The sequence below is a fragment of the Acinonyx jubatus genome, chromosome A3, assembly GCF_027475565.1.
Source record: "Acinonyx jubatus isolate Ajub_Pintada_27869175 chromosome A3, VMU_Ajub_asm_v1.0, whole genome shotgun sequence".
Lineage (NCBI taxonomy): Eukaryota > Metazoa > Chordata > Mammalia > Carnivora > Felidae > Acinonyx > Acinonyx jubatus.
In genome coordinates this window covers 59,370,376-59,442,464 of record NC_069388.1, presented here as the reverse complement: position 1 = coordinate 59,442,464, position 72,089 = coordinate 59,370,376, and the positions used below count along the sequence as shown (strand labels likewise).

The window sequence follows — 72,089 nt, the reverse complement described above, 5'->3', positions numbered from 1 at the left end:
GAAATACTGGATATTAATTACCTAGAATTTTAGAAAAGGTGATAAGCCTCAGATTGAAAGCGTCCAGAAAGTGCAAAGAGGAAAGGTAATAACAAATTCACATCTATACATTATAGGATAATTTAAGAATATTAATAATAGGATAATAATAAAGAATAGTGATAGAAACTATCTTAGGAAATACAATTTTATACCCAGCCAAAGATGGGTATGATAAAAAATACATCCTTATGCAAATATGGCCTCTGAAGAGATGCCACACAAAAAACCTACATTGGAAAATTTTGGATGAAATATTTTAAAAAGAGGGGTAATATATCCAGGAGAGATTCCAACGTGTAAATGAAGGAAAGAGAATGAAACGCTTTAGTCAACTTGGTTGTGTGAAAGGATTTCAACCTAAAATGGAGCCAGAGAATATGAAATGGAGAATCTCATGTGAGCACCCTCAGAAGAAAGGACTTAAGAACTGAGGGACTGATTTCCTGTAAACGTCTAATTTACAGAAGATGGAGATTTCTCTCCTGACCAGTGAATATCCACCAAGAATCTGTCTGCATCCCCAAGCCAATGAACTCACTGCTTGGACTCTTCTGGATTTCCCCCTCTGAGCTTTTTGCCCATCAAAGAGCCTGCCCCAAACCCTCAATGGACTTGCCTGTACTTGCTACATGTTTCCTGAATTGTAGTCGCGTGGCCATTCCCAAATAAACTCAATTTCTGGTAACTTGAGCTTGCCTCAGCTTACCTCTCTATTTAGGTTGGTGGTTTTTGCCTTAAAAAAAAAAAAAAAAAGGAATAGAAATAAATCCTTAACTGAAAACTGAAAATCTAGAAAACATCAACTTGGTAGGTTTGTAATAGAGACCAATGAATGTGAGAGCCTGCTAGTTTCTTGTGTTATTTAGGGAGAGAACAAAATATCAATAATTTTTTTAATTATAAGAAATAATTTTTAAAAAACACAAAATGAGTAGGCAAATCAAAATAATAAATTAAGATGATAAAAGTAGGGGTGCCTCCGTGGCTCAGTCGGTTGAGTGACTAACTCTTGATTTCAGCTCAGGGTATGATCTCATGGTTCATGAGATGAACCCTGCATTGGGCTCCATGTTGGCAGCATGGAGCCTGGTTGGGATTCTCTTTCTCATCTCTCTTTGTCCTTCCCCCACTTGTACGTGTGCTCTCTTTCTCTCTCTCCCTCAAAATAAACATTTAAAAAAATGGTAAAGGTATGTAAGGGTTAAATTGTAGTGTAGGGCTAACCTGTAGCCTTAAGAAATAACAGAGATAATAAGAGATAACAGCCTTGTCCTGTCAATCAAGGGAACAAAAAGTCAAGGTAAATCAACTGGATTAATGTTTTGGATTGGGGTAAGGACATGTCTGAACTGTTTCCACCCCCATCTGGGAACTATTTCTTTGTTCTGTTCCCCGGTGATGATAAGATGAAAAACTCTGTACCCTGGCTGTTCGAGACCGCACTCTGGTCAAGAGTGTCCATCCCGATTGGTTGGCCTTGCCTCTCATTGCAATAAATTTTGTTATGACTGTCACTGGTGCCCATAGCATTCTGTTTCAGGAGTCGTTTGGATGCAAGAGGTAGATCCAAATTCATGATTAATTTTTATAAATGTGAATAGAATAAATTCACTATTCATTGAGTTTATTGAGCAATTAAATTTTTTAAAAAATCCAGATATATTCTGTTTATAAGAGATATATCTAAAATCTAAGGATATAAAAGGCTAAAGTTAAAGGGCTGAAATGACATTTCTGGCAAATATTGGCTAAATAAAACTGGTGTGGCAACATTGTATCAAATAAAATAGGCCTTAGATAAAAACACATTATTAAAGATAGAAACATTAAATGAATGACAAAGATTTAATTCATTAGTAAGATGTAGCAATGCTAAACATGCAAGGATCTAATAGAATAGCCTCAAAATATATTAAATGAAATTTGATAGAACTACAGAAAGAAATTAATAGGTCTACTGGCATAGTATCTTCCCTTGGTTATTGATATTTTATTGTTAAGAAACAAAATTCAATCAAGTAAATTTGAAGATCTAATTGACTTTATTAAACAATTCATGAATTGAGCAGCTTCCCATCTAGCAAGAAGAGGACAGCTCTAAACAAAACAAGAGTTTTTAAAGGCAGAGAAAGGTCATTAAAAAAGAAGACAGGAATTTATTAGTAAGGAATGCACTTTTTAGGCAAGGGTATCCTCCTAAGAGGGAGCAGAAAGGGTCTATCAGTAAATTTCCCAGCATTGACCAGGAAATTCCATGTTGACTGGTTAAAGGTTACATTCCTAGGGCGTTGAAATGGCAGGCTAGGTATTAAGCCTTAGTTTACTGACTTGAGGCTTTAACCTATGTGATGCCAGTTTTGGCTTGTAGTTTTCTTTTCTTCTGTTTTTACTAATTAATTTATTTTTTTAATGTATATTTTTCAGAGAGAGAAAGAGAGAGACAAAGTATGAGCAGAGAAGGGGCAGAGAGAGAGGAAGACACAGAATCTGAAACAGCCTCTCGGCTCTGAGCTGTCACACAGAGCCTGACATGGGGCTCGAACTCACAAGTCACAAGATCATGACCTGAGCTGAAGTCGGGCGCTTAAATGACTGAACCATGCAAGTGCCTCGGTTTTCTTTTTAATAATGTCTTGGTAGTCACCTAGTTATGTTCTTTGGATAAATGTCTATACAAGTCCTTGGTCTATTTTTTAATTGGGTATTTGTTTTTTTATTTTTTATTGTTGCTTATTTTAGAAGTCACCATAATGAGTATGAGATGGTATCTCATTGTGATTTTGCTTCGCATTTCTCTAATGACTAGTGAAGATGAACACCTTTTCATATGCTTAGTGGGGCTGTTTGGTTTTTTATTGTTGAGTTTTGGGAGTTCTCTAAATGTTCTGGATATTAATCCCTTATCAGATATGTGATTTGCAAACATTTTCTCCCATTCCATGGATTGTGTTTCTACTCTATTGATAGTGTATTTTGATGCACAATTTTAAAAATGTTGATGAAGTCCAATTTATTTTTATTTTGTTGTTCTGCTCTCGTCAAGAAATTATTGCTAAATCCAATTATCATAAAGATTTCTCCCTATCTTCTGAGAGTTTTATAGTTTTATCTCTTATATTTAGGTTTTTGATCCATTTTTAGTTAATTTTTTTTCATTTTTAGTTAATTTTTATGTTTGGTATAAGGTAAGGGTCCGGCTTCAATATTCAGTTTTCCCTGTATCGTTTGTTGAAAAGACTATCCTTACTCTCATCAAATCATCTTGGTATCCTAGTCAAAAATCATTTGACCATGTATGTAAGAGTTTATTTTTGAGATCTCTATTCGATTCCATTGGTCTTTATGTCTGCCTTTATCCCAGTAGCACCATGATTTAGTTACTGTAGCTTTACAGTAAGTTTTGAAATGAGGAAGTAGGAGATCTTCAACTTTGTTCTTTTTCAATATTATTTTGACTATCTAGGGTCCTGTGAGGTTCCATTCGATTTTTAGAATGGGTTTTTAATTTCTGCCAAAAAAAAAAAAAGTCTGGGATTTTGATAAAAATTGCATTGAATCTGTAGATCACTTTGGGTAGTATTGATATCTAGTCCTAACAGGTTTTGTGTGTAAGTGTGCGTGTGTGTGTATGTGTAATCTTTAGTTATCCACATATAAGATCATATTATCTGCAGAGGTAATTTTACTTCTTCCTTTACAATTTCAGTGTCTTTTATCTCTTTTTCTTATTTGCTTGCTACAGCTAATACCCTTGAACATAAGTGACTAACTTGAACATAAGTGACAAAAGCAGACATCCTTGTCTTGTTCCTGAACTTGGAGGAAAAGATTTCAATTTTTTATCATTCAGTATGTTGATAGCTGTGGGTTTTTCATATATGGACTTAATTATGTTGAGCTAATTTTCTTTTGTTCTTAGCTTGATCAGTGTTTTTATCATAAAAGAATGTTGAATTTTGTCAAATTATTTTTCTGTACCAATTAAGAAAATCATGTGGCTTTTTTCCTCATCATATATTTTTTTTATAATCCTAAAAACTAAAATGAGAATGAGAGGAAAGCAAGGGAATGATGAACACAGGATTTATGTTGATAGGTGGAGAAGCTGCAAGGGGATATAATGGTGAAGAGGAAGGAACAATATATTTAAATGTATCTTATTTATTGTTAACATCCTAGGTTTTATTTGGGCATCCACATGATTGTTACATTGCTAAAAATACCTAATTGTATAATTAACTATATATAGCTATATCTAATTATAACAATAAAATCAGGCCATATTTGGATTATTTGACTAGAGAGTATCATTAACCAGTATTTATGATTAATATAATTCTGATTCCTGAGGCCTGGGAAAAATTATAATATAAAAGTGATAATTGGATATTATTTAGCATTAAGGAGTTTACCATAAGAAGGACTATAAAGGAAAAAATTAAAAGTGGTTGCTTTTACTCAAAAATTCCACTTCTATGTATTCACCTAAGAGATGTGAAAAAGATATGTCCACAGAAAGAGTTGTACCAGAATATTCATAGCAACTTTATTCTATAATAACCCAAATCTAGAAACAACCTAGGTGACTGTCAACAGAAGCATGCATAAACAGAATGGGATAGCTATACCACAAAGTATTAGTCAACAAGGAAAACATACGAATTACTAGCAAATACAATAATGTAGATGAACTTCAAAAACATTTTGCTGAATGAAAGAAGACTTGTACAAAAAGAATGCATGCTATTTATTCCATGTAAGTGAAATTCTAGAACAAGAAAATTTATGGTCTGGAGACTGAGCAGTAGTTGCCTTCATGGGAGGAGATTGGGCAAGATCGTAGAGGATTTTTTGGAGTGGTGGTAGTGTTCTGTAACAGGACCAGGATTTAGACTGTATGGGAGTAACATTTGCTAGAACTCATCAAATGGTACACTTAAGATTTGTGTGTGCGAATCTTACCTCAAAAGAATAACAGTAAAAAAGAATCATGGACAAATATTGAACTCCTGTTATCATATACAGACTGAAGTATCTGGGAGGAAGTAGAAATAATGTCTCTAAATTAGTCTGAAATGCATCAAAAAAATTGATGGATTGATGGATAGACAGAGGATGGATAGTTGAGTAAATGTATATATAATAAAACAAGTTTAGTAACACATTAAGGGGAGGAATCTAAGTAGTACAGACATGGGTGCCCACTGTAAAAGTTTTCAACTCTCTGATTTGTTTGAAAATTTCCAAAATAAAATGCAGGGGTGGGGAAGAATGTCAATGATCCAAACTTCCTTTAGGAAATTTATTAAATAATGATACATCCACAAAATGGAATGAAGTAAATAATTATAAAAGAATTTTGTTGCTTTAAGGATGTCTGAGGAGGGAGGGAGTGGGAATACTTCTGCTTTTTATTATTTGCACAATTCTATTTTTCTGTGTTTATATTACTTTGGTAAAAATAAAAGCAATACAGAAACTTTTCATAATGAAAGATAATTGATTTTTGTTTGGGAAGCAATTATATTTCCCTAATATTTATCTAATTAGGTAATCTACTTGATTCTGCACTGAATACACTTCCAAAATATAAAGTGGTTTTGTTTGGCAGTAGGACAGACCAGCCATTACTTTGATAGTGGTGATATTGGTTATCTATTGCTGCATAACAAATTACCACAAATTTAATGGCTTAAAAAATGCATTTATTGGGGTACCTGGGTGGCTCAGTTGGTTACGAGACTGACTCTTGTTCTCGGTTCAGGTCATGATCTCATGGTTCATGGGTTCGAGCCCCGCATTGGGCTCCATGCTGACAGTGCAGACCCTGCTTGGGATTCTCTATCTTCCTGTCCTTCTGCTCCTCCCCCACTTGCACACACTCTCTCCTTCTCCCTCTCTCTCACAATGAATAAATAAACGTTTTCTTAAATGCATTTATTATCTCAGTGTCTGTGGAATCCAGGCATAGCTCAGCTGGATCCTCTGCTTCAGTGTCTTTCATACAGCTGCAATCAACCAGGACTAGAATCTCATCTCAAAGCTCAACTATGGAAGGACCTGATGCAAAGCTCACTCATGTGGTTTTGGGGAGGATTCAGTTCCTTTGAATCGGTGGAATGAGGGCCTCAGTTCCTTGCTGTCGGAGGCCATCCTCAGTTCTTTGCCACATAGGCTTCCCTAACATGGCAACTTGCTTCATCAAAGCCAGTCAGGGAGTTTGCTAACAAGACAGAAGTTACAATCTTATGCAGTGTAAACACAGAAGTAACATCTCATCATCTATGCCATACTTTATTTTTTAGAAGCAAGTCCCAATTACTACCCACAATGAAGGGGAGGGAATTCCACAAGAGCATGAACACCAGGAGAAAGGGACCCTAGAGGCCATCTTAGAAGTCTTCCTGCTACAGTGATCTACTTGGATCTACCAAGGCATAAATCCACAGCATGAGGAAGCTATCAACTTTGCTCTAAGTATGATACAGAGAAACAGCAGAAATTCTAGTTGAAAACTCCTGGTCCTTGGAAACATTCCTAGACCCTGATAGATAAAAGCAACAGTTGTGAAAGCTAGAAAACACTTGGACAAGTTGGTCACTGATAAAACAGGCATAAGAAGTGAAATCCTAGCTTGGCAGTGGGAAAGCAAAGAACCAACTTAATTCATGTTGTGAAACCTTCAGAAGACTCAAAAATTAATGGCATTGGCCACTTCTGGAAGTTGAGGGGAACTCAGGTAAAGAAAAGATGTTTCAGGTTGAAAGGTGATTAAGAAATAGCTGAAACCCTGGATCTCTTCCCTGATCCTGGCAGAGATTTTCTTTTCTGGAAAGGGTAATACAGAGGGCAGGATAATATCTGGCAAATTTGGGAAGGCATTCATACAGAAAAGAGGGAGACCAAGTGAAATGCATGCTGAATGCTGAGTTCCTCAGCCTGCTATCTCCTCTTGGATTCCAGAATACCACCAGACTCTATATGGGTTTTTTCTCTCAGGCGTATGAATAGTCAAAAGAAAATATCTAAAGACATACAGACATAGAGGATTTCCTAACAAAGAGCCCAACAGGACCACTTTATGGGATTGCTCACAGATGATAAACTCCATCCATGTGCTCAAAGTTTCTGATAAACTTTCTAGTTCCTGCACTTGTAATATGTCCAGATAACAAATAATTACTGACATTTGAAGAAAGCCTCCAATATGAAATATAGATGCCAGAACAAACAGAAAAAGGCACCCAGAAAGAAATAGAGATTGTGGAAGAAGACTTAGAGGAGTGGGGAGGACTCTCAATAATACCCAGAGAAATAAGAGAAAATATTGCATTGATGAAACCAAAGCAAGATGCTATTAAAAGAAGTACTCAGGGTCCTAGGAAGATGGCGGCGTAGGAGGACGCTGGGCTCACCGCGCGTCCTGCTGATCACTTAGATTCCACCTACACCTGCCTAAATAACCCAGAAAATCATCAGAAGACTAGCAGAATGTAGTCTCTGGAGCCAAGCAGAGACGAGAGGCCCAAGGAAGAGGGTAGGAAGGGCGGCGAGGCGGTGCGCGCTACACGGACTGGCAGGAAGGAGCCGGGGCGGAGGCGCGGCCCGCAGGCCAAGCAGAGCCCCCGAGTCTGGCTTGCAAGAGCGGAGGGGCCAAACGGAGTGTGTTCCAACAGCAAGCGGGACTTGACATCTGGAAGGTTATAAGCTAACAGCTCTGTTCGGAGAACGGGAGGGCTGGAGGAAAACGGGAGGGAGAGTTGTTGAGCCCGGAGACAGAGCTCAGCTTGGTGGGGAACAAAGGCGCTCGCCAGCGCCATCTCCCTCACCCATCCCCCAGCCAAAATCCCAAGGGAACCAGTTCCTGCCAGGGAACTTGCTTGCACCGCGCAAACACCCAACGCTGTGCTTCTGCGGATCCATCCCTCCAGCGGGTCTGACTCCCTCCAGGTGCCGCAGGGACCCTCCTGAAGCAGATCTCCAAAGGAAAAGTGAGCTGAGCCTGCCCCTCCCGCCCCTGTGCACCTTGCTGATCCACCCCAGCTAATACGCCAGATCCACAGTACCACAAGCCTGGCAGTGTGCAAGTAGCCCAGTAGGGCCACGCCACCCCACAGTGAATCCTGCCCCTAGGAGAGGGGAAGAGAAGGTGCACACCAGTCTGACTGTGGCCCCAGCGGTGGGCTGGGGGCAGACATCAGGTCTGACTGTGGCCCTGCCCACCAATGCAAGTTATTCAAGACAGCAGAGGGGAAGTGCCTCACAGTCCCGCAACACTCCAGGGACTATCCAAAATAACGAAATGGAAGAATTCCCCTGAGAAAAACGTCCAGGAAATAACAACAGCTAACGAACTGATCAAAAATGATTTAAACAATATAACAGAAAGTGAATTTAGAATAATAGTCATAAAATTAATCACTGGGCTTGAAAACAGTATAAAGGAGAGCAGAGAATCTCTTGCTACAGAGATCAAGGGACTAAGGAACAGCCAGGAGGAGCTAAAAAAATGCTATCAGTGAACTGCAAAATAAAATGGAGACAACTACCGCTTGGATTGAAGAGGCAGAGGAGAGAATAGGTGAACTAGAAGAAAAATTATGGAAAAAGAAGAGGCTGAGAAAAAGATAGATTAAAAAATCCAGGAGTATGAGGGGAAAATTAAAGAACTAAGTGATGCACTAAAGAGAAGAAATATACACATAATTGTATTCCAGAGGAGGAAGAGAGAGGGAAAGGTGCTGAAGGTGTACTTGAAGAAATAATAGCTGGGAACTTCCCGGATCTGGGGAAGGAAAAAGGCATTGAAATCCAAGAGGCACAGAGAACTCCCTTCAGACGTAACTTGAATCAATCTTCTGCACGACATATCATAGTGAAACTGGCAAAATACAAGGATAAAGAGAAAATTCTGAAAGCAGCTAGAGATAAACGTGCTCTAACATATAAAGGGAGACCAATAAGACTCGTGACTGATCCCTCTACTGAAACTTGGCAGGCCAGAAAGGCATGGCAGGAGATCTTCAATGTGATGAACAGAAAAAAATATGCAGCTGAGAATCCTTTATCCAGCAAGTCTGTCATTTAGAATAGGAGAGATAAAGGTCTTCCCAAACAAACAAAAACTGAAGGAATTCGTCACTACTAAACCAGCCCTACAAGAGATCCTAAGGGGGATCCTGTGAGACAAAGTACCAGAGACATCGCTACAAGCATGAAACCTACGGACATCACAATGACTCTAAACCCATATCTTTCTATAATAACACTGAATGTAAATGGGCTAAATGCGCCAACCAAAAGACATAGGGTATCAGAATGGATAAAAAAAACAAGACCCATCTATTTGCTGTCTACAAGAGACTCATTTTAGACCTGAGGACACCTTCAGATTGAGAGTGAGGGGATGGAGAACTATTTATCATGCTACTGGAAGTCAAAAGAAAGCTGGAGTAACCATACTTCTATCAGACAAACTAGACTTTAAATTAAAGGCTGTAACAAGAGATGAAGAAGGGCATTATATAATAATCACAGGGTCTATCCATCAAGAAGAACTAACAATTATAAATGTCTATGTGCCGAATACAGGAGCCCCCAAATATATAAAACAATTACTCACAAACACAAGTAACCTTATTGATAAGAATGTGGTAATTGCAGGGGCCTTTAACACTCCACTTACAGAAATGGATAGATCATCTAGACACACGGTCAATAAAGAAACAAGGGCCTGAATGATACATTGGATCAGATGGACTTGACAGATATATTTAGAACTCAGCATCCCAAAGCAACAGAATATAGTTTTTTCTCAAGTGCACGTGGAACATTCTCCAAGATAGATCACAAACTGGGTCACAAAACAGCCCTTCATAAGTATACAAGAATTGAGATCATACCATGCATACTTTCAGACCACAAGCTTCATGCTATGAAGCTTGAAATCAACCACAGGAAAAAGTCTGGAAAACCTCCAAAAGCATTGAGGTTAAAGAACACCCTACTAAAGAATGAATGGGTCAACCAGGCAATTAGAGAAGAAATTAAAGAATATATGGAAACAAATGAAAATGAAAATACAACAATCCAAACGCTTTGGGATGCAGCGAAGGCAGTCCTGAGAGGAAAATACATTGCAATCCAGGCCTATCTCCAGAAACAAGAAAAATCCCAAATACAAAATCTAACAGCACACCTAAAGGAAATAGAAGCAGAGCAGCAAAGACACCCCAAACCCAGCAGAAGAAGAGAAATAATAAAGATCAGAGCAGAAATAAACAATATAGAATCTAAAAACACTGTAGAGCAGGTCAACAAAACCAAGAGTTGGTTTTTTGAAAAAATAAACAAAAGTGATAAACCTCTAGCCAGGCTTCTCAAAAAAAAAAGGGGAGATGACCCAAATAGATAAAATCATGAATGAAAATGGAATTATTACAACCAATCCCTCAGAGATACAAGCAATTATCAGGGAATACTATGAAAAATTATATGCCAACAAACTGGACAACCTGGAAGAAACGGACGAATTCATAAACACCCACACGCTTCCAAAACTCAATCAGGAGGAAATAGAAAGCTTGAACAGACCCATAACCAGCGAAGAAATTGAATCAGTCATCAAAAATCTCCCAACAAATAAGAGTCCAGGACCAGATGGCTTCCCAGGGGAATTCTACCAGACGTTTAAAGCAGAGATAATACCTATCCTTCTCAAGCTATTCCAAAAAATAGAAAGGGAAAGAAAACTTCCAGACTCATTCTATGAAGCCAGTATTACTTTGATTCCCAAACCAGACAGAGACCCAGTAAAAAAAAAGAGAACTACAGGCCAATATCCCTGATGAATATGGATGCAAAAAATCTCAATAAGATACTAGCAAATCGAATTCAACAGCATATAAAAAGAATTATTCACCATGATCAAGTGGGATTCATTCCTGGGCTGCAGGGCTGGTTCAACATTCGCAAATCAATCAATGTGATACATCACATTAATAAAAGAAAAGATAAGAACCATATGATCCTGTCAGTTAATGCAGAAAGGCCTTCAACAAAATTCAGCATCCTTTCTTAATAAAAACCCTTGAGAAAGTCGGGATAGAAGGAACATACTTAAAGATCATAAAAGCCATTTATGGCTAACATCATCCTCAATGGGGAAACAGCTAACATCATCTAACATCACAGCTAACATCATCCTCAATGGGGAAAAACTGAGAGCTTTTTCCCTGAGATCAAGAACACGACAGGGATGTCCACTCTCACCGCTGTTGTTTAACATAGTGTTGGAAGTGCTAGCATCAGCAATCAGACAACAAAAGGAAATCAAAGGCATCAAAACTGGTAAAGATGAAGTCAAGCTTTCACCTTTTGCAGATGACATGATATTATACATGGAAAATCCGATAGACTCCACCAGAAGTGTGCTAGAACTGATACATGAATTTAGCAAAGTCACAGGATACAAAATCAATGTACAGAAATCAGTTGCATTCTTATACACTAATAATGAAGCAACAGAAAGACAAATAAAAAAACTTATCCCATTCACAATTGCACCAAGAAGCATAAAATACCTAGGAATAAACCTAACCAAAGATGTAAAAGATCTGTATGCTGAAAACTATAGAAAGCTTATGAAGGAAATTGAAGAAGATACAAAGAAATGGAAAAACATTCCGTGCTCATGGATTGGAAGAATAAATATTGTCAAAATGTCAATACTACCCAAAGCTATCTACACATTCAATGCAATCCCAATCAAAATTGCACCAGCATTCTTCTCGAAGCTAGAACAAGCAATCCTAAAATTCATATGGAACCACAAAAGGCCCCAAATAGCCAAAGTAATTTTGAAGAAGAAGACCAAAGCAGGAGGCATCACAATCCTAGACTTTAGCCTCTACTACAAAGCTGTAATCATCAAGACAACATGGTATTGGCACAAAAACAGACATATAGACCAATGGAATAGAATAGAACCCCCAGAACTAGACCCACAAACGTATGGCCAGCTAATCTTTGACAAAGCAGAAAAGAATATCCAATGGAAAAAAGATATTCTCTTTAACAAATGGTGCTGGGAGAACTGGACACCAACATGCAGAAGAATGAAACTAGACCACTTTCTCACACCATTCACAAAAATAAACTCAAAATGGATAAAGGACCTGAATGTGAGACAGGAAACCATCAAAACACTAGAGGAGAAAGCAGACAAAGACCTCTCTGACCTCAGCCGTAGCAATTTCTTACTTGACACATCCCAAAGGCAAGGGAATTAAAAGCAAAAATGAAGTATTGGGACCTCATGAAAATAAAAAGCTTCTGCACAGCAAAGGAAACAACCAACAAAACTAAAAGGCAACCAACGGAATGGGAAAAGATATTTGTAAATGACATATCGGACAAAGGGCTAGTATCCAAAATCTATAAAGAGCTCGCCAAACTCCACACCTGAAAAAAAAAATAATCCAGTGAAGAAATGGGCAGAAAACATGAATAGACACTTCTCTAAAGAAGACATCCAGATGGCCAACAGGCACATGAAAAGATGCTCAACGTCGCTCCTCATCAGGGAAATACAAACCAAAACCACACTGAGATATCACCTCACACCAGTCAGAGTGGCCAAAATGAACAAATCAGGAGACTATAGATGCTGGAGAGGATGTGGAGAAACGGGAACCCTCTTGCACTGTTGGTGGGAATGCAAACTGGTGCAGCCACTCTGGAAAACAGTGTGGAGGTTCCTCAGAAAATTAAAAATAGACCTACCCTATGGCCCAGCAATAGCACTGCTAGGAATTTACCCAAGGGATACAGGAGTACTGATGCATAGGGGCACTTGTACCCCAGTGTTTATAGCAGCACTCTCAACAATAGCCAAATTATGGAAAGAGCCTAAATGTCCATCAACTGATGAATGGATAAAGAAATTGTGGTTTATATACACAATGGAGTACTACGTGGCAAGGAGAAAGAATGAAATATGGCCCTTTGTAGCAACATGGATGGAACTGGAGAGTGTTATGCTAAGTGAAATAAGCCATACAGAGAAAGACAGATACCATATGGTTTCACTTTTATGTGGATCCTGAGAAACTTAACAGAAGACCATGGGGGAGGGGAAGGAAAAAAAAAGAGGTTAGAGTGGAAGAGAGCCAAAGCATAAGAGACTCTTAAAAACTGAGAACAAACAGAGGGTTGATGGGAGGTGGGAGGGAGGGGAGGGTGGGTCATGGGTATTGAGGAGGGCACCTTTTGGGATGAGCACTGGGTTTGACACTAAACTTCATATATTGAAAAATAAAAATAAATATAAAAATAAATAAGTAAAAGAAGTACTCAGCAGGAAAAAAAAACCTCCTGGAAAATAAAAACATGATAGCAGAAATGAAAAACTTATTGGAAACTTTAGGAGACAAAGAAATTTTCTAGAAAACAAAAGGACTGAAGTAAAAAATATGAGAGAAAAAAATCAGAAATTTAGAGGACCAGTCCAGGAGATCCATGCTTAATAACATAGGACAGAGAAAGATGGAGGGAAGGAAATTATCAGCCAAATTTTTTTATTTTGAAATTAAATTTAAAAGGACTGACTGAGTGCCCAGCATAATGGATAAAACCAGAATCTTACTAAAGCACATCATTGTGAGATATCAAATATGTGACAAGAGAATATTCTACAATCTTCTAGACGGGAGGACAGGATACATCATAAATAAAGGATTAAAATTGAAATGACATCAGGCTTCTCAAGACTAACCCTGGAAGCCAGAAGACCAAGGGCACAATGTCTTCAAAATTTTAAAGAAAAATTATTTCCAAACTATAATTTTGTTACAGGCCAAATGACCAATTCATGTGACAGTAGGAAAAATGAAAATGATACTTGTACAAGAAAAGTCTGGGAAAATTTACCTCCCATTCACTTTTCTTCAGGAAGCTGCTGGAAGATGTGCTCAATCAAAACAAAGGAGTAAGCTAAGAAAGATGCAAAAAATGCAAGGAGCCACAGAGGACAGCTGCTAAGGGCTGATGGTGAAAGGGATCCCAGGGTGCTCTCAGACCCTTCTGATTTACCTCAGAGAGGAGATTTAGAATTGAATTGGTGTTAAGTACAGAGAAAACTAAGGCAGTACGCAAATAAAGGGTGATTATTAACTCCATGGAAAACAAAAATTATTCAGGAAAGTACGGTAATCCTTGGTTACTACCCAACTTTTCTGTGAACTGATTGCACAGTGTCTGCTCTGGGACAGAACCATTTGTGTGACGAGATTCACAATCTCTAGGAAGAAATTCCTAGCATCTTGATGAAAATCTTGTACTTGAAAAAGAGAGAAACTAAAGAACTTTGACATGATTAAGATTTATTCTGGAACACCAGTTCCTCACACAGCCGGCTGTCAGCCCAGTGTTGAGTGATCTTTAACTTTTCTTTTTGTGTTGTTAGGGACTTAAAAGTTGAACAAAATGTCAAAAAGAAAGAGCAATTTTATTATTGAATAAGCATAAACCAGAACATGGACACGGTTGATCATCTGCAAAGAAATTATACATATAGAAATAAATTCTATTCTATTTACACAGCCAAGAAGTTATAATCTTTTTATGCTGCTCTATTTTTAGCCTTTATATACATATGAGAAGACCTAACAGCACCATTGGTTGTATATTCTTTAATAGTTTATCCTAAACTCACCTTTATCAGAAGTAATAAAAATTTTCTTGTTTCTATGACACAGAGATGCCCAGAGCTCAACTATCATAGTGACAGGAGCATAGATACTCCATCTTCCTAGATGTTTACATTTCAAAGAGGTGGCTCCCAGACCTTTTTTAAAAAAATCCTGAGTTATAAAGTAGACAAAAGGCTAACTCAAGAAGAGGTTAAAAAAATGTGTACACACACACACACACACCCCGTCATTTATATAAGGCCTTCACTGGATGAGAACATCCTACCCAGTGTAAACTGCTAGATGCTTAGCATCACCTCAAAACACCAGTAATGTCCATTTCCCCTGCCAACCTCCTACCCCAAGCATTGTGGCAATAACAAGACAAGGAGTGTGAGGAGGAGGGAGGGAAAGAAGAAAACTGCTCTCCGACATTTTCAAATACCTCCTGCAAGGGACAACACCAAGCTCACCTGGACTGGCCTGAGACCTTTCCCCTTTAACTTTCTCAGGTATAGCAGTGAACATCCCATGTCTCAGGAAACCCATCAACTCCGGACAAACTGGGATGGTTGGCACCCTAACATCAGCTGTGAAGGGCTGATGGTGAAGGGGATCCCAGGGTGCTCTCAGACCCTTCTGATTTACCTCAGAGAGGAGATTTAGAATTCAGTTAGTGTTAAGTACAGAGAAAATTAAAGAAGCAAGCACATAAAGGGATATTATTAACACCATAGAGACAGAAACACACACATACACACACACACACACACACACCATACATATTAATAATCATCTAATCATGTGCATGTGTTCACTTAGGGAAAAATAAAAAGATTTTAAATGGAAGAAATCTGGGTTTGGATTTTGTTTCTGTGACTAAGGCAAGTCCCAAAACAGCTTTGGTTGGCACTTCTTTGGTCTGTTCAACTGCATAAAAATGGTGTATCCTCTCAGGGCAAGTGTGAGAATATAGCACCTACCTAGTAAAACAGCTTACTTAGCCTCTGGCTTGAATTCAGGCCTCAGTTCTTCACCAAAGTTCCCACATCGATTTTTAGCTATCTCTTCTTTAAAGAAATTCTTATTGTGTCCCAAGTGTTGGTATATCTGTATCCCAATTAAAACAGGAGACTTTGTGAGCATGAATTTTGCCTTTACAGTTTTTAATACAGTGGTTGGCAGTTAGAAGGTTTTGCTCTACAAGTAAGGATTTGTCAGTAGCTGTATAATTAATACCCTATACTTTTACCAACTCTGATGCAGCTGAGCCTTCTCCAGAGCTCCTATTGTGATATCCTGGTGCTCCTAATTGGCTTTCTTTGACTGGAAATTTTCTCAGGAAGGACTCTACCAACATGTACACAAGTTACCCCTACTTACTGGGCATATGTGTCTGTAGTGGGAGCTGCAGGACGCTGCCCTAATGGTGTGATTTCAGGAGGATTTTATTCACCCAAATATTTCACCTGTGGGCGCTGCTAACCAATGCCTCAGAATCTATTTCCTTTGTACTAATGAAATGTAAATCCCCAAAGAGGGTGTATTCATGAGCCTTCCTTAGTCATTTTTCCTTGGTGGGAACCCCTTAACTGCATTCAGCCTTGAAAGTAGGTCTAGGAAAGCAGTGGGTGGAGAGGCTAAGAAGGAAGTGGCCCTGGGTTGTTCAGTCGGTTGAGCTTCCAACTTCAACTCAGGTCATGATATCACAGCTCGTGAGTTGCAACCCCACATCGGGCTCTGTGTTGACAGCTCAGAGCCTGAAGCCTCCTTCAGATTCTCTCTCTCTCTCTCTCTCTCTCTCTCTCTCTCTCTCTCTCTCTCTCCCCCCTTCCCCCGCTCATGCTCTGTCTCTGTCTCTCTCAAAAATAAATAAAACCATTAAAAAAAAAAAAAGAAGGAAGTGGCCCTGGAGGAAGTCAAGGGCACCAGTGGTCATGGGCAGGTTCCACAGGCCCCTGACACAGAAGATGAGCACTTCACACGGCTACCTGGTATAGGCCCTGAGTTTGTACCTTGTGCACATGTGTCGTTGGCTGTTATCCCCAACTATACTGTATGATTTAGTTGATTTAGTTGAGCTAAGCACACAGTTGTTGCTTAAAAAAAAAAAAAATACTGTTTGAAGTGACGACAGTTGTTCTAGAATGACACACTGTAGAGTATTGATATCATGTAGTAGGAAGGAATGGACATTTATTACATTTATAGAACACAACCCTTTGAATTAAATAATTTACCAGTATAGTGTTGGTCAATATCCTTGAGGGCAGTTCTGACTGATGAATCACTATCCTATGGCCTGGCTCTGTTAGTCTTAAGTGCCCCAAACAGGGAATAATCTAGGTGAGTTGGGGAGTATGGGCGCAGGAGAAGGTTATGTGGTCCAGGAAAGGAAAGGAAGAGGTAAAATTAAATGACAAAGAGACTGTCCTAGGGTTAAGCTAATGCTGCAAAGGAGCAACTCTCCTGAAACTTCTCCGCCCAAAAGATGGGGCTGGCCACTATCCCACCCTTTTTCTCTTTGAAAGTTTTCAATTAAAATTTATTTTTTAATGTTTATTTTTAAGAGAGAGAGAGAACAAGTGGAGGAGGGGCAGAGAGAGAGAGAGGGAGACACAGAATCTGAAGCAGGCTCCAGGCTCTGAGCTGTCAACACAGAGCCCGATGTGGGGCTCCAATTCACGAGCTGTGAGATCATGACCTGAGCCGAAGTGGGATGCTTAACCAACTGAGCCACCTAGACACCCCTCAATTAAAATTAAAAACTATGATTTTTATCAAGGAAATCAGTGATAAGAGTTGCCACATAGAATACCACATGCCCAGTTAAATTTGAATTTCAGATAAACTATGAATAATTTTTTAGGGTAAAAGTGTTCTAAATATTGCATGGGACTTATACTAAAAAATCAATCATCATTTACCCAGAACTCAGATTTAACTGGGTTTCCTGTTTTTATTTGCTATATCTGGCAATGCCAGTCAATGAATACAGGATTCATTTTGTGGAAATCCACATTGCAGCTAACTTCCATGGAAATACCTTTAAGGAGACATAACCCTTAATTTACATACACACCACACCACAAAATGCAGACAACTCTTCCTTTAATGTGATTCATGTTATTTTGATGACCTTCAAGTCAAAGTCAGATTCACAGTTACAAGCTCCATTGGCTAGTTTTATCTGTGTAACACTTGAGGCCTCCTGTTTGCTCTGAAGCATTAGAAGCCGTGTCTCTTGAAGTATTTGGCTCGTGCAAGGACATCATTGCAGAAGTCACAGTTCAGGTCTTGGCTGCTTCTGATGTAGCCAGGACCTCCAGCATAGGCACAGAGTCCACCTGGAATTTGTGAGATGGGTTAATGCTGACCCTATAGTCCCTCATTGCTTCAGGGTCTCAGCAGTTAGCTTAGATTCTCTTTCCTAATTGCTTCGTAGGAGGCAACTGAAGTTTGGGGGAATCTGATGTAATGTCTTGTATTTGTTCTTCTTATTTCATGCTGTGAAACCACCAACCCTGGGTTACACTTACCTCTCAGGTACTGGTCAGGGGTCCAGGTTGGAAACCTGGTCTGGATTTCTTTGATCCTAAGTGTCAGGACCTCGATTATCTGAGAAACCTGGGACTCGCTGATCCAGGATGTGGGAGCATAAAGGCCAGGGTCCTAGAGGGAGGCAGAGGAAAAGCTAAGTAAGCCAGGTGGGAGAGTGACAGGACTTCATGGGATCAGTGTTGCTTTTTAATTTCCCTTCTTTTTTCTCTCCTCCTCCTCTGGCAGAGCTAATGCCACCTTTAATCTCCCTGGGAATAAACAGTAAAAGTTACAAGGTTTGGGTAAGTGAAGCATGAGCAGACATTTTGCAACTGCTTCATTATAATGGTGAGAGGCAGAATTGAAAACCTAAGGTGACAGAAGTAGTGAACATCCCAGTCTGATGCCCTCCTTCAGTGTTTAAATGTAAGCCCTCCAAACCGGTCAGAAACGGCTTTTTCTATCTGTACTTGTAATTCTCCTTCCAGGTAATCTGAATGTCTAAAAGTACTTCTAATTTTTCTTATACATCTTTGGTTACCATTCCACATGAGTTTCAACATATTTAGGAGAAATGTCTGACTCGGGACAATTCCTTCATCTTCAAAGTAAATGGGCTCATCCTTTTCCCAAGGACAAGATTTCACAAAGGCAGAGCAAGGCATCAGAAATAATGCTGACCCTAACATCGCCCATGTTGGTATTGGTCCCTGTTTTGCATTTTCCAGCTGCCATGTGACTTTGCAGCAATGACTCCATCCTTGTAAAAACACCTCCTCACTTGGAAAGGATAGATTGCATGCCTTCCCCTTCACCCCATCCTCATCAGATTATTGGATGAGTCCCTAAATCAAAATGAGATAAAGTATTTGAAAGTACTTTTAAATTGCAAAGTGTCACTCCAAATAGTAATAGGAAGCCAGTTTAAAGATCACTGAGGAGATCACATGCTCCTAAAAGCTAAAAAGATGACCACAGTACTTAAAGGCTTCCCAACAATTACAATAATAATGTCAAATGCAATAGAAAAAAAAATCACAGCACCATTGTCTCCTTGCCATCCTTGATCCCCCCAGACACAATGAATTCAACAGTGGGGTTAATGCCCAGTTCCCTGGGAGTTTCTGTGAGACAAGTTCAGACCAGGCAGAATTAGTGCAAAAATAAAACTGGATCTTCAGAACTAAGAATTGTGTAGCAGAAAGAAAAGGAAAAGGAATTCAATATTTGCTGAGAATCTGCCAGATACTAAGCACATTTTCCCATTATTGCATTGAGTCTTCATAACAATTCTATGAGGATGGCGTCTTATAGGTGAGGAAACTGAGGCCTAGGGAGATTAAATGAGGTCACGTGGTTACAAACTAACAGAACAAGGAACCAGACTAGGGGACCACAGATGATATCCTGGAAACACAGTGTAGTTGATTTTGAAAAGAAACCATGGCTCAAAACAAAACAGTGATGCTACTACCTGCATCAGGCAGAGATGTGGCTCTCACAGTGCCAGGGAGCACCTTTCACTCTGTGTTCCATAGAACTGCACTTCAGGGTGTCCACAACAACAAATGTGAAGATGTCCCCTTAGCATCATGCCATGCAACACAACAGCCATATGTCATAACTGACAGAGAGTTACCTGAACAACCCCGATTCCATCACCCACATTGCCCACATTGACCATAATGTTGCCACCATGAGACTCCCTGGACAAGACACCAGCGATCACTGCAGGATCCATGCAGTACTTTTGGCCAACAGTACGAATCACAGGCTGATATCTCAGGATGTATGGCATGTCTATTTCAGCCAGCCTTTCAGAAGCACGAACTCCTAAAGCAAACACAGAAGGAAGGATGTGGCTTGTGTGACTTATGCTGACATGGGAGCTCAAGAGGACAGAAATCACACTCCAAGGATCTGGGCAGTGGTCTAGGACCAAGAAGCCCATGTTTCAGTCTGGAATCCCTAGTGGACCTGAAAGTATGATTCTTCTTTGGACTTGAGTTGGTGTCCACTGAGGCAGGGTCCTTTATGGCTTCCAGTGCCTCTTGCTGGACTCTCAGGGGGTGCTCTGGCCCACACAAGACAATTCTCTAGGCACAGGCACACTGGCCCCATCCTAAGTACCCCAAACATATATGCCTATCCATCAGCTACAATGGGCACCAGATGTGAAAGAGAGAATCCCCCAACCCCTTTAAGAAGTCCTTGTTTCCCTGACAGGTTTGCTCACTCTTGCCCACCTTTCCCTCCTAAAAGGACATCCAGATATTGCATGATCTTAAACCATTGTAGAATAACAAGGATGTTGGGCAAAATTAAAACTAATACTGATTTACCTGGCTGGCCCGTTTACCTTGTAAGCATTTTTTGTGGTTTCAAAAGTATTCTCATCTACATTCTACCGACCAGAGTTTACAACAAGACTGTAAAATAAGTACTTTAAAGTCCTTTCAGTAGAGATGGAGGGGAACTAAATGACTCATTGAAGAACCACAGCACACACTTAGACAAGGTCTTTGGACTCCACGTCTAGTGCTCTTCCCACTACTTGGTAGTGTGGGGCTGTGGGAAATAGTGGGAGCCAAAGGATATGTTGAGAGGACCAAAATTTGTGAGGAAAGACAGGGAGACATGGGTTTGAAGTGTCGGGAGAAGGGACAAGATCCTGTCAAAGTCACCCTTGCCAAAAGGAGGCGCCTTCCGAGAGAAAGGGAAGTGGAGGGTGAGGTGGACATTGGGATTATAAAATACCACAGTAGTTCAGGCCTTGACGTTTTCCAATCCCACAAGATGCTCCAGGGGTGTTGAAGTTTCGGATGTTTCCATAGCATCCCCAGTTGCTGCTTTCAGATAAATCTACAAATTGAGAAAATTTCAATGTAAGGCATTGAACTAGACTCATGTTGATCATCTGTCCATGAATGAAGTACCATTAATAAAAAGAACTTTACCAAAATCCAATTACAAGAACTTCACTCTAAATTGAAACACTTTTGAAATTTACAGTATGGTGACTAGGAAATTATCACAGAAACCCCCTCGATACAAAATTGTCATCTCCTATCCTGCAGGCATGGGGAACTGTTGGAGCAGCTATACTCTTTGCAAAGCCCTGGGCTGTCCAATGTTGTTGAGTTGGTGTCTTGGAATCAAACCAGATGATCTCTTCCCTGTAACTAGTCCTCATCCTGTATCCTAGGGGAACTCTCAGTACTTCACCTTCAAATATTCCTGACCGGTTGGTCAGGTGAGATATTTATGGTTGCTCTGGAGAACCAGAGGGAAGTAAGGACTTCTCATTAGATTGCTCTTTTTTATTTACTTTCTTCTTTGCTCATATCATCAAATCTTCATGATTTGCAAATCTTTGGAAATAAATCTACTACACATCATCATATGTGTATTGTATATTTATATAAATGCCTTTTAAAGTTCTATTTTCTTACTGAGAGCTTCTTGAGATTGACATCTGAAAATATTAATATTTTGGGGTAAATACTTCTACTTTACAAACTGTTGATAAGTAATCTGAAAGAAATATGGAGATGAAAAGACCTGGTCTTTTATAAGTGTAGTAAAAGCTAAATGAGCTGATGTGTCTTTTTTTATTTTTTAATCAGTACATTTTTATATTTATAATTGGTGACAAATACCCTTAATATTGTAATTGGTTGTGTCATTCATTGCTCCTGCCCCATAGCCACTCCCTAGTCATATTAAATGCTCCTTAAAGTTCCTTATATTCCCAAAATATCTTGTTGAAATTTAAAAATACTTGTTAAAAAAATGGATCAATCAATAAATGAATAAATGTAAGACCCTATCTGAGTAATCATCAGAAGTTACAGCTATGATAAAATTTGCTTCTCCTGAGAAACTATGCTTTCTCCTTTTATTTATCAAAAAATATGTACTTTTCCCTTTGCCCCAGCTGCAAGGAAACTTAAGACCAAATCTGAAATTTCAAGCATAGCAGCTATGTCAGCCTCAGTGGTTAGCTTAGTCACATGTTTTTGATCTCCTTCATGCTAGTTTTCTATTTGAAATTGCATTTGAATTATTACAGGAAGCCATCACAATTCTTCTACAGTGCTTATCAATGAGTACTTATCAATGATGTATATTTAAAGCCTACAGTACTTATCAATGAGTACTTATCAATGAATACTTATCAATGATGTATAAAGTCTATAGCACTTATAAATAAGTACTTATCAATGATGTATATTTAACGTCCAGCTTCCAGCAATGCTGTCTTAAGCCAAGCCTACATTCTGCGGAACCCCCTCCTTTGTGGGGCATCTGGAAAGAAGCTATTTTTCAGTGGCTGTTATTAAGTCCAGTATTTTTTGGACAGCTTAGAAAAAAAACATTTTCTACTGCAGTTTCAAGTATCAGAAATACCATTTTGTTCCTATGCTTACCCTTCCCATCTCCAAGGTCATGTAGGAGACCCTTACTCACCAGTAAGGGCAAGGAGACCCAGAAGCAGCCACAGCACAGACATATTGATGAGCTGATTCTACTGGTCCTAAAATGATTTTAGAATAGAAATTAACTCAAAGATGTGAAAACATCAATCGTCATCATAACAATATGTAATGTTTCTATGGAAAGAGGTAAAAAAAAAAAAAAGAAAAACTTTTTCACCCATATCTTAACTAAGAAAATTAATTATTTGAATCATAATAAGAAAAGCAAAAGTAAGACATGTGCTCCATCCATCCTTTTAATTAGCTTTAAAATGATGATACTCCTGCTTGGTCCACAGGGACTCACCATACCACCAAGTTACTGGATAGTAATTATTTCAAGAAGACAAGATACTTTGATTCTCAACACTGAGAAACATAGTGACCTGAGTTCAGATGCTGAAAAACAAACTTTGGATGCGTGAGCCTTATCTCAGTTGTAGCCCTCTCCTTATGAAAAGATAATGTGAAAAGGAGAATCTTATATTAGTGTTTCTCTTCATTTGGGTTATTTTTTGTTCAGTGTAGAGGAAAGGTTATAGTGCCTTCAGGGTCTTGGAACATACTTTGTTTTGATTGGAGGAAGGAATTGGTAGACCTTTCTCACTGCTCTAACCCCCCAGCCTGGGAATCTCAGACCCCTTTGGCCACCTTAAGCCATGCTTCCCATTCCCCTTCTGCAAGACTCCTGTACAGGAGAAAACCTGGGCCAGAACCTGGGAAGATAGAGACACGGGTTGATTCCACCAGCAAAGTCAAAATCCCATGAAGTCAGGTCATGGGCAGGGGGCCAGAATTGAACTTACAAGATGCTCACTAGATGGGAGAAGTGATAAATGGTCAGTATCAAGCACTTGCACTCACCCACTTTCTCTTTCTCATCCCAACCATTTCTGTAACCAACTTCCATGTGTGCAAAGAGCCTTGGTTCTCCCACTAGCTACCTAACAAATACACAAATGCCACCTAGCATAGTTGACTCCAGGCAATGCTGAAGGAGCTGGCCTTCTGTCCCCAAATTCTCCACCTCCCACTAACCCCTCCCACTGCAGAGTGTTCCTCATCCTCTCCCTAGGTCAGCTGAGCCTGACTACCTATCATTTTGAAATATTGCTATCATTATAAGTAAGAGTGTGCATAAAAATACAGCACCTGGCACTTTCTCATCTCTTTTGTTTTGAGGTTATTCTTTTTTTTTAATGTTTTATTTATTTTTGAGAGAGAGAGAGTGAGCAGGGTAGGAGCAAAGAGAGAGAGGGAGACAGGGGATCGAAAGCAGGCTCCAAGCTGACAGCAGCAAGCCCAATGCAGGGCTTGAACTCACAAACCATGAGATCATGACTTGAGCCAAAGTCAGACACTCAACCAACTGAGCCACCCTGGCGTCCCTTGAGATTACTCTTTATGGGTGTTTCCTTCCAAACACCCAGGAAAAGATTATGTCTCAAGGTAAAGGAGAGGTATTAAAGAAGTCATTTGAATTAAGTCTTATACCAAGCAATTGTGTGCTCCTCAGACATGGCCATTTGTTTTGTTTTGTTTTTCTTCCCCACAACACTGAGATGGCCTACCTGATTTCCCTTAGTTGAGTGGAAAATGCCATGCTTAGAAAGTTACAGGAATGTGGAATTTTAGCTAGGTCTGCAAAATTTCTCAGGTTCAAACACTCAACAGGAATTGTTTATTATGTACCCACTGAGCCTCCAACACTGAATGAGAGAGGACACTGAGTCCCAGGAAAAAGAATGGAGAAAGAGCCAGTTAGGTATAGGAAAAGCTCATACAGTCTCATCAAAGTTTGTCTTCACAGAGACTTCTCACTGGCTTTATGGAAAGAATCCTAAAGAAAAAAGCACTGCTGGCATCCAGATGCTAAACCCAGGGCATTTTACTCTTGTTGCTGCTTTTCCAGGGAACAAAAATACTTCCTCTTGGAAACCCAAGTGGAAAAGGACTTAGTTTTCATTGCAACATGAAAGCTACCTCACATTCCAAGAATGGAACTAAAGCTCTGTTGAGCAAGCACTTGAATGAAAAGAGGCTATGTAATTATGTGTGTCAATTACTTAGAAATACAAAGTTACATTTATTATGTTTTAACTGCATCAGGAAAGAGCAACAAGTGACAATGGAAATAAACACAGCATACTGAAATAACTCAAACTCTGTGACCCAAACTTACAGATGCCAAAAAGCACTCTGTGTTTTAGAAGGGACTGTTGAGGCATTGCTGGAGTGTGCTCAGGGTAACCAAGTGTCCACTGGTTACTTATGGCTAATTTCTTAATCCCCTGGGGCTCCCTGCACTTGAAACCATTATTAGAATGTCAAGCCAAGACAGCACAGTGCTCATAACTAATGCCAAGCACAGTATCTCTGGTGGCATCCCTCTTCCTCCTTCCTGAAGAGCAAAACAGTGACACACACCACAAGATGTCAACAAGCTGGAGCAGTAGCCTGATGGGCACACTGGAAACAGACAACTTGAGCATCCTTTGGGGCCAGTTCAAGTTCCTGATGGCCTCTACCCACCTTCCCTCCACTGAATGCTTTATAATTCCCAAAGCACTGGTTAGGTTTGTAAGGCATAATAGACCATCTTCTCCTCCCTTAAGCAATTTTTCTGAAAAATGTGGAAATAAAAGTTTTTGGTCTTTGTAATTCTCTCACTACAGAACTCATGTTCCTTTTCCATGAATGTGCTCTCAGGTCTTCACCAGAAACCTTAAATCATAGCCACTACACGTCCTTAGGTCCCTCCAACCAGCCTGGAAAATGTGTTGTATCAGCTCCCTGAGGTGCTGATGAGGAAGCTGACCCTGCCGCATCGTGGCCCCCTGTTTGATGCTAGAAGAATTGAGGACTGCCCTACACATGCATGTTAGACAGGTCTCCCATTCCACATTGTCTTGTCGCCTGCTTTTACTGATAACTTGTCTTTCCGTCTGCTTGCTCCCTGTGGGCTGATAGGCCTTTCCAGTAGTATCTCGTCTTAGTCATCCACACTCTTGCTGACCTGTCTTTTCCCTCTCTCCTCACAGCAACACCCCAGCCCATTGCTCTGCAGATGGCTACCCACCAACAGGAATAAATTAAAATAATAGCAATGACAGTCACAAATATCAAATGTTTTCTACTATGATCACGTTTTCTTGAGAAAAATATAACTTTTAGAGTAAAATTTAAGGCTCCTTCTGAACTCACTTTTTGCAGAATTGCATGGTCTGTGAATATGTATGTTTCCTGAATTTGGATTATGAGCAGTTTACCAGCCCCAAAGAGCTTGGAGGTGTGATGGCATCTCTTCACTCTCTGCAGGCAAATCCTTTCTTCTCTCTCTCTAAGCCCTCTGTGCCCTATTCTCCTCATTTTGCCCATCTGGGCAAACTCTTCCCAGAGTTGAGAACTCCAGGAAGGCTCCTTTCCCTGTCCTGGGAGTTATCCCTGGCATATCTCTTTCTGAACAAAGATCAAATGAAAGAGACCATGGTCTCTCTGTTAATCTCCTTGAAGCTTGTCTCTCCTTTTACTTAGCCAGGCTTAAGCTGCTAAACATGTTCGCCTTAGCTCCTTCAAGGTTTCCAGAGAAAATAGGATTCTATTATAGAGCCATTATGTAAGGTGTATGAGGTTAATGCAACGTCGTCAGGAATGTGATGGTGGGGGAGAGATTGCTATCTGGCAAAATACCAACACCTCAATCCTTTGGCTTTGTTGTTGTTGTTGTTGTTGTTGTTGTTTAATTTTTATTTACTTATTTTCAAAGAGAGAGAGAGAGAGCAGGGGGAGAGGCAGAGATGGAGGGAGAGAGAGAATCCCAAGCAGGCTCTCTGCTGTCAGCACAGAGTCCAACTTGGGGCTCGATCTCACAAACCATGAGATTATGACCTGAGCTGAAATCAAGAGCCACCCAGACACCCCAGTCAATCCTTTGGCTTTGAAATCACAGCAAAGACATCCTATTCAGCCTATTACACCTTCTGTTAAATGTACATCTATTTCTGTTCTTTGTTTTGCACAAATCCAAAAGTAACTCTATACTTGCATTAACAGAAATCTATCTTTTTATAAGTATTATAATGAACAGAAAAAAATCATCCCATCATCTACATAATCTTTTATAACTTGGGCTTTCCTGGCAAGGTCCTTAAGTTTTATCCAACTCCAAATTTTCTTGTTTACTTAGCAGCAAAGACACCATCATTACCAATTGATCACCATAGACTGGATCTTTCATTCTAAATAAGCCTGGAAGTAAGTTTCCCCAGTCCATCTTATACTCACCTGTCTTCTGTTACCTCTTGTCCTTAGAGGCAAGTCAGTCCCCAATGCTTTATATAGAGTCCCTGTCCTGCTTCCTCTTTTTAAAAGTGTTGACTTCATCCTCTTATGAAAAGAGTTATGGCTAACTCTCACAAGTTATAGTAATAATCACAATAATTACAAATACTTTGAACTTATATAGGGCCTTTTATTCAAGAATGTCCTGGCATTATGCAAACATTAACCAATTACTTTCCTAGCACACCTCAGAGGTGGATCATAGTTTGTAGATTCATGTTGATGCTTTCAATCCAACATTTGCTTTTATCTGCACCAGTTTCTAGGAATCGGGGAAGGTAAGAAAAGAAGGAAGGAAGGAAGGAAGGAAGGAAGGAAGGAAGGAAGGAAGGAAGGAAGGAGGAAGGAAGGAAGGAGGGAAAGAAGGAAAGAAGGAAAGGGAAAGGAAAAAAAAGAAAGAGAGGGGGAAGAAAGAAAGAAAGAAAGAGAAAAAAAGAAAGGAAAGGAAAGGAAAGGAAAGGAAAGGAAAGGAAAGGAAAGGAAAGGAAAGGAAAGAAGAGGGAAAGTAATTGAATTTGGAATGTCAAAAACTCATTCTTGGTTGGTGTTTCAAGCAAGGAGAACCACACCTTAGACAAACTGAATTGTTTTTATATACGGGTAGTTCATACATTTTGTTCCTAAATTCCTACCTCAATAAATACTTTGAGAAGTTTTATATGAAGTTTCCAGGAAGGACTCTGCCCTAGATTGCCCAAGGGATGAGTTTCATAAGTAGAAGAGGGAACCCTCTCTATTACCAACCACACCCTTTGTCCCATCTCTACTGAATGACTTGATTTTCCCTCAACACAGCCCCATCATTTGCTCTATACCTTCCCACAGGCTCTTCCCCCTGCCTGAAATGTCCTTAGGGACAGGCACTATGTCTCATGTGTCTTTATAACCCCACCCTAACACCCTGCCTGACACATAGGAGATACTCAATAAAATCCCTAGAATAAATGGCTTGCTCATTGTTAACTTGTTTGTAATCTGTCTCCTCTGCATCTCCTGCCTTCTCCCCCTGCCTCCACCCTGACACAACTAGAATGTAAGCTCTGAGCAGTGACCTTGGCTGCTTCATTATGACCGAGTCCTCAGAGCCCAGATCAGAGTCTGACATATTATGGGTGTTTGGTACATATATGTTGAATCAGTCAGGGCATGAAGAATTCCTACAACCTCACCCAGCAAGATTCAGATTGGGTTCCCAATGCCAGGTCCCAGGGTAAGCTTGCATTGCTCATGACCCATGCAGGCAGCCCTGTGGATATTTCTATCACAGCACCTGTGACACTTTTTTTTTTTTTTTTGTCAGTCTGAAAACAACTGGAGAGCAAAGACTGGGTCTTTTTTCCTGTATCCCCTAAATAGCACATAAGGAATATTCAATAAATGTTTATGGAAAGAATAAGCGAATGAATTAATGGATAGGATATTTAAGACTGCAGCTCAGATTTTGGGGATTAGGATTTTGTTGCTCTCTACCAGTGGCTGAAATGATGAGGCCACAAGAATGCAGGGCACTGTGAGCAAGGACCTAGACCCAGAGACCCAGGGATTCTGGATCCAGACTCAGAGACCCAGGGACCCTGGATCCACTGGATCCAGAGCCAGAGACCCAGGGAGTTCCTGAACTTTAAATTTGGGAAGGAGGATATGAGAATGCTTGTCTCCTCTCTGTTATTGGCAGAGTTGGAATATAAAGCAGGGCAATAATGTGCCCTGAAGCGATATCCTTACAAAAAAACGGAGCCCTTTCTTTTCATTTTGTCTAGCACACACCAACAACTAAAATTTATTACAGTGTAAGGAAATATGGAAATGCCTTGACCCCACCTGCCCTGACCATGTCACTAGGGCTGATCTAACCCAGTATCCACATTAGTATCCTGGAAGGTTCTCCCTAGTCGGAGGCCAGCATGTTGCCTGACAACAGCTCCGCAGAAATGATGCCCATATAAGCTTCAGGCTTGTTCAGCCCTCGGCCGGTTCCCATATGGATAAAAATTCCTTCCAAAGACCTGGTGTACAACAAACAGTAGGGGAGGTGGTGTGGGTATGGGAAAAAAAAGCTTGCTGCACTTAATCTTAAGTGACACTAAATAGGAACAGTGCAAAATATTCCCTGTCATGCTCCCAGAGCCAGGAGAGCAATGAATGCCTCTACAATTCTGATGCCAGTTCTCATGTGTTTTTTGTTGTTGTTTTTTGTTTTTTTGTTTTTTTCTTTTCCATACAGGCAATTCTGTGACACCAGTTGGGTGTCTGCAATTTAACTCAATTCTGACACTATGTACCTGGAGACAACATCAGATCTCAGATTAAGGGTTCAGTCTTACAAGAATGCTCCCACCCCAGTTCAGACACCCGTCATAAGACCAGGTTGTCACCTGTGCTTCTGACAGACAGACAGACTATAAATCTGAGGTTCTGAATCCTTGGGGTCAATTAATTTGCTAGAATGGCACATAGAACTCAAAGAAACATTTTACTGACTAGATTACTGGTTTCTTATAAAAGGATATAACTCAGGAATAGCCAGATGGAAAAGATTTGTAGGGTGAGATATGGGGACAGGGTATAGAGCTTCTATGCTGTCTCCAGATACACTCCTGTCCATGAATCTCCACCAACCTGGAAGCTCTCCCAACCCCCTTGTTTTGGGTTCTTATGGCAGCATTACTTAGCCATGACTGATTGACCAGGGAGATTGAACTCAATCTCCAGCCACTCCCCCCTTCCCAGAGGTTGGGTTAGGGATGAGGGAACTGAAAATTCCAACCTTTTAATCACTCATTTGTCCCACCCACCCTCCACCTTTCTTTCCAAAACCCACCTCATTAACATAATAAAAGGCACCTTTATTGTTCTCATCCCCTGGGAAATTCCAAGGATTTTAGGAGATCTGTACCAGGAATGGAGATGAAAACCAAATATATATTTCATTTCTTTTTCCTTTTTTTAAAATAATCCAATGGTATCTTTATACACACTAGAAGAGATACCAAGATGCATACACACAGAGAAAAGGCCATATGAGTGATGACGTTTTGGGGTGATGGGGGTTCGTGGGGCCTGGAGCCAATGACCAAGAAAGAATTCTTGAAGTTGTCTTTGGTGCAAAAAGGTGATTTTATTATAGCATGGGGACAGGACCCATGAGCAGGAAGAGCTGCAGTGGGGTCGTGACCTGTTCCTCAGGTTGGGAGGGGTTCAGGGATAGAGTAAGTCTCTAAGGAATTTTGGAAGCAAGATTTCCAGGACCTTGAGAAGGTAGATATTGCTAGGGAAACACCATTTATTACCATTTAATAAAACCTTAGTCATGAGACCCTTAAGATGGATATTGGGGGCCATTAGCTTGGAGTATGATTGCCAGCATATATCTTGGGGCAGTTGAGATAAAGGAAGTAGATTTATAGGATTCTCAAATTGGGATAATGTTAAGCTAAGGTTCTCTTTTGCCCCTAGCAAAGTGTCATCATTGAAGCAGCTGAGCTCCTGGAGGGAGATCATTCTGCCAGTTACAAGGACTTGTCAGTGGGCTATAGGCAGTAAGGGAATTTAATTTTTCATTTGCTTTGGTTTCCCACATTACCGTGGCAAGCACTCAAACCCCTTTCCTTGTTCTTGGGTAGCCAGGAGTGTCCAAGGAATATCACACATATTCCGCCTGGGGGGAAGGGGAGAGGTGCCAGCCTGTATTTTACCCTCAGCTTGCCCCACACTCCCTCAGCATGAGGACACAGCAATTGAGTACCCATCTGCAAGCCAGGAAGAGAAGGCTCAAGAAAATCCCAACCTGGGGTGACCAGTGGCTCAGTTAGAAGAGCATGTGACTCTTGATCTCGGGATTATGAGTTTGAGCCCCTTGTTGGGTGTGGAGATTACTTTAAAAAATAAATAAATAAAACTTAAAAAAAGAGAAAGAATCCCAATTAGCCAATACCTCAATCCTAGACTTTCAACCTCCAAAAACGTGACAAAATAAATTTATGTTGTCCGAACCCAAATGTATATTTCTTATTACAAATCACACTATTGCACTCCTTCACCTCACTCCCACCCCAGCCTTACTTCACAGACACAGGATCTTCTTCTTAGTTTGAGTCTGTGTATGGAATGAATTTAGCTTTCTTACTTTTACCTTAAGGCTGGGTTCTGCATGGTATCCCTCCATAGGAACATAAATCAATTGACAAAAAACCCCAAAACTAATGGATAGTTTTACAGGAAATTACCTTGAGAGGTACCAAAAAGAGAATCATTCTACACATCACCAAACTTCCTAAAAATCCTCTTTTTTCATCTATCTCTCCAAAGTTTCAGAAAGTGTCTTCTCCCAACCATATTTCTTCTATAAAATGTCTCTTAAACAATATCTTTTTACCCATCCTTCTCTACTCCCAGTACTTCTTGGCATTTTCTAATACCCTAATAATGTAGTATTACAAGATTCTTCTGCATTAAAATTGAAAGCATTTACTGAACATATTGTGGGTGTCCAGATTGAATGGGGATTGGTGGCCTTGAGTGGTGAAAGAATTTGCCCAAGGCAGAACAAAGGAGATAGGTTATTGAATACACTGCAAGGGAGCAGCAGGCTGGACAGCAAAGAAGAGATTGTCTGCCTGGAGGCAGTAGTGAGGGGCTATAGTTATAGGGTAGAGAAGAGAGTATGGGAATGTATGGAATTTTCCGTCTTTTAGTAATCTTAGGAACTATTCCTGGTTGTAACTAGTCAGTTAGGGCCTATAGCTATTTTGAGGTAGGTCATTTAATGAGCCTGTTTGTGTTAGCTGGATGGTCACTGTGGGCCCTATTGCCTTGCTCAGGTTTCCACTTCTCAAGCCTGTTGCCTAAAAGCCAACATATCAGAATCTGTTACAAATGCCATCTCTATTACTCCTCACTTAAACGTCTGAGTTGACAGAGGAGGAAGGTATCTTGCTTGGGAATGGAGAGATTGAGTTAAGCACCCAGCTTCTCTCTTCCCCTGGATGCTGCCTTAGCATTTAGCTCTTAAATTCCGTACCATCTCTTTTAGGCAGGTGCTTCCTGGACTCCTGTTTTGTCAGTCTCTTGCCCTGCTCAGTGTTTAACCTTTCAACTACCTTCAGTCCTGAGTGAAGCTACCATCTTTGGTTGCTGCTATTCATGTCTCTGAGAAATGGCTTCTCATGGACCCTGCCTGTGGTAAGTTCCAATTCTTCTCCAATGTACCTGGGTCCTCTAACCCTAAAAATCCTAGTGGTCTAAGAGGGTGTTGTCCATGAAGAAAAATGATATCTTTATGTTTTAAAAGGACCCTCTGGCTGTCAATTAGATTAGAGGTGAACAAGAGTTGAGAGATATTGAAGAGGACCAGGTGAGAGACAATAGTTGCACTAGGATGATGGGTAACAGAGAGGACTAGATGCAGAGGACGAGGAAAAGAGAGGGGACATAAGCAACTAGCAGAATGGTGTTGAATCTTAAATGTGAAAGAAGACTAAGAATTGAGTTTTAAACATTGGAATTTGCAGCATGATTTTTCTCAGGTGTTAGAAATAAACCCATTGACCCAATCAAAGGAAGGATGCTGAGACTCGGAACATAGTGAAGGGAGGTTTTAATCAACGTTCTTGCATGAGTGGGTGTCTGATGGACAGGAACACTTGGGGCAGTTATAGCAGACAATTTATCTCCTAGCATGCAAGTCCCTCCCCTGGTTCCTCATTGGCTGAGTACTACAGAGGTTACAGCCTTACCCAGAAGTTGCCTATGCCCATGTAAGGCAAAAAGTAACCTTATTGGAACAGGAAAATGTACATTCCCTGAAGTGCCACAGAGACTATCAGTTCCTCCTCCCTTTGTTCTTTGGCGCATGCTCATTGCAAAGCCCCCCAAAATAAGCCTGCAAAATGGAAAGGGGAAGAAGAACCAGGAAGTGAAGTGTCTAAGGGTTTGAAACTCTATTGTTGGTGTGGTGGTGGTGGTGGGGTGTTCATACATATTTCCAATAAGTTGTAAACCTATTATTAATTAGAACAGCTTTTATTTGGTATTTCTGAAAATGAATCATCTCTCTTACCTTTCACACCAGGAATTGCCCCTATCTTCAATTTCCTGTAACACAGGTGAGTACCATGAGAGTACCCATTTGTAACTTTACCCTACCTCTTGTCCACAGTCTCTTGGATCAGTGGTGGGAAAATAACCTGAGATGAACCAAGAAGCAACTTGGAACCAAGAGAGAGATGTGATAATTTCTCTCCAAATTGCTGAAACCAAGGACATGTGGATTTGGCATTTGTTGGTAGTCTAGAACAGGGATGGACAAACTGCAGCCCAAGGGCCACCACTTGTTTTATAAATAAAATTTTATTAGAATACAGCCATGGCCATTCATTTGCATATTGTCTATGACTGCTTTTGTGCTACAACGGTAGATTTGAGTATTTGTGACAGGTACCACATGGCCCAGAAGTCTACTTGAGCCTCTAAGAAAAAGCTTGCCAACCATTGGTCTAGAATTTCCATTTGGTCTGAAGAGCTAAAGCCAAAAAAAGGCAGCTAGAGAGAAAAATGAAGTAGCTGCACAGGAGGAATGAAGAGGAATAATTGAAGAGAATCCTGACAACATCCTAAGCCAGGTTCCAAAGGCCTAACCACATTCCTGTTCTCAAGTTCAGTTGAGACATCTCAGTTGAGTTATACTACATTCCTGTTATTATTTAAAGTAATTTGAGTTAGGATAATTATAGCTGCAACTAAAGGATACCATTATTTAATTTACCCACTTATTTGTCTCTCACTCATTCATTCTAAAATTTTATAAAGGGCTTATTCTGTGTCAGGCATGATGCTGGTGAAGAGCACAACTATGACCTTGCCCTTGTAAAGCTTATATTCTAATATAATGAGTTAGGCTTCAAGTGCCTGTGAGACATACAAGTAAAGATATCACAATGGCATTTGGAGCTCAGAAGTGAGGCCTGGATTGATAACTATAAATTTGGGAGTCATTGCTATATAGAGGGAAGTAAGGGTGGGGAACTAGAAGACGCTGTTTGGGAAGAAACCATCAAGTGAGAATTGAAGTATGCCCTTTACCAGTCCCTGAATAACCCCAATATTTAGGGATTGAGTAGAGGGGGAAAAAAACTGGAGAAGGAGCCCAAATAGGAGAGACCATACAGGAGGGGAAAACTAGTAGAGTATTGTTAAAAAGAAACAGCACGTTCAAAATGGAGTCACTTATGTTAGGCCCCACCAAGACTTACTACCTAACCTAATTGCAGTTTCAACCTCTCCCAGGAGTGGAATTTTAAACCAACCAGTTTCGAATGTCCCCAGACTGGTTGGAATGACCCCAGTGAGAAGTCGCCTGCATGATAAGACCCCCTGCTCTTTTCCCTAAGGGAAGGTGACCTGGCCTTTTTTTTTTTTTTCTTTTGGTAATAATTTCCTTGTCCTACCTCTTTAGGCCTATAAAAGCCTTCCATTTTATGCAACTCCTCAGAGCATGCCTTCTATTTGTTAGAGGGAATGCTGCCAGATTCATGAATTGTTGAATAATAAAGCCAATTATATCTTTATGTTTTCTCAGTTGAATTTTTGTTCTTTAACAATATTATATCACAGAGGCCAAGGACTTAGTGGTATCTTTGTTAAATGCTGTTGAGAAGAGAAGACTGAAAAGAGATCATTGCATTTAGCTACATAGAGGTCACTCAATACCATGCAAGAACAATTTTGATATAGGTGTATCAGGATTCATTTCATTGTAAGTAACTGAAAATTTGACTCAGTAAATATTTATTAACTTACGTAACAGTTTTTAAGTAGGGGTATTTGGAAATATGGGGAGGTATTTTTTTGAGTTATCTCAGTTCTAGGGTGTTGCTCCTGGCATTCAGTGCCCCCTTGAGAAATGCTGTTGATTTCATTCAGTAGGAGCTTCCGCTGTGCCAGTCCTTTGAGGACTATGCTATTATACATATTCAAGTCCAGGAATTCTCCTGGTGGCCTTTTGTAAGAAGTAGCTGAATGGGGCAGATGTTGTGGTGTGTTCTGCTGACATTTCCTTGGGAAAAATTGGCAGCTCTTCTTGCCCTCCCCCGAGGCTGGTCCTACACACAGGTTTGGGGTACAGTCTCACAATACGTAGCCAGTACATACTGGGTGTGGCATGCACTTGCTTGGTAGGTAGGCCCAAGAGGGCTTTTCTGTTAGTATATCTTAGAAAGATCTTTGCAGCATTTCTCTGAGAGAAAAGGATGAAGTTTATCTGATCTGATGGGCACCTATAGTATCTTTATATTCATTTGAAGAGACCCTAGGATCATATCATAGATTATTCATAGATATCCATAGATTATCTTTATCATAGATTAGCCAAAACATCAGGAGCAATAAAATTTATGCAATTTCTTTTCATACATCGAACATGGAACTTAGGGACTTTTTTTCTATTTGTTTTCACACTGTATGATGCCATCCTTAGAGAACATGTCACAAAAAGTCAACATGTCACACCAAGCATTCTCACTGCGAAAGACCATATTATCCAGTTTTCTTTAAAGTCAATGAAGGAAAGCAATGGTTGAAATTTCAGCATAAGAGAAGTTTGACTACCTAAAACTCTCAGATGGAAAAAGGTGCCATGTCTATATATACTGCGGTTTGCTGCAAAGACCATTCAAAACGTTGCTGTGATTCTGTGTGTGATTTCTGGAGGAGAAGTAGATTGATTGCTCTTGCTCAAGAGAAACCTCCTGGTAGCTCTGGGGCTCAGAGAATTGACTTGTTCTTAATAGTAAAACTCCAGTTCATTGAGAGGGTCTACCATGTTTGTCTTTTTCTGGGGGAAAAAAATCCTTTATTTTACATTCCTGCTTTTTATCTTTGGCTTGGCACATCCCTAAAGTGTGAAATTCCCTTGTGTGTTAAGAGCAATGATTTAATACCAATTTATAAATGTGTGGGTAATTAAATACATTTAGACATGTAAACACATCTTTTATTGACTTTCCCCTTACAACTAATAAAATCTCCAAGAGAAATACTTTTCAAGTAACATGGGTCTGAGACTACTTTTGCCTGAAAGCATTGGGGAGATATATCACCTATGAATGAAGGCTGGCTCTTCAATGTGTTTTTGGTTTCTTCTGGTTTATATGAAGAAAAAGAATGGGCACTTGAATTATGAACCTGATACAAGCTTTTTATGTATTTTATGTTTATACTCATATGACATCTTTTCTCTAATAAGTGAAAAAAATATTGACTCCATGCAACAACAACAAAATAACAGCACAAAACCAAGGCAAAAAATAAATGTCTAGTTACAGAGATAGGCAATTCCAGGAAGCAAGTAACAACCTTATTCCTTCCAAAATAATTCTGTTCACCCATTAAATAAATGTTTGCTTAGTGTAATGTGTACTTAGTCTACAATGTACCAACCCCTGGGCTTTATGACAGGAATAATAAGACAGCCTCTGCCCTCATGAAGCTCACTGCATGTGCAGTGCATTTTTCTGATTTCTGTTGTGCAAAGGGGCTAAATTGAAGGCTCTTCCTGAAGCCAACATTAAACCTTTCATGTACAGATCATAAAACTCCATAGAATCCATCAGCCAGCCAGCAATAAACTGATGAGGCAATGCTAAGTAAATTCTTTATTGTCCACAGGCATGGGAGAGTGAGACAAATAAAACTCTTATCCAGGAGTCAATAAACTCTTAGATGCTGTGACTCACGCAATTTGTCTGAAAAGTCCCAAATATGGGAACCTACCCAAGGGATCATTCAGTCACACCTCACAGTTGTGGATTACTTCCCAGGGTATAAAGTACTTTCACATGTGTAGGCATTACCATTACCCATATTTTACAGGTGAGGAAACTGTGATACTCAATGATTAAATGACTTATCCAGGTTACCAAATTAGCAAGGGGTCAATGGTTGAGTAAGGTAGACTTATTTGCCTTCAATCTTATGTCCTGTAACTCCCTAGAGAACATAGGGTTCCTCTCTTAAATTTAATGGGCTCTCTGGGGAGTACCATGATTTGGGAACCAGCTTCAGTCAAGACCACAAAAGTTTGGATAGAGGTGATTGTCCTCTAGAGGATTATCCTCTAGAGGTGGTTGGATAGATGGTGACTGGGATCCCAGGGATAGGATGCATCCCTAACAAGGCTGGAGAGATTGCCATCGCCTCAGGTCAGGAAATGGAGCTGTGTGTCCCATATCTTGGGGATTTGCATTCAGGAATGGAGGAGACTGGATGCTCTGTATAGCTGCTGTAGAAGAGCATGGAATTCCTGTGGTTATTACCCGAAATCAGTAATGCGGGAAGCCCACATCATGGAGTCACTACTACCAGCTGACCCTGGAAATTCTGAAATGAAGCCTTTTCTCAGTAGTAGGATTTGTTGCCTTGGGAAGCAAAGGTCTGAGTCTCAGGAGCTCATAGGCAGACAGTAATTCCAAGCCATTTAGGAATTCTATAATAGGAGCCACTTGACTAATCAAAGAGAGTGAGCAAATCCTATATAGTTTGTAGATACTCCTTTGAGAAATAACTGCCTGATTTATCTATGTCAGGAGCCTACTGAAGTCTGGCTAGGGCTTCCCATCCCCCTGGCTTGGAATTAACTTTAATTTAGGATGAGATGTGCCAACTGGCTGTTACATCTTGTGATCCCCAAATTAATAATTTATTATGGGATCCACTAGACTTGTGGAAATGAGTGTAATTATATTGTTCAGTTCTAAAATTTCTATTTGGTTCTTCTTTGTATCTTTTTTTTCTTTTTTCTTTTGCTGAGACTATTTTCAACCATTTTAGATGTGTTTGTAATTGGTGAAGCATTTAGAAATCCTTCAGTTAAGTCTAACATCTCTGTCATCTGTATATTGGCATCTGTCGATTGTCTTTTTGCGTTCAGTTGGAAATATTACTGGTTCTTGGAATTGTGAGTGATTTTCAGTTGAAGCCTGGACATTTGAGGTACTATGTATGAGACTATGGATCTTATTTAAACCTGTTTTATTTTATTTTATTTTTTATTTTTTTAAATTTACATCCAAATTAGTTAGCATATGGTGCAACAATGATTTCAGGAGTAGATTCTTTAGTTCCCCTTACCCATTTAGCCCATACCTCCTCCCACAACCCTCAGTTTGTTCTCTATATTTATGAGTCTCTTCTGTTTTGTCCCCCTCCCTGTTTTTATATTATTTTTGTTTCCCTTCCCTTATGTTCATCTGTTTTGTCTCTTAAAGTCCTCATATGAGTGAAGTCATATGATTTTTGTCTTTCTCTAATTTCACTTAGCATAATACCCTCCAGTTCCACCCATACAGTTGCAAATGGCAAGATTTCATTCTTTTTGATTGCCAAGTAATACTCCATTGTATATATATATATATATACCACATCTTCTTTATCCATTCATCCATCGATGGACATTTGGGCTCTTTCCATACTTTGGCTATTGTTGATAGAGCTGCTATAAACATTGGGGTGCATGTGTCCCTTCGAAACAGCATACCTGTATCCCGTGGATAAATGCCTAGCAATGCAATTGCTGGGTCATAGGGTAGTTCTATTTTTTAGTTTTTTAAGGAACCTCCATACTGTTTTGCAGAGTGGCTGCACCAGCTTGCATTCTCACCAATAAAACTGTTTTAACTGGCTTCCTCTGACATTGCTCCAAAAGGCAAAGGGAGAAGTGTCATGTTATTACCACTAGGTGGGGATGGAAGTTCAGGCTGCCCACTTGATGTCCACTGACACTGAGTGAGGTAGGCGTCCTCATTACTGCCTCATTACTGCTGTGCAGAAATGGGATGTCGGTTCCAGAGAAGGCCTCCACTGACATCTCCCTGATATCATCCACTCCCTGGAAGAGTGCCTGTCTGCTGTTCCCCTGATATTGATGGGGGGAGGCAGGGAAGCCTCATTACCACTGGGTGGTGGTTAAAGTCCTGATTCTCTACTAGATCTCCTCTGATCACCTTTTTTGGAGAAAAAGTGCTCATTACTGCAGATGATGGAGTCCAGGCTCCTCACTTGGTTCCCAGTGACACTGTTGTGGGGACAGAAATTTATTAGCCCCATTAGAATGAAATTCCCAGCTTGCCCTCTGACACCACAACATGAAGAGAAAGTGGGGCACCTTGTTACAGCTTGGCAAGGGTGGAGGTCTATGCTAGGATTCACACTGCTGGCAGAGGTGGGGCTACAGTAGAGTGGTAATTGTATAAACATTGTCTTTCTTACTGGACTGTCCCTTTCCTGGTCTTAAAGTTTAACAGAACAGGCTTTTATTGAGAACTTTTTGGGGGGGGGGGGCTCAGGTAGGGATGTCTGGATGCATAGGTGTTTCCAGTTTGCCTGCTTCTTCAGCTTCAAGTTGGGGATACAGTAAGCAAAAACCAAACCAAAACCAAACCAAAAATAATCCCAAGAAACTCACTGCCATGTTATTCTTCAGGTCCTGAGCCAGTCTGATTGATATGTGTATACCAAGGTTTTTAGTTGTACTTGGAGGGAAACAGGGAAAAGTGTATCTATTAAATCTTACCTGAGGAAAAGTCCTCCATTTCCTTGCTTTTGAAGGGAAATGTTTTTTCACACTAATATCATTTCCCAAAGGTAGTTTTTAGCTTATTTTCTCACTTAATATTATATTGGTAGGACCCATGCACATGACATATAGCTGCATTCAAAGTTCAGATGGTTTCCAGTGACAGACTTGTGGTCAATGTTCTGCACTATCAGTGAAAGGCTGTTAGGCCCAGTTAACCAGCCACCTTGCTCAGCCCTCACACCCATCTAGAGATGATCCACAACTACACAGCACATTCCCCGTTGGTGGTATTTGTGTAGTCACTCATTCCCCTTCTATTCTCAAAGGTGGAGATCCAGGGAAAGTTAGGTGCCAACAGTGTTAAATAAAGATTGAAGTAAGCCATGAATGTGGTCATGGAGATGTTTAGAAATCACTGTGAATGGGTTGGGGTTTCCCAGGAAGGCTAGAGAAACGTCCTAATTCCTTACAAGAAAAGCCACCAAAAGTTCATGAATGGTGTTTTACTGGGAAATTATGCTAAGTTTCGCTGACTTTATAACATGGATTCCTAGAAAAAATCAGGGACATTCTGTTTTGAAATGTTCTGTTTAAACAATATGTATATAGGGGCACCTGGCTGGCTCAGTCAGCTACGCATCCAACTCTTTTTTTTTTTTTTAATGTTTATTTATTTTTCAGACAGAGACAGGGAGTGTGAGCGGGGAGGGGCAGATAGAGGGGCATCCAACTCTTGATATTGGCTCAGGTCATGAGACCCAACCCTGGTAGGGCTAACAGCTTGGAGCCTGCTTGGGATTCTCTCTCTCTCTCTCTCTCTCTCTCTGTCTGTCTGTCTCTCTCTCTCTCAAAATAAATAAACTTAAAAAAATATGTATATATGGTTTTATTTTTTTATTTTTTGTTATATGAAATTCATTGTCAAATTAGTTTCCATACAACACCCAGTGCTCATCCCAAAAGATGCCCTCTTCAATGCCCATCACCTACCCTCCCCTGCCTCCCACCCCCCATCAACCCTCAGTTTGTTCTCAGTTTTTAAGAGTCTCTTATGCTTTGGCTCTCTCTCCCACTCTAACCTCTTTTTTTTCTTTCCCCTCCCCCATGGGTTTCTGTTAAGTTTCTCAGGATCCACATAAGAGTGAAAACATATGGTATCTGTCTTTCTCTGTATGGCTTATTTCACTTAGCATAACACTCTCCAGTTCCATCCACGTTGCTACAAAGGGCCATATTTCATTCTTTCTCATTGCCATGTAGTACTCCATTGTGTATATAAACCACAATTTCTTTATTCATTCATCAGTTGATGGACATTTAGGCTTTTTCCACAATTTGGCTATTGTTGAGAGTGCTGCTATAAACATTGGGGTACAAGTGCCCCTATGCATCAGCACTCCTGTATCCCTTGGGTAAATTCCTAGCAGTGCTATTGCTGGGTCATAAAGTAGATCTATTTTTAATTTTTTGAGGAACCTCCACACTGTTTTCCAGAGTGGCTGCACCAGTTTGCATTCCCACCAACAGTGCAAGAGGGTGCCCGTTTCTCCACATCCTCTCCAGCATCTATAGTCTCCTGATTTGTTCATTTTAGCCACTCTGACTGGCGTGAGGTGATACATGAGTGTGGTTTTGATTTGTATTTCCCTGATGAGGAGCGACGTTGAGCATCTTTTCATGTGCCTGTTGGCCATCTGGATGTCTTCCTTAGAGAAGTGTCTATTCATGTTTTCTGCCCATTTCTTCCTGGATTATTTGTTTTTTGGGTGTGGAGTTTGGTGAGCTCTTTATAGATTTTGGATACTAGCTCTTTGTCCTATAAGTCATTTGCAAATATCTTTTCCCATTCCGTTGGTTGCCTTTTGGTTTTGTTGATTGTTTCCTTTGCTGTGCAGAAGCTTTTTATTTTCATGAGGTCCCAATACTTCATTTTTGCTTTTAATTCCCTTGCCTTTGGGGATGTGTCAAGTAAGAAATTGCTACGGCTGAGGTCAGAGAGGTCTTTGTCTGCTTTCTCCTCTAGTGTTTTGATGGTTTCCTGTCTCACATTCAAGTCCTTTATCCATTTTGAGTTTATTTTTGTGAATGGTCTAAGAAAGTGGTCTAGTTTCATTCTTCTGCATGTTGGTGTCCAATTCTCCCAGCACCATTTGTTAAAGAGACTGTCTTTTTTCCATTGGATATTCTTTCCTGCTTTGTCAAAGATGAGTTGGCCATACATTTGTGGGTGTAGTTCTGGGGTTTCTATTCTATTCCATTGGTCTATGTGTCTGTTTTTGTGCCAATATCATGCTGTCTTGATGATTACAGCTTTGTAGTAGAGGCTAAATTCTGGGATTGTGATGCCTCCCACTTTGGTCTTCTTCTTCAAAATTACTTTGGCTATTCGGGACCTTTTGTGGTTCCATATGAATTTTAGGATTGCTTGTTCTAGTTTTGAGAAGAATGCTGGTGCAATTTTGATTGGGATTGCATTGAATGTGTAGATAGCTTTGGGTAGTATTGACATTTTGACAATATTTATTCTTCCAATCCATGAGCATGGAATGTTTTTCCATTTCTTTATATCTTCTTCAATTACCTTCGTAAGCTTTCTATAGTTTTCAGCATACAGATCTTTTACATCTTTGGTTAGATTTATTACTAGGTATTTTATGCTTCTTGGTGCAATTGTGAATGGGATCAGTTTCTTTATTTGTCTTTCTGTTGCTTCATTATTAGTGTATAAGAATGCAACTGATTTCTGTACATTGATTTTTGTATCCTGCAACTTTGCTGAATTCATGTATCAGTTCTAGCAGACTTTTGGTGGAGTCTATCGGATTTTCCATGTATAATATCATGTCATCTGCAAAAGGTGAAAGCTTGACTTCATCTTTGCCAGTTTTGATGCCTTTGATTTCCTTTTGTCGTCTGATTGCTGATGCTAGCACTTCCAACACTATGTTAAACAACAGCGGTGAGAGTGGGCATCCCTGTCGTGTTCCTGATCTCAGGGAAAAACTCTCAGTTTTTCCTCATTGAGGATGATGTTAACTGTGGGCTTTTCATAAATGGCTTTTATGATGTTTAAGTGTGTTCCTTCCACCCCGACCTTCTCGAGGGTTTTTATTAAGAAAGGATGGTGAATTTTGTCAAATGCTTTTTCTGCATCGATTGACAGGATCATATGGTTCTTATCTTTTCTTTTATTAATGTGATGTATCACGTTGATTGATTTGCAAATGTTGAACCAGCCCTGCATCCCAGGAATGAATCCTACTTGATCATGGTGAATAATTCTTTTTATAAGCTGTTGAATTGAATTCGATTTGCTAGTATCTTATTGAGAATTTTTGCATGCATATTCATCAGGGATATTGGCCTGCAGTTCTTTTTTACTGGGTCTCTGTCTGGTTTGGGAATCAAAGTAATACTGGCTTCATAGAATGAGTCTGGAAGTTTTCCTTCCCTTCCTATTTTTTGGAATAGCTTGAGAAGGATAGGTATTATCTCTGCTTTAAACGTCTGGTAGAATTCCCCAGGGAATCCATCTGACCCTGGACTCCTATTTGTTGGGAGATTTTGATAACTGATTCAATTTCTTCACTGGTTATGGGTCTGTTCAAGCTTTCTATTTCCTCATGTTTGAGTTTTGGAAGTGGGTGGGTGTTTAGGAATTCGTCCATTTCTTCCAGGTTGTCCAGTTTGTTGGCATATAATTTTTCATAGTATTCCCTGATAATTGTTTGTATTTCTGAGGGATTGGTTGTAATAATTCCATTTTCATTCATGATTTTATCTATTTGGGTCATCTCCCTTTTCTTTTTGAGAAGCATGGCTAGAGGTTTATCACTTTTGTTTATTTTTTCAAAAAACCAACTCTTGGTTTTGTTGACCTGCTCTACAGTGTTTTTAGATTCTATATTGTTTATTTCTGCTCTGATCTTTATTATTTCTCTTCTTCTGCTGGGTTTGGGGTGTCTTTGCTGCTCTGCTTCTATTTCCTTTAGGTGTGCTGTTAGATTTTGTATTTGGGATTTTTCTTGTTTCTGGAGATAGGCCTGGATTGCAATGTATTTTCCTCTTAGGACTGCCTTCACTGCATCCCAAAGCGTTTGGATTGTTGTATTTTCATTTTCGTTTGTTTCCATATATTTTTATATTTCTTCTCTAATTGCCTGGTTGACCCATTCATTCTTTAGTAGGGTGTTCTTTAACTGCCATGCTTTTGAAGGTTTTCCAGACTTTTTCCTGTGGTTGATTTCAAGCTTCATAGCATTGTGGTCTGAAAGTATGCATGGTATGATCTCAATTCTTGTATACTTATGAAGGGCTGTTTTGTGACCCAGTTTGTGATCTATCTTGGAGAATGTTTCATGTGCACTTGAGAAGAAAGTATATTCTGTTGCTTTGGGATGCAGAGTTCTAAATATATCTGTCAAGTCCATCTGATCCAATATATCATTCAGGGCCCTTGTTTCTTTATTGATCTTGTGTCTAGACGATCTATCCATTGCTGTGAGTGGGGTGTTAAAGTCCCCTGCAATTACCACATTCTTATCAATAAGGTTGCTTGTGTTTGTGAGTAATTGTTTTATATATTTGGGGGCTCCTGTATTCGGCACATAGACATTTATAATTGTTAGTTCTTCTTGATGGATAGACCCTGTGATAATTATATAATGCCCTTCTTCATCTCTTGTTACAGCCTTTAATTTAAAGTCTAGTTTGTCTGATAGAAGTGTGGTTACTCCAGCTTTCTTTTGACTTCCAGTAGCATGATAAATAGTTCTCCATCCCCTCACTTTCAATCTGAAGGTGTCCTCAGGTCTAAAATGAGTCTCTTGTAGACAGCAAATAGATGAGTCTTGTTTTTTATCCATTCTGATACCCTATGTCTTTTGGTTGGCACATTTAATCCATTTACATTCAGTGTTATTATTGAAAGATATGGGTTTAGAGTCATTGTGATGTCTGTAGGTCATGCTTGTAGCAATGTCTCTGGTACTTTGTCTCACAGGATCCCCCTTAGGATCTCTTGTAGGGCTGGTTTAGTGGTGACGAATTCCTTCAGTGTTTGTTTGCTTGAGAAGACCTTTATCTCTCCTTCTATTCTAAATGACAGACTTGCTGGATAAAGGATTCTCGGCTGCATATTTTTTCTGTTCATCACATTGAAGATTTCCTGCCATTCCTTTCTGGCCTGCCAAGTTTCAGTAGATAGATCGGTCACAAGTCTTATAGGTCTCCCTTTATATGTTAGAGCACGTTTATCTCTAGCTGCTTTCAGAATTTTCTCTTTATCCTTGTATTTTGCCAGTTTCACTATGATATGTCGTGCAGAAGATTGATTCAAGTTACGTCTGAAGGGAGTTCTCTGTGCCTCTTGGATTTCAATGCCTTTTTCCTTCCCCAGATCCGGGAAGTTCTCAGCTATTATTTCTTCAAGTACACCTTCAGCACCTTTCCCTCTCTCTTCCTCCTCTGGAATACCAATTATATGTAGCTTATTTCTCTTTAGTGCATCACTTACTTCTCTAATTTTCCCCTCATACCCCTGGATTGTTTTATCTATCTTTTTCTCAGCTTCTTCTTTTTCCATAATTTTATCTTCTAGTTCACCTATTCTCTCCTCTGCCTCTTCAATCCGAGTTGTGGTCGTCTCCATTTTATTTTGCAGTTCATTAATAGCATTTTTGAGCTCCTCCTGGCTGTTCCTTACTCCCTTGATCTCTGTAGCAATAGATTCTCTGCTGCCCTTTATACTGTTTTCAAGCCCAGGGATTAATATTATGACTATTATTCTAAATTCACTTTGGTTATATTGTTTAAATCGTTTTTGATCAATTCATTAGCTGTTGTTATTTCCTGGAGGTTTTTTTTTGAGGGGAATTCTTCTGTTTCGTCATTTTGGATAGTCCCTGGAGTTGTGCGGAACTGCGGGGCACTTCCCCTGTGCTGTCTTGAGCAACTTGCGCTGGTGGGCGGGGCCACAGTGAGACCTGATGTCTGCCCCCAGCCCACCACTGGGGCCACAGTCAGACTGGTGTGTACCTTCTCTTCCACTCTCCTAGGGTTGGGATTCACTGTGGGGTGGGGTGGCCATCTGGGCTACTTGCACACTGCCAGGCTTGTGGTGCTGGGGATCTGGCATATCAGCTGGGGTGGATCGGCAAGGTGCACAGGGGCGGGAGGGCTAGGCTCAGCTCGCTTTTCCTTCAGAGGTCCGCTTCAGGAGGGGCCTTGCATCACCTGGAGGGAGTCAGACCCGCCGGAGGGATGGATCTGCAGAAGCACAGCGTTGAGTGTTCGCGTGGTGCAAGCAAGTTCCCTGGCAGGAACTGGTTCCCTTTGGGATTTTGGCTGGGGGATGGGCGGGGGAGATGGCGCTGGTGAGCGCCTTTGCTCCCCGCCAAGCTGTGCTCTGTTGTCGGGGCTCAACAACTCTCCCTCCCGTTGTCGTCCAGCCCTCCCGCTCTCTGAGCAGAGCTGTTAACTTATAACCTTCCAGATGTTAAGTCCTGCTTGCTGTCCAAACACACTCCATCTGGCCCCTCTGCTTTTGCAAGCCAGACTCAGGGGCTCTGCCTTGCTGGTGGGCTCCCTCCCGCCAGTCCGTGTAGCATGCACGGCCTCTCTGCCCTTCCTACCCTCCTCCGTGGACCTCTCATCTACGCTTGGCTCCAGAGAATCCATTCTGCTAGTCTTCTGGTGATTTTCTGGGTTATTTAGGCAGGTGTGGGTGGAATCTAAGTGATCCACAGGAAGCGGTAAGCCCAGCGTCCTCCTACGCCGCCATCTTCCCAGAAGCCTCTCCCTATATGGTTTTAAATGTACAAAAAAGCTAGGTAACCTTAGTATTGGCTTATAAGTCATGAAATGTAACCTGTCCCTTACATACTAAAGATCATTTTAAAGTTCCTGGTTATGAGCATATTACTACTTCTTTAAACATTGATTCCCTGTATCAGAACTCCCCAGGCATATTCTACAGCTTCTGACACTCATCATAGTTTATATTCCTCCTAGAATTTAGACATTAAATATCTTTTTAAAAATTTTTTTTAACATTTTTTTTTTGAGAGACAGAACATGAGTGGGGAAGGGGCACAGAGAGAGAGAGAGAGAGAGAGAGAGAAAGAATCCAAAGCAGGCTCTGGGCTCTGAGCTATCAGCACAGAGCCTGATACGGGGCTCAAACTCCAGAACCATGAGATCATGACCTGAGCCAAAGTTGGACGCTCAACCAACTGAGCCACCCAGGCACCCCTAGACATTAAATATCTAATTAACACCTTTTTGCTTCTAAGTCTAAAGTCTAAATGCTCTTGTAGCTCTACTATCAAGAAGTAAATTGGTGTAGCGGTTACAAGTCAGACAGAACTGGGATCTTTGCTCAGCAGCTTCCACCATATTAAATTGGGCAAATTTCTGAGTCTCTTTCCTCATCTGTAAAATGGGAATAAAAAAGTACCTATTTTATAGGGTTGTTGTGGGGATTTCTTGAGGGAAAATATTGTAAAATGTCAGCACAATATTAGCACAATTACCTTATCACAATGCCTGGAATATAAATGTTAGTTGGGTTAAAAAAAAAAAGAATCTAATCATAAATTTTGCAAAGATCTGATTGGCTTTATTTAACAATTCATGAATCAGGCAGCTTCCAATCTAGCAGAGAGAAAGGAGCTCCAGAGAGCTGTACCAGGTGAGAGATTTTTATGGACCAAAGTGAGCAGAAACAAGGAAGTTATATGGAGCATTTGCTGTCTGGTTAAAGCAGGTTATCCCTTATATGGGACAAAGGGAAGTTTAGAGTCAGGTCAGGTAAATTGTTCCAAGGAGGCAAGCACTGCTTGGTTGACCATGGCCTTCCTTTTTTGGCTAAGCCAAGCATAGAAATTTAGTTAAGTTTTGGTTTGCTAACATTGGGTTTAGCATGAAGGATTCCATCTTGGACCTAATGTAGGTACTTTAACAGTTGTTAAGTATAAATGCTTTGTTGGAAAGGTTAAATGGTATGTAAATAATAAAATAAATATTCTATTTCTTTGGAGCAGTGGTTTTCAGTGGCTGCTCATTAGAATCACCTGGGGAGCATTAAAAACATCTGGATGCCTATGCCACATTCTAGGCCAATGATATCAGTCTCTCTGGGGGTGAGCCCAGGCATCAGTACCATTTGAGATTCCCCAGCTGTGGTAGGCAGAATAATGGCCTCCCAAAGAAGTTCACATCCTAAACCCTGGAACCTATGACCTGTTTTCTGCATGAGTGTTACCCAGCAGAAGGGAATTGAGGTAGCAGATGGAATTAAGTTTGCTAATCAACAGACCTTAAAACAGGTAGACTATATAGGATTATCCAGGTGGGCCCAATGTTAGCAAAAAGGCCCTTAAGTGTGGAAGAGAGAGGCAGAAGAAGCAGTGTCAGAGCAATGTGGTGTGAGGCTCCACCAGCCACTGATGCTTTATGAAGATGGAGGAAGGGGCCACAAGCCAACGAATGAGTTGGCCTCAAGAACATGGAAAAGGCAAGGAAATGGATTCATTATAGGACCTCCGGAAGGACAGTAGCCTTGTTGACATTTTGATTTTAGCTCAGTGAGTCCCATTTCTAACTTCTGACCTCCAGAACTGTAAGGTAATAAACTTGTTGTTGTTTTAGGCAATCAGGATTGCGGTAGTTGTTACAGCAGCAACAGAAACTGATACATGCAGCCAAGGTTAAGAGCCACAGCTGCAGTTTCTGTTGTCTCTCGGCCGTCCATTGTCAAAATCTTTTCTCAAATCTTTCTAGGTGTGGCTTTGCCCAAGAGGAAGCGACTTGTCTCACTTGTTTCCAGTTCTTTGTTTGTTTGGTTGTTTCTAAATTTTTTTAATTGAGACCTAATTTACATATAACATGTGCAAACTTAGGGTGTATCTGTTGATTTGATAGGTTTATTTATTGCAATATGATTACCACCATAGTTTTAGGTAAAACCTCTGTGATGTCACACACTTACCATTTCTTTTTTGTGGAGAGAACAGTTAAGATCTAGTCTCTTAGTAATTTTGAAGTATATAATACAGCATCAGTGACTATGATTGCTATGCTGTGCATTAGATCTTCAGAATTTATTTATCTTGTAGTTGCAGATTGTGCCCTTTAACAACATCCCCCAAATTCCCCCAGTCCCAAGCCCCTGGTAATCACCATTCTATTCTCTGTTTCTATGAGTTTGGCTATTTTATTTTATTTTATTTTATTTTATTTTATTTATTTGTTTATTTATTTTATTTATTTTGTAGGCTTCCTGCCCAGCACAGAGCCCAACGCAAGGCTTGCACTCACAACCTTGAGATCTCAAAACTTGAGCTAAGCTCAAGAGTCAGATGCTTAACTGACTGAGCCACCCAGGCACCCAATCTTTGACTTTTTTTAGATTCCACATGTAAGTGATATCATACAATGTTTGTCTTTGTCTGGCTTATCTCAGTAAGCGTAAAGCCCTCAAAATCATTCATTGGCCCAAATGACAAAATTTCCTTCTTTCTAATGGCTAAATATATGTGTGTGTGTGTGTGTGTGTGTGTGTGTGTGTGTGTGTGTGAGTGTGTGTGAATCACATCTTCTTTATCCACTAATCTATTGACAGAACTTTCCATATCTTGGCTATTGTGAATAATGATGCAATAAGCATGGGAGTGCATATATCTTTTGACATCCTGCTTTTATTCCTTTTGGTATATACCCAGAAGTGGAACTGGTGGATCACATAGTAGTTCTTTTTTTTTTTTAATGTTTGTTTATTTATTTATTTATTTTTGAGAGAGACAGAGCACAGGGGAGGAGCAGAGAGAGAGGGAGACAGAGAATCTGAAGCAGGTTCCTTACTGTCAGAGTAGAGCTAGACATGGGGCTTGAGCTCAAGAACTGTGAGATCATGACCTGAGCCGAAGTTGGACCTTTAACTGACTGAGCCATTCAGGCTCCCCTGATTTTTATATCCTGCAACTTTATGGAATTTATTGCATAGTTCCAACAGTTTTTTGGTTGACTTCAGGATTTTTTTTTAAATAAGAGAGGGTATCATCTATAAATGATAATAATTTTACTCCTTTCTTTTTGAATGTATATCTTTCATTTCTTTATCTTGCTCTAGGTAGGATTTCCAGTACAAAGTTGAATAAGTGTGGTGATAGTGGACATCCTTGTCTTGTTCCTAATGTTATTAAGAAAAACATTTAATCTTTCACTGTTGAATATGTTAGCCATAGGCTTGTCCTATATGGCTTTTATTATGTTGTGATACATTCCTTCTGTATACAGTTTGTTGAGTTCTTATCTTGAAAGCATGTTGTGTTTTGTAAAATGTCTTTTTTGCATCTATTGAAATTATCATATGATTTTTATCTTTCTCTTAATGTGGTGTATCATGTTTATTGATTTGCTTATGTTGAATGCTCCTTACATCCCAGAGGTAAATCCCACTTGATCATGGTTATGATCCTTTTAATGTATTGTTGAGTTTTATTTGTTAATGTTTTGTTGAGAATCTTTGCACCTATATTCATATTCATCAAGGATGTTGGTCTATAGTTTTCTTATAGTGCCCTTTTTTGGCTTTGGCATCAGGGTAATCCTGGCTTCATAAAACGAGTTTGGAAGTTTTCTTTCCTCTTAAATTTGTTTTTGGAAGAGTTTGAAAAGGATTGGCTTTAATATTTAAATGTTTGCTACAATTCACCAGTGAAGCTATCTAGGGCAAGACTTTTCTGGTTGGAATGTTTTTGATTACTGAGTCATTCTCTTTACTTGTTTATTGGTCTGTTCAATTTTTTTTATTTCTCCTGATTGTCTTGGTAAGTTGTTATGTTTCTAAGAATTTATCCATTTTTTTTTCTAGGCGACCCAATTTGTTGGCTTATATGTTCATAAAAATCTTATGATCATATGTATTTCTACAGTAGTATTTGTAATGTCTCTTCTTTCATATCTGATTTTATTTATTTGAATCTTTTTTTTTCTTAGTCTAGCTAAAGACTTGTCAATTTTGTTTATCTTAAAAAAAAAAAAACCGGGGCGCCTGGGTGGCTCAGGTCATGATCTCACAGCTCTGTGAGTTCGAGCCCCGCGTTGGGCTCTGTGCTGATGGCTTGGAGCCTGCTTTGGATTCTGTGTCTCCTTCTCTCTCTGCCCCTAACCCACTTGCATTCTGTCTTTGTCTCTCTCAAAAATAAATAAACATTAAAAAAAAATTTTAAAAAACAGCTCTTGGTGCACCTGGGTGTCTCAGTCGGTTAAGTGTCCGACTCTGGATTTTGGTTCAGGTCATGATCTCACAGCTTGTGGGTTTGAGCCCCATGTTGGGCTATACACTGACAGTGCAGAGCCTGCTTGGGGTTCTCGCTCGCTCGTTCGCTCACTCTCTCTCCTTCTCCCCCTCCCTTTCTCTCTCTCTGCCCCTCCCTGATTTGTGCTTCCTTTCTCATTCTTTCAAAATAAATAAATAAACTTAAAAAAAAAAAACAGCTCTTGGGGCACCTGGATGGCTCAGTTGGTTGAGCATCTGACTTCAGCTCAGGTTATGATCTTTATTTTTTTTAATGTTTATTTTCGAGAGAGAGAGAGAGAGAACGAGTAGGGGAGGGGCAGAGAGAGAGGGAGACACAGAATCTGAAGCAGGCTCTGAGCTTCAGCACAGAGCCAGACATGGGGCTCAAACACACAAACCATGAGACCATGAGCTAAGCCCAAGTTGGACGCTTAACCCACTAAGTCACTCAGGTGCCCTGTTTTTCTTTTTTGATTAGTGAATTCAGTCTATTTACACTTAGAGTAATTATTGATATGCAAGAACTTATGAATGCCATATTATTGATTTATGAGTGTTTCGTAGTTTCATTGTATCTTTTTCCCCCTTGTTTCTGCCTACCTTTGTAAACTGGTGATTCCATGGTGGTATGCTATGTTTCCCTTTCTTTATCTTTTATGAATCTACTCTAGGTTTTTGCATTGTGGTTGCCATTATTATCCTTAAAAATAAAACTGCCAGTTATTTTACTAGTAAAACTGGGTTTATTGGAGAGTAGTCTAGGATAAGCAAGCAATAGGCAAGTCCAGAGAAAACACTCTTTTATAGACATAAGGAGAAAGCTGGGAGGGCCATTATAAATGAAAAGCCCATTGAAGTAAACTGGGAGTTGAGGTATAGTGGTTTTTGTTGGCTGAGTTGTGATAGGCTCTCATCCGCAGGGCTGTTGCTGGGGGAGGAGAACCTTTCTTCCTCCTGCTGGATAAAGTAATAGCTGAAATCAACTGTAAGTCTCCTCTCTTCCACTGGGGTCTCCAATCAATGATTAGTGGTAGGGTGTGAGATGCCTCTCCTGGCCTCCCTACTAATTTTCACACATAAAACATGTTACAGGTAACTGTCCATTTTATTTTTTTCTTAAATGTTTATTTATTTTGAAAGAGATGTACAAGTGGGGGAGAGGCAAAGAGAGGGGCAGAGAGAGAGAATCCCAAGGAGGCTCCACACTTGGCAGAGAGCCCAATGCAGGGCTCAATCTCGCATTGGTACGTGTAAGATTGGTACAACGTGAGCCAAATATCAAAAGTCAGATGCTTACCCACTGCGCCACCCAGGCGCCCTGGTAACTGTCAATTTTATGTTGATAGCAACTTCACTTTGATCACCTAAAAAAAAGTCTACCCTTTTATTCCCACTTGACATTTTTTATCACAATTTACTTCTTTTTGTATTGTGTATTTGTTGACTAGTAGCTATAGTTATTTTTTATTACTCCTTTCCTTTAACCTCTATAATGGTAACTCGTTACCACATGATCCTATTACAGAATTATAGTTTTATATATCTGACTGTATTTTTACCGTCACCAGTGTGTTGTGTACTTTCATATGTTTTTATGTCCCTAACATCTTTTCAGCTTAAAGAAATTCAAGTATTCCTTGTAAAGTAGGTTTAATAGTGATGAACCACATCAGTTTTGTTTGGGAAAGACTATTGCTTTTTCAAAACTTATTGAAGTAGTTGACCTATGTTATATTAGTTTCAGGCATACAACAGTGATTAGACAAGTCTATATACTGCTCAGTGCTCACTCCAATAATTGTAGTCACCACCGTCTATCACCATACAAAGTTATTACAATATTACTGACTATATTCCCAGTGCCACACTTTCCATCACTGTGACTTATTTTACAACTGGAAGTTTGTATCTCTTACTCTCTCACCTATTTTGCCCATTTCCCCACCCCCTCCCATGTGGTAATCGTTTGTTCACTGTATCTATGAGTCTGTTTTTGTTTTTTGTTGATTTGTTTTGTTTTTTAGATTCTATGTATAAGTGAAATCATATGGTATTTGTTCTTTGAGTTATTTCACTTAGCATAATACCTTCTAGGTCCATCCATGTTGTTGCAAATGTTGGCAATGTGCAAGTGGTTACTGTCTGTTTTCTTCTAGGAGTTTTATGGTTTCAAGTTTCACGTTTACGTCTTTAATCCTTTTTAGTTTTTTTTTTTTTAATGTTTATTTATATTTGAGAGAGAGTGTAACAGGGATGGGGCAGAAAGAGGATAGTGGATCCAAAGCAGGCTTCACACTGACAGCAGCCAGCAAGCCAGACGTGGGGCTTAAACTCCTGAACCATGACATCAGACCTGAGCCAAAGCTCATCAACCAAAGTTGGATGCTCAAATGACTGAGCCACCCACGCGCCCCTTTTTTGAGTTTATTTTTGTGTATGGTGTAAGAAAGTGGTCCAGTTTTGTTCTTCTGCATGTAGCTGTCCAGCTTTCCAGCACCATTTATTGAAAAGGCTATCTAGGGGCGCCTGGGTGGCTCAGTCAGTTAAGCATCCGACTTCAGCTCAGGCCATGATCTCATGGTTCTTGAGTTCAAGCCCCGTGTCGGGCTCTGTGCTGACAGCTCAGAGCCTGGACTCTGTTTCAGATTCTGTGTCTTCCTCTCTCTTGCCCCTTCCCTGCTTGCTTGCTCTCTCTCTCTCCCTCTCAAAAATTAATAAACATTTTTAAAAATTTAAGCCTGTCATTCCCCCCATCGTATATGCTTTCTGTCTTTGTCATAGATTGATCATATAAATGTGGGTCCATTTCTTGCCTCTCTATCCTGTTTCATTGATATGTGTGTTTTTGTGCCAGCACCTTACTATTTTGATTACCATAGCTTTGTATAATAGCTTGAAGTCAGGGATTTTGATACCTCCAGCTTTGTTCTTCTTTCTCAAGATTGTTTTGGCTATTCGAGGTCTTTTGTGGTTCCATACAAATTTTAGGATTATTTTTTCTAGTTGTCTGAAAAATGGTATTTTTTATATCAACCTATTTGATAAGGATTCTGTTGAAGTTATAGATTGCTTTGGGTAGGATGGACATTTTAACAATATTCTTCCAATCCATGAGTGTGGTACGTCTTTCCATCTATTTGTGTCATCTTCCATTTCTTTCATCAATGTCTTAGAATTTTCGGAGTATAAGTTTTTCACCTTCTTGGTTAAATTTATTTCCAGGTATTTTATTCTTTAGGGTACCATTGTAAATGGGATGGGTTTCTTAATTCCTCTTTCTGTTGTTTCATTAGTGTATATAAATGTAAGAGATTTTTGTATATGAATTTTGTGTCCTCCAACTTTACTGAATTCATTTATTCTAATAATTTTTTGGTGGATTCTTTACAGTTTTCTATATATAGCATCCTGTTATGCACAAATAGTGACAGTTTCACTTCTTATTTACCAATTTGGATGCTTTTCATCTCGTCTGATTGCTGTGGCCAGGACTCCCTATGCTATGTTGAATAAAAGTGAGAAGGGTGCACATTCTTGTCTTGCTCTTGATCTTAGAGGGAAAGCTATCAGTGTTTCACTAATGAGTATGATATTAATTGTGGGTTTGTTTTATATGGTTTTTATTACGTTGAGGTATGTTCTGTTTACACCTACTCTGTTGAGAGTTCTTTTTTTTTTTGTCATGAATGGAAGTTTAATTTTGTCAAATGCTTTCCTTGCAACTATAGAGGTATCATATGGCTTTCGTTAAAATATATTTTTGAGAGAGAAAGCAAACACAAGCAGGAGAGGGGCAGAGAGAGAGGGAGACAGAGAATCAAAGCATTCTCCTGGCTCCAAGCTGTCAGTGCATAGTGCAATGTGGGGCTCAAACACACAAACCATGAGATCCTGACCTGAGCTGAAGTTGGACACTTCATCAACTGAGCCACAAGTCACCCCAGTGGTATGGTTTTTACCCTTCGTTTTAATATGGTATATCACATTGATTGATTTGCAGATATTTGAACCATCCTTGTATCCCTGGAATAAATTCCATTTGTTTATAGTGAATAGTCCTTTTAATGTATTGTTGAATTCTATTTGCTAATATTTTGCTAAGAACTTTTGCATCTATGTTCATCAGGGATATTGGCCTGTAGTTTTCTGTTTTTTGTTTTGTTTTTGTTTTTGTGGTATCTTTGTATGGTTTTGGTATCAGGGTAATGCTGACCTTATAGAATGAACTTAGAAGATTTTTTTTTCCTATTTTAGGGGCATGGGGGAGGGGAGAGTTTGAGGAGGATAGGTATTAAAACTTGCCTACACCCATTCCTGTCCCCATCGCTCCAGCCGGCGTTCCCTTAAGAGGAAGGAAGGGGTCAGGCTGAGCGAGCAGGTGGTGGGTGAGAACGTAACTCACCGCTGCAGAGTCTTGACCAGAGTCAACCCTGAACTCCTCAAGAAGGAGAGCTGGAGGGACCCTGGGTTCCAGATGCTGCCTCTGTGGGTCTTGGCAGCATTGTTCCACTGTCTCCTAACACGTAGCATTGTTAGGGAGACATTTAAGTCCAGCTTGATAGTCTTCACAGTTTAAGTGATTTGATCTTCTTGACAGTTGCTAACTGGATTTTTTTTTTTTTAATAATCCTTGGAGCCTGTTCACTCCTATTGGGGATTCCATCAAGCAAGGTATGAGATAAGCTGGCACTGCTTCTCTCCTTGGCATGTTCATATCTGATCCACAGGCCAGTTCCAATGCAGCCACATGTCCATCTAATCATCTGCTGGGTTTCCCATCGCTTGCCTTTTTGATTTTTCAGGCAGCAGTCAATAGACATGTTTGAGTCCCTCTCTCTAGGCTTCAGATGAAGGAGGCGGCACCCTCACCACTTGCCCTTGAGGAGAACTGATAGCATATCTCTTTCCAAAGAAATCCTCTCTCCCTCTAATTTCCAACAACTCTGCCAATTGTATACAATCCTAATGTGGGCATAGAGTTTAAGAATGATATGCCCGTTATTTATTTATTTGGGGCTTTTTTTTCTTTTGAAATATTTCATCTCAGATTAGCAAATCACTTTAGAATGTCATATGTGTTGTATATTCTAGAACATGAAATCTTGAAATCCGAAATTTTCCAATTTAATATCCTGTTACACTAGCACTTTTTCAGTACTTAATAAGTGACAAATATTCTAAGTGCTAGAGGACTACTAACTTGCTTATCCCCCATAGCAACCTCATGGTGTAAGTCTATTATCATCGTCTGTTACAGAGGAGAGAGATGAAGAGTAGGGTGGTTAAGTAACTTTTTCGGGGGTGAGCAGCTAGTGAGTGGAGAAGTTGAGATTTGAACAACCATCGTTGGTTCTGAACTTCGATTTGTTAAGAGCTTATTACCAATTCAGTTTTGTTCTGATTTTCTATTTATTCTTCATTCTGTACTGGAAGATTATAGGTTTCTAATAATTTCTCAATTTCTTCTAGTTTGTCCAATTTGTTAGCATATAATTTTTTATAGTAGTCTTTTATAATCCTTTGTATTTCTGTGGTATTGGTTGTTTCCTCTTTCATTTCTGATTTGAGTCCTCTCTCTTTGTTGCTAAAAGTTTATTAATTTTGTTTCTCTTTTTAAAAGAACCAGTTCTTGATTTCATTGATCTTTTCTATTGTTTTTCTCTTTATTTTATTAATTTCCACTCCAATCTTGATTTTTTTTTTTCGTCCTACTAACTTTGGGCTTTCTTTGTCCTTTTCCCAGTTCCTTTAGGTGGAGAGTTAGATTGTTTGAGGTTTTTCTTGTTTGTTTAGGTAGGCCTGTATCATTATAAACTTCTTTTTTAGTATTGCTTTTGCTGTGTCTCATAGACTTTGGACTGTTGTTTCCATTTTCATTTATCTCCAGGTATTATTTATTTATTTATTTATTTATTTATTTATTTTTAATTTTTTTTAATGTTTATTTATTTTGGAGACAGAGAGAGACAGAGCATGAATGGGGGAGGGTCAGAGAGAGAGGGAGACACAGAACCGAAGCAGGCTCCAGGCTCTGAGCTGTCAGCACAGAGCCCGACGCAGGGCTTGAACTCACGGACAGCGAGATCATGACCTGAGCCGAAGTCGGACGCTCAACCGACTGAGCCACCCAGGCGCCCCTCTCCAGGTATTTTTTAATTTCCTCTTTGACTTCTTTGACTCAATTGTTGTTGAGCAGCCTGTTTTTTGTTTTTTGTTTTTGTTTTAGTAGCCTGTTATTTGGTCTTCACATGTTAGTGTTTTTTCCAATTTTGTCCTCTGTAATTGATTTCCAGTTTCATAACATTGTGGTCAGAAAAGATGCTTGATATGATTTCGGTCTTCTTAAATTTATTGAGATTGGTTTTGTGGTCTCACATGTGATCAGTTTTGGAGAATGTTCCATGTGCACTTGAAAAGAATGTGTTTTCTGTGTTTGGGTAAAATGTTCTGTATGTATCTGCAAAGTCTGTCTGCTCTAATGTGTTATTCAAAGACACTGTTTCTTTATTGATTTTCTGTCTGGATGATCTATCCATTGATGTAAGTGGGATGTTAAAGTTCCCTACTGTTATTGTTAATGTCTCCCTCTATGTTTGTTAATATTTGCTTTATATATGTAGGTCCTCCTATGCTGGGTGCAAAAATATTTACAGTTGTTACACCCTCTTGTTGGATTAATTCCTTTATCATTATGTAATGCTCTTTTTGTCTCTTGTTGCAGCCTTTGTTTTAAAGTCTATTTTGTCTGATACCAAGCATTGCTATTGTGGCTTTTTCTTTTTTTTTACTTCCGTTTGCAAGGAATGTCTTTTTATATCCTTTCACTTTTAGTGTGTTATGTGTCCTTAGATCTGAAGTGAGTTTCTTGTAAGCAGCATATAGATGGGTCTTGGGTTTTTTTTTTTTAAGTTTACTTATTTATTTTGAGAGAGAGACTGAGTGAGCAGGACAGGTGCGGGGAGAGAGAGAGAGAGAAGGAGAGAGAATCCCAAGCAGGCTCCGCGCTGTCAGCTTGGAGCCTGACATGGGGCTCAAATTCATGAACTGTGAGATCACGACCTGAGCCAAAACGAAGAATTTGCTTCACCAACTGAGCCACCCAGGCACCCCTTGTCTTTTTTTTTTTTTCTTTTTTAATCCATTCAGTTGCCCTGTGTCTTTTGACTGGAGCATTTAGTCTATTCACATTCATTAGTTTTTTAATGTTTATTTATTTTTGAGAGAGAGACCGAGTACGAGCAGGGGAGGGGCAGAGAGAAGGAGATACAGAATCTGAAGCAGGCTCCAGGCTCTGACCTGTCTCACGAACCGTGAGATCATGGCCTAAGCTGAAGTTGGACGCTTAACTGACTGAGCTACCCTGGCGCCCCTAGTCTACTCACGTTTGAAGTAATTATTAAGGGAGCCAGGTGGCACAGTTGTTTCAACATCTGACTCTCTTTTCTTTTTAAAAATTTTTTAATGTGTAATTATTTTCGAGAGAGAGAGACAGAGACAGAGCACGAGTGGGGGAGGGCCAGAGAGAGTGAGACAGACTCTGAAACAGGCTCCAGTCTCTGAGCTGTCAGCACAGAGTCCCAACATGGGACTTGAGCTCACAAACTGTGAGATCATGACCTGAGCTGAAGTCGGATGCTTAACCGACCTAAGCGTCTGACTCTTGATCTCAGCTCATGTCTTGATCTCAAGGTCATGAGTTCAAGTCCCACAAAAAGAACTTTTTGAGGGGCACCTGGGTGGCTCAGTCTGTTAAGCATCTGACTTCTGCTCAGGTCATGATCTCATGGTTCATGAGCTCAAGTCCTGCATCAGGCTCTGCTCTGACAGTGTGGAACCTGCTTGGCAGTCTCCCTTTGTCTCCCTCTTTCTCTGCCCCTCCCCACTTTCTCTCCAAATAAAAAATTTGAAGAAAATTATTTATAGATATATGCTTATTGCTATGTTGTTCATTGTTTTCTAGTCGTTTTTGTAGTTCTCCTTATTATTCTCTGTTCTCTTGAAATTGATGACTTCCTTTGGTGTTTATGCTTGGATTCCTTTCTCTTTATTTTTTGTACAATTTCTAGTTACTTAAGGTTCATATATAATATCCTAAGTATACAGCAGTCTGTATTAAGTTGATGGTCACTTAAGTTCAAACACATTCCAAAGATACTACATTTTGGGGCACCTGAGTGGCTCAGTCAGTTAAGCATCTGACTTCTGCTCAGGTCATGATTTCATGGCTCACGGGTTCAAGCCCTGCATTGGGCTCTCTGCTGTCAGCACAGAGCCCACTTCAGATCCTCTTTCCACCTCTCTTGCTGCCCCTCCCCTGCTCATTCTCTCTCTCAAAATAAACTTAAAAAAAAACTACATTTTTACTGCTGCCTCCACTTTTTATGTATACATCATCTTTTGCAATATTTATTTTGTAAATCCCTTAACTCATTTTTAGATATAATTGATTTTACTACTTTTGCCTTTTATTCTCCATACTAGCTTTATAAATGATTGATCTACTACCTTTACTATATGTTTATTTTTACCTGTGAACCTCTTTTCTTTCCTAATTTTCTTCTAATAACAGCCTTTCCTGCTTAAAGAAGGATTGAAGAGTGCACTTGTGATGAGCATTGGGTGTTCTATGAAGTGTTGAATCACTATATTGTAAGCTCTATATTGTAAAGGCCTTTAATGTTTCTTATAATGTTTATTTAATGTTTCTTATAAGGTTGGTTTAATGGTGATGAACTCCTTTCACTTTTGTTTGTCTGACAAAATCTTTATCTCTCCTTCAGTTCTGAATGATGATCTTGCCAGGTAGAATCTTCTTGTTTGTAGTCTTTTTCCTTTTCATATTTTTCCTTTGAATATATCCAGCCACTCTCTTCCTACTTGCAATGTTTCTGCTGAAAAATCAGCAGATAGCCTTATGGAGTTTCACTTGTATGTAACTAGTTGCATTTCTCTTACTGTTTTTAAGATTCTCTTTATCTTTGATCTTTGACATTTTAATTATTATATATTCTGGCATAAGCCTCCTTGAGTTTATCTTGTTTGGGGCTCTCTTTGCTTTCTGGACCTGAATATCTGTTTCCTTCCCAAGTTAAGGGAGTTTTCAGCTATTGTTTCTTCAAACAAGCTTACTGTCCCTTTCTCTCTTCTTCTGTGACCCCCATAATGCAAATGTTAGTATGCTTGAGGAAAAGCCTTTATTTCTCCATATTTGAAGGGTACCTCTGCTGGACATGTTATTCTTAGTTGGCAATTTTCCTTCAACACTTTGAATATGTCATTTCACTCTCTCATGGTCTGTAGAGTTTCTGTTGAGAAATCAGCAGATAGCCCAACTGGGGGGTTCCTTTGTAGGCTACAATCTTTTCTTCCTCCTCTGTCTCCTCCCCCACTGACCAGTGCCCCCCTGCCCCCAACCCCGGCTCTGGCTGCTTTTAGGATTTTCTGCTTATCTTTGATTTTTGACATGTTCATTATAATGTGTGTTAGAGTAGGTCTCTCAAGTTTTTATTTAGATTCCAGCTAATTAGTATACAGTGTAATATTAGTTTCAGGTGTACAATATAGTGATTCAACACTTCCATAGAAAGTGCTCATTACAGGGGTGCCTGGGTGGCTCAGTCAGTTAAGCATCTGACTTTGATTCAGGTCATGATCTCACTGTTTGTGGGTTCGATCCCCGCATTGGGCTCTGTGCTATCAGCCCAGAACCTGGAGCCTGCTTTGGATTCTGTGTCTCCCTCTCTCTCTGCCCCTCACCCACTCATGGTCTGTCTGTCTCTGTCTCAAAAATAAATAAACATTAAAAAAAATTTTTTTTTAAAGTGCTCATCACAAGTGCACTCTTTAATCTCCGTCACCTATTTAACTCATTCCCCAACCCACCCCTTTGGATAACCATCAATTTAAGTTAATGATATTTTAAGGGCAAAAATGCCATTACTAGAGGTCAAAATCCTTGTCAGAGGTTGCAATATGCCAAACAAGCACAAAGCTGAGAAGAACTACATTGAATTGGATAAGAAGATCAGATAAACTTTACTGTTCTTTGCCTCTCACCCTTGCTAGCACAGCTCAGTGCCAAGATTACACTAGTCTGTGAGTTTTTTCCTTCAAGAACAAAGAAATGGCATGGTGTGCCTTCACATTTTGAACTTTCAGTATGCTACCCTAAAATTTTCAGTATGCTGCCCTAGAGATTGTTTTTTTTTCTTTTTTCAAATTTTCATTTAAATTCCAATTAACATGCAGTGTAATATTAGTTTCAGGTGTAAAATTTAGCTATTCATCACTTTCATACAACACCTAATGCTCATCACAACTGCTCTCCTTAATACCTATCACCCATTTAACCCATGCCACTTCTCATTTCCCCTCCAGTAACACTCCATTTGTTCTCTGTAGTTGAGAGTCTGTTGTCTGGTTTGCCTCTCTTTTTTTTCCCCCTATGTTCATCGGTTTTGTTTCTTAATTTCCACATATGAGTGAGATTATATGGTATTTGTTTTTCTGTGACTGATTATTTTGCTTAGCATAATACTCTATCTCTATCCACATCATTGCAAATGGCAAGATTTCATTCTTTTTTATGACTTAGTAATATTCTGTTGTATATACATATCACATCTTCTTTATCCATTCATCAGTCAGTGGATATTGGGGCTCTTCCCATAATTTGGCTACCATTAATAATGCTTCTATAAACATCAGGGTGCATGTATCCCTGCGAATCAGTATTTTTGTATCCTTTGGGTAAATACCTAGTAGTGCAATTGCTGGATCCTAGGGTAGTTCTATTTTTAACTTAAAAATTTTTTTTGATATTTGTTATTTTTGAGAGATAGAGACTGAGCATGAGCAGGAGAGGGGCAGAGAGAGAGAGGGAGACACAGAATCCAAAGCAGGCTCCAGGCTCTGAGCTGTCAGCCCAGAGCCCGATATGGGGCTCGAACCCACAAATTGCAAGATTATGACCTGAAGTCAGACACTTAACTGACTGAGCCACCCAGGTGTCCCCTATTTTTGACTTTTTAAGGAATCTCCATACTGTTTTCCAGAGTGGCTGCACCAGTTTTCATTCCCACTAACAGTGTAAGAGGATTCCCCTTTTTCCAAATCCTCACCGACCTCTGTTGTTTCCTGTGTTGTTAATTTTAGCTATTCTGACTGGTGTGAGGTGATATATCATTGTAGTTTTGATTTTTCTTTTCCTGATGAAAAGATGCTTAATGTCAGTCATCATGTGTCTGTTGGCCATCTGGATGTCTTCTTTGGAAAAATGTCTATTTGTGTTGTCTTCCTTTAAAAAAAACTGGATTATTTATCAGATATGTCATTGGCAAACATCTTCTCCCATTGTGTAGGTTGTCCATTAGTTTTGTTGATTGTTTCCTTCACTGTGCAGAAACTTTTTATCTTGGTGAAGTCCCAATAGTTTATTTTGCTTTTGTTTTGCCTTCCCTCAGGAGACCTATCTAGAAAGAAGTTGCTATTGCTGATGTCAAAGAGGTTACTGCCTCAATTCTCCTCCAAGATTTTGATAGTTTCCTGTTTCACATTTAGGTCTTTCATTCATTTTGAATTTATTTTTGTGTATGGAATAAGAAAGTGGTATAGTTCCTTTTTTTTTTTTTTGCATGTTGTCCAGTTTTCCCACATAATTTTGTTGAAGAGACAGTCTTTTTTTCCATTTGATATTCTTTCTTGCTTTGCTGAAGATTAGTTGACTGTATAGTTGTGGGGTAGATCTCTTTTTCATTGAGATAATAGGGTGATCTATTAGCTTAGTAAACTTGGACATCCAAGTCTTTCCCAGGTTTGAGAACTTTTCAGTTCTTTATTTAAATAAACTTCTGTGCTCTCTCCATCTTTTCTCCTTACGGAATACTAATTATTCTAATATTTATATGTTTGATGGATTTCATAGATCATTTGGGCTTTCTTTGCTCTTTCTCATTTGTTTTTCTTTGTTCTCTTCTGATTGGGTTATTTGCAAGTTCCTATCCTCTTGCTCACTTATTCCATCTTCCCTTGGTTTACATGGCATTTTTTCCCATTTCATTCATTCAATGAATTTTTCAGCTCCAGAATTTGTTTCATCCTTTTTTGTGACTTCTTTTGTTAAACTTATCATTCTGTTTATGTAGTCCTGATTTCATTAAGTTGTTGTGTGTTTTCTTATAGCTCATAGAGTATCTCAGAATAGTGACTCTGAATTCTTTATCAGCTTGATTGTGAAATTCCATGTAATTGATTTGTTACTAGAGGATTATTATCTTTAGATGATGACATGTTTGCTTCATTCATCATGCTCCTTAAGAGTTTTGCATTGCTGCTTTTGCATTTGAAGTAGCAGAACTCCTCAAACCTTTACTAGTTAGTTTCAGAGGGGATATACTGTCTGTTGGCCCTGTTATATCTGGGTTTTCTCTAACTTTGTTTGGATGCACCATACTTCTTACTCCCACTGTGGCAGAATTCTTAAGCATTTTGATGTTCTCTGGTTCTTTGAACTAACCAGGTTGGCTGTTGGAAACCTCTCCTTTATTTGCCAGAAGGTGGCATTACCGCCCAAGTTTGTGGTTTCTCCCTAGTCCACAGATTGGCCTGATTTTTCTGAGAGCATTCTATATACTGGAGCTCACTCTGGCTGTGGCACTCAGGAACAAACACTAAGAGCTGGATACAGAGTGAAGTTCAGCACTCTGGGTGATGGCAGTTGCCTATGGGCTGAGTGGGAAATCCTAGGAGAGATTCTTCCAGGGGCTCATACCATTTTCAACCCCCTTTGATATTCTTATCTGCCTTCTTGATCTCTTTGCTTCCCCCCAGTTTTGGAGGTCCCATCTCTGTATTCTTGGTGCTGTTGTAGAGAAATGGGTTTTCCAGCAGTATGCTACACAGCTGGGGTAGCTAGGCACTCAACACTCTACCTTACCTTTGATGGGAGAGCTCACTACCAACTAGTTCAGCCCCATGCTATATTGCTTTGGGAGGACAGCACTGGCAAAATTCCTCTTACCTTCTGGAGTGTATCCAAATCTGCAAATTTTATTTATCCAACAATATGTTAGAATCTAACTCTCAGGAAGGCTGGACTTCTACAAAGTCTGTCTTGCCTGAGGGTGTCTTTCCCATCAGCACCCTCCAAATTTTACCTGACCATAGGTGACAGGGGTTGGGGCAGGTTCTCCAGCTCCTGCTGGCTCCACAACCTGTAGAAAATAGACAGTCTGTCTATTACTGAATGCAATGCCTATTACCGACTTCTCCCAAGTCCCTTGGTATGGGGTGCTGGATACCACAATTTACAAGTGGCACTTATGTTCATGGATGGATACCTAATTAGTTGTTTAAATGGGGAGAGGGGTATCTGGATGGCTCAGTTGGTTGAGCAGTTGAGCATTAGACTCTTGGCTTCAGCTGGTCATGATATCATGGTCAGGAGATTGAGCCCCGCATCAGGATCCAGGCTGGGTGTGGAGCCTACTTAGGATTCCCTCTCTCTCTCTTCTCTTCTCTCTCTCTCCATCTCTCTCTATCTCTCTCTAGATAGATAGATAGATAGATAGATAGATAGAAAGTAACTGGGGGACATCTTATGCCCATTATGTTGCTGATGTCACTCCCTGTTTCCAGTTTTCTTGACGAGAATTTTCCCCTTATTAGATTCAGCCTGCTCTAATTGTATTTTTGTTTTTATAAAAGATTAAACTTATTTTTATTGTGTAATTTAAAACCTAGAAAACACAGTTAAAATTTTTTTTAATGTTTATTTATTATTGAGAGACAGAGAGAGACAGAGCATGAGCCATGGGATGGGCAAAGAGAGGAGGAGACACAGAATCCGAAGCAGGTTCCAGGTTCTGAAATGTCAGCACAGAACATGACGCAGGGCTGGAACTCACAAACCATGAGATCATGACCTGAGCAGAAGTCAGACGCTAAACTGACTGAGCCACCCAGGCACCCCTAGAAAACACAGTTTTAAATAAAATGGGTTTCTCCATAAGGATGCTAAGGACTAGTACAAATTTAAGTCAGTTGTTTTAAAAATACATGAAGTAAGAATTTATATTATGTATAATTAAAAAAGGGCAAAAGAGCACCCCCCTCCTCCCTGCACAATACATTTAATGGAAGAAAGACTAGAAAATCAGATAGTTTCATGAAAGGGGCACATCTTAACTGTTTGCTTGGATGGAACTGGGAGGAGGAGGAGAAGACTAAAGAGTGTGGGGCCACTCAGAGAAGGAGTGGAAAGTAGTGAGGAAAGACCCTGGCAGTCAGCTCTGAGGGAAGGGAAGCCGCCTCAATGATCTGTACCACCAAAGAAATATCAAAGGGAGCCACATGTGCTCTCTCAACTCACCAACCCCTTCCCATGAAGCTAATCCATATCCTTTATTCTGTGGGATGGCTTCCCAAGCAATCCTTTTACTTGGAACATACTTTAGAACTGGAAGTGCTGAAGAATTTTTATGCTCACCCTCAGACTTTTCAGTGGGAGTGGTATATTCAGTGTTTTCCTTTTTTAAGCATACAATTAAATTTAAGATAGCTATTCAGTCTATTTCATAATGTGTAATATGTGCTTTACATTTTATAATCACACAAAACCTGGTGCTATGATCAAGATTTTTTTTTTATTTTTTTTTATGGAGAGGTCTTATTTAGAGACTTAGCTACACCTTCCTCTCTTGTGAAAGAGAGGGAAGAAAAGCACTGCCCATCTTGCCAGCTCAGAGCTCCACATTTTACTTCTGTGGGGCCAAAGACACAGGACAAGTTCTTCATAAATAAGGAATTTGGGGTATTAAGTTGAAAAGTCCAGAGATTCTGGACTGATTAGGAAATATTTTCATATACAGTATCTATACAACAAAATACTTTGCATTCATTAAAGAAAGGTAGCTCTACATGTACTGATATGGGAAAATGTACAAACTATATAGTTGAATGGGGCGAAAGCAAGTTGCAGAACAGAAAGTACTGAATTATCCCATCTTTAATAAAAAGTTAGTATGTGTTTATAAAATGAAAATTTTGGGGAAAATGCACCAAATCTTGAAAGATGTGATCAGTGAAAGAGGAGATTACAGGACATTCCTCCTTGTCATGTTTCATATTTCTATGATTGACTGTTGTTTACCTTCTTGCTCTTGTAACCAGAAAAATAATTAACAATAAAAATGGCCCATCAAGTCTTCCCCCACCCCACTTTCCTTTAGGCATTTAAGATATAGTAATTGGATCATGCAAATTCAATCATTTCAATGTTACCCTCAAATGTCTATCTTCTCTCAGCAGATCAACCATCAAAATCATTGTTAGTCTGATGAAAAGTGTGCAGGTTGCCTATTAACAGCATATTCTGTGAACAAGTGCAGAGACTATCCTGATCTCTGCAGGGTACCTCAGATCCCCCTCAGCAAGAGCAGTTCCAGCCTGCCTCTGACAACCTGGGGAGTGGCTTCTCCCGTCCCTTTTAAATTTTTCTCAAATTATTCATATCTCTTACTTATTCCCTTCTTGCGCCTGAGTTCATTCCTATAATCCCTCAATATTTGGTTTCTGTCCCAGTCACAATTGTGACAGTACAATATGGGTTTTCCAGGGTAGTTACATTTTATTACATATTTTTATTCAATAGTAGTGATTCATCAAACACATATGATTTGCTTTGGGACCTTTGAAAAGACTGCATATAAATAGGTTCATAACTCAATCAAAATCCATCATGTGGCCATGTTTTTCAATTTGCAGGTAATGAAAATAGGCACTGTGGAATTGGTTCCCTTGGTAATTGCTGATGACTTTTGCATTGCCTCTTCTTAGACTTCTTCCACCTTAACTCCTTTGCAGCATTTAGAACTGCTAATTAAATGCTCCTTTTTCAAATTTTCTTAGTTTTCATAAATCTACACCCTCCTTCCTCTGTAAATGCTTAATTTTTTAAAAATTCCTCTTGTATTCTTTTCTCTCCCCGCCTCATGACCACTTCTTTCCTTGGATCTCCTAGATTGGTTAAGAAGTACTCAGGTGAGTTATTTTAAACTACCCTTTCCTTCTTCCCACCTCCATCACCTGAGCACCACATCCAATCAATCCCCATACCCCACCCTTTTCCCAAAGATCTCCTGCAACTTTCTTGGTTGTCTTCCATGTTTTCTGGTACTGCCCTCACTCAGACCTACATCCCTTGCTACTGTGCTTCTAGTCTCTCTTTGATCAGTACTAAAACTGTGTCCTGCCTAGAAGAGGTTTCATTTAATAAAGCAGAGTAGTTATTTGACCACACTCATATAAAGGGGTACCTCTCCTCTAGAGCTGAACAGAAAAAGTAGAAAAACAGTCAAATGGACAGATGAGTTATCCAAACTCAAATATCATATAAAGTCTGAAGACCTGGGTCAATGGGCAGAACTAGTTTGAGCATTAAGGAATATATGACAGGTTTCTCAGGAGCCATTTCCAGAACCCTACAGTCTCCAGCCTTTCCACTGTGTTAACTGGACTGGCCAAAGGGATATCCTTTTGTCTCAGTGGATATGACTGAACAAGTTAGAGTTAAGTCAGTATTAGAACCTTCCTGTGGCTTTTGTTTGGACTGAGAAGGAACTCTTTTCATTGTTAACTAAGAATTGGGTAATACTCTTAGGAAACCTATTTGGAAAATAATATTTTAATGGCAATACATACTGCCTCACAATTGTGGCAAACATTGTCAAACTGTCTCTGTTAGTGTAATTCAGATAAGACAATATAAAATGGTTGGGGCAAGGGCTCAGGTGCAGGGGAACAAGGTGTATTTCCTCATCTGGTCTCTGAAAGGTTCACTGGTCAGTTGTCTGCATTCTCAGCATGTTACTTTCTTTTATTCAGCCACATTATTTATTAAGTTGGTCTTGAGGGGGATAGGGAGTAATGTCTACGCCCTACAGTGCACCTATATCCAACAATACACAGGACCGACAACTCCTCTATAACAGAGGATTGTCCAATCCAAAATGTCAAAAGTGCTGAAGTTGAAAAACCCTGACTCAAACCAACTTTGCTTTTATTAGCATAATTAGTGAACCTTTACCCAAAGCGTGAAGACTTTGGCTATGTTTGCTCTGGCATCAAGTAAAATGTGTTCTGCAGGGCTGCTTTGAATATTGAAATAGAATAACTAAACCCTAACATATTTAAAGGAAATAAGCTTACTTTAAAGGAAAGAAGCTTACAGGGGCACCTGGATGGCTCAGTTGGTTAAGCATCTGAACTTTGGCTCAGGTCACAATCTCACAGCTCTTGAGTTCGAGCCTTCCTTCAGGCTCTGTGCTGAGCTGAGCTCCAGCTCAGAGCCTGGAGCCTGCTTTGGATTCTGTGTCTCCCTTTCTCTCTGCCCCTCCCCCATTCATGCTCTGTCTCTTTCTCTCTCTCAAAAATAAACATTAAAAAGAAGCTTATAGACCATCTAACTCCCACCTCAACACCAACCTCCAGTTTACACCACCACTCCAGTTTACAGATGAGCAAACTGGAGGCCAGAAGTAGATACCTTACAGGATAAAAGATTTAATTTCTTGGCATTTCAGTTTTCTCATTTGCAAAATGGGGGTGATAATTTTTGCCCTAATTACATAACACACTTTTTGAGGCCCAAATGGGAAAACTTAAAATTAAAAAGATATCTACATATATATAGGGCTTATTGCTATGACTACATAGCCATATACCAAGCCAAGATTAAATTCACTGCTTGGGATTCTCTCTCTCCCTCTCTTCCTCTGCCTCTTCCCTACTGGCACTCAAGCCATGTGCACACACTCTCTCTGTCCCTCTTAAAAATATATATTACATATATATATGTTATATATATATTTTATTAAGTTTATTCTGAAGTAAAAGTTCTACAACCATATAGATAATAATTTTTATCACAGTACTCTTAAATATGAAGATAGATTATATCTGCACAATCTGAAATGAGCAATTAGCAATTGTTTTTCTTTAATAATATGCAGAGATAATTGGTGTTTATAATAATGACCAGAGGAGCAAAGTCTAAAACTCTTGGAATTATAAATGTGAACACTAAGCAATGTTCAGTATATTTTTGTATAAAGTCTATTTACAGACTTCTGAAATAGTTGAAAATGGGAATCCAAGAATTAAACATGTGGATCAGCTCATTTTCAGAATAGATTCTTTTGTATTATATTTCTTGTTTTGTGCAATTTAATGGAGTATTTCCCCAGGAAATTTCCCCTTGCACTGATGGTATATGTAAAAGTAGTTCCAAGTCACTATTCTTTGCCTAAAATCTTTTTTCCCCCGATTCTTCGAGCATATATATGTCAGGAGAAGAATGAAATCACCAAGTAAGGGCACTTTCCATGTGTTTAACAAATAGCTTTTGGGGTAGGACCCTTGTTCCAATAGATTTACAGGCATTTAGAGGACCTTATACACACTTCAAAAACAACTGGGGTCTTAAATTTCATTCAGTGTCATTCTGTGTTCAAGATCTGTTTTCATGAAGCCAAATGATACTGAGGGTATATAAACACAATAGATCAGAGCTTTGGTTAGCATAAGCATTGACCACATGTTCTGGGTCAACTCAATCTCATTTATGATTTCCTCAAGAATCATCAACATTAGGGCTGGCCTCCTTTTGTGGCCTGAAGGCACAGGTATTTGCTGCTGCTATTGGTATTGTTTCAGGATTTTTGTTGTTTTTTCTTCACCCAAACCAAATTCTGCTGCCTTCCTAAATGCATTCGAAATGAGGGTATTTGTAGTTATGGCAAATAAATGTCCCAAATGCCACAATTCTTCAACTCCATAACCAAAGCAGACATGGCTCATTAATCACAGCACTCTTTCTGGCCAAGATTGGATATGACCTCTGAATCTTATTACTATGCTCTAGTCAGCTACTACCTACCAATTAAAGGGAGTTGGCCATAGAGATGGTTGCATATCCACATGTGCAATTATCTGTGAATACACTAAAAACCATTGAACTGTGCATTTTAAATAGGTGGATTGTATGGTATATGAATTATATCTCAATGCTGCCAATTTCTGGTCACTGGGGAAAAGAATAAAGTGTTTTGAACAGTATCCCCCATCCCAAAAAATTTGTCCAAAAAAGGAGTTGGCACTAAAGTGGAAACCTATTGGTCTGGCCGAGCATAAGATTTTTAAAGTTTATTTATTTATTTTGAGAGAGAGTGCTCAAGCGTGAGTGAGGGAGGGGCAGAGAGCGAGGTGGAGAGAGAATCCCAAGCAAGTTCCAAGATGTCAGCTCAGAACCTGTTGCAGGGCTCAAACTCACCAACCATGAGATCATGACCTGAACAAAAATCAAGGGTCAGACACTTAACCATCTGAGCCACCCTGGTGCTCCCAAATATGAGATTTTCAAAACAGAGATACACTATCAACTGGAAAGTGTAGATATTCTTTTTCTTAGTGCAAGGCTTAATCCTTTCACAATTGCTAGAATCACACTTGTGGCGTGTATTGGGACCTCCTGGAAGCTTTGTTGAAACACAGACTGCTGCCTCCCTGAAGTTCTGATTCAGTAAGTGTGGGGTGGGGCTTGAGAATTTTACCAAGCTCCTAAGTGATGCTGATGCTGCCTGTCTTGGCCCACACTGAGTAATAGCATTGATTTAAATCACTTGACAAGGGGTCCCTTGGTGACTTAGTTGAGCATCTGACTTCAGCTCAGACCACGATTATCATGGTTCATGGTTTGAGCCGTGCATTGGGGCTTGCTGCTGATGCCCTCTTTGGAATCTCTGTCACCCGCAACCTTTCTGCCCCTCCCCCTCTCATTCTTTCTCAAAAAGTAAACAAAATATCACTTGTCAACATCAGAGAGCCAGGGTAAATGCAAATATTGTGTAAAAATAGTTCCAAACCTAATGCAATTGATTACATCATGTTCTTAGAGTGCAATTACCAAGGAACAGAATGGCAATATTTATCCGCAAAGAGCAAAAACCTGTAACAAAAGCAAATGAGTCCCTTCCTAAGAAATAAAAATAGATGAGGAAGCTTAAAATAGAACTGAACTGTGGCAAACCTGAAGCATGGCCTTTAAATGCTACAGTGAAATATTAGATGTAGTATAACTTCATTTTATTACCTGTTAGATTTCTGAATTTTTAGGTAGTTTCTGCATTGCTTTTTTTCTTTGAGTTGGATCAACCTTTTGATGATTAAGTTTCTCTGGGAAAGTCCCCGTAGGCTCTTTATCAAAGATAAATAAAAGTGCCAGTACTTAAGCAATTTGTCTTTTTAAAGTTCAGTTTACTTTTTATTAAGGAGTAAGTGGTTAGCTACATTACAAAATAACAATACAACTTTCAAGAACACAGCAGACTCTGTTCATAGGAATTGATGAAGAATCTCAAGTTTGCACCTTAAGAATCAGACACTGCTGAGTTCAGAAAATCATGTTTTGACTACATATTCAACTTCCACACAAATTGACAAGGGAACACACTGCTGAGCAGTAGATGAACTGGGGAAATGGAAGACTGGTGGAGATTTTCGGAGATGACTGAGAGCTATCAAAAGAGAAACTCTTGCTCAGAGCCTTGATTGTCATTGATTCTCAGCTGATAGAAGTGGAGATAGGGGTGAAGATAATAATTGCCTAGTGAGAGTTTTCAGTCTCAACTTCTCAAACTCCGATACAATGTCCCAGCCAATGGTTCTCAAAGTGGAGCTTGATGACCACGGGCTTTTTTAAAGGGGCTCATTCCCTGATCTCAACCCTAAAGATTGATCCAGTACACCTGAGGTGATGTCTTAAGACTTTAACAATTGACTACAATACTGTCCTAAGTATTGTCTAAGATTCTGTTGCATGTACACAGCAGTGGAACACACTTTGAAAAACCGTGCACTTGGGATTAAGAGTCACTGTAACATTTAGCAAATGCACTGACAGATGTGGCATATCCCTCAGGTGTGCTGGGGTTGAGACCTACAGCTATTAAAGGAAAATGGAGCTTAAAAATAAGAAAAAATAGTATCCAAAATCTATAAAGAATGTATCAAACTCAACACCCAAAAAACAAATCCAATGAAGAAATGGGCAAAAGACATGAATAGACACT

The 72,089-nt window shown here is 39.7% G+C and overlaps 1 protein-coding gene across 1 annotated transcript; it reads right to left on the bottom strand.

Moving 5' to 3' along the window:
• Window positions 1-17,801: 17,801 nt before the first annotated feature.
• LYG1 (lysozyme g1) lies at window positions 17,802-27,078 on the bottom strand. The gene is made up of 6 exons (XM_015065179.3): window positions 27,035-27,078; window positions 22,743-22,809; window positions 21,030-21,134; window positions 19,912-20,105; window positions 18,272-18,404; window positions 17,802-18,079 (listed from the first exon to the last, which is right to left on the bottom strand). The coding sequence occupies exons 2-6, from the start codon at window positions 22,783-22,785 to the stop codon at window positions 17,961-17,963; spliced, it is 594 nt and encodes a 197-aa protein (XP_014920665.3). The 5' UTR covers window positions 22,786-22,809; window positions 27,035-27,078; the 3' UTR covers window positions 17,802-17,960.
• Between the last annotated feature and the right edge of the window lie 45,011 nt (window positions 27,079-72,089).

Excerpts from the sequence above, each read along its gene's own strand:
- LYG1 (XM_015065179.3), bottom strand. The coding sequence starts at position 22,785 with ATGTCTGTGCTGTGGCTGCTTCTGGGTCTCCTTGCCCTTACTG. Across the intron at positions 21,135-22,742 it reads GGGTCTCCTTGCCCTTACTG|ATTTATCTGAAAGCAGCAAC; the intron begins GTGAGTAAGGGT and ends CTCAATTTGTAG. Across the intron at positions 18,405-19,911 it reads ATGGAATCGGGGTTGTTCAG|GACCCTGGCCTTTATGCTCC; the intron begins GTAACTCTCTGT and ends GCCTCCCTCTAG.